The 58833-nt window shown below is 49.0% G+C and overlaps 4 protein-coding genes across 14 annotated transcripts; 1 reads left to right on the top strand and 3 right to left on the bottom strand.

Annotated features, from left to right (window-relative positions):
* Window positions 1–2233: 2233 nt before the first annotated feature.
* Window positions 2234–9607, bottom strand: PPP1R3E (protein phosphatase 1 regulatory subunit 3E). Of its 4 annotated transcripts, none has more exons than XR_011465584.1 (5): window positions 9129–9607; window positions 6737–6802; window positions 5592–5941; window positions 2978–5274; window positions 2234–2674 (listed from the first exon to the last, which is right to left on the bottom strand). XR_011465584.1 is itself a non-coding variant. In XM_070377465.1 (5 exons), the coding sequence occupies exons 2-5, from the start codon at window positions 9145–9147 to the stop codon at window positions 4852–4854; spliced, it is 858 nt and encodes a 285-aa protein (XP_070233566.1). In that variant the 5' UTR covers window positions 9148–9216; window positions 9375–9607; the 3' UTR covers window positions 2234–4851. The 4 variants fall into 4 exon arrangements, 3 of the variants coding, with proteins under 3 accessions (XP_070233566.1, XP_070233565.1, XP_070233567.1); XM_070377465.1 differs by having other exon boundaries at window positions 2234–5274; window positions 9129–9216; window positions 9375–9607; XM_070377464.1 differs by having other exon boundaries at window positions 2234–5274.
* On the top strand, window positions 9606–26121 carry LOC102275859 (bcl-2-like protein 2). 6 transcript variants are annotated; one of them, XM_070377463.1, is made up of 10 exons: window positions 9623–9720; window positions 10019–10106; window positions 10578–11017; window positions 19511–19606; window positions 22015–22129; window positions 22829–22896; window positions 23370–23476; window positions 23944–24031; window positions 24114–24265; window positions 25190–26121. In XM_070377463.1, exons 3-10 carry the CDS (start codon window positions 10586–10588, stop codon window positions 25227–25229), a joined length of 1098 nt encoding a protein of 365 aa, XP_070233564.1. In that variant the 5' UTR covers window positions 9623–9720; window positions 10019–10106; window positions 10578–10585; the 3' UTR covers window positions 25230–26121. The 6 variants fall into 6 exon arrangements, with proteins under 6 accessions (XP_014338440.1, XP_070233564.1, XP_005909856.1 ...); XM_070377461.1 differs by lacking the exons at window positions 9623–9720; window positions 10019–10106; window positions 10578–11017; window positions 19511–19606 and adding an exon at window positions 19700–21658; XM_014482955.2 differs by lacking the exons at window positions 9623–9720; window positions 10019–10106; window positions 10578–11017; window positions 19511–19606 and adding an exon at window positions 21768–21865.
* An 11879-nt stretch (window positions 26122–38000) lies between these two features.
* SLC22A17 (solute carrier family 22 member 17) lies at window positions 38001–44072 on the bottom strand. Of its 2 annotated transcripts, none has more exons than XM_005909796.3 (10): window positions 43937–44072; window positions 43233–43742; window positions 43037–43140; window positions 40812–40966; window positions 40072–40237; window positions 39728–39873; window positions 39540–39645; window positions 39156–39373; window positions 38765–38876; window positions 38001–38635 (listed from the first exon to the last, which is right to left on the bottom strand). In XM_005909796.3, the coding sequence occupies exons 2-10, from the start codon at window positions 43638–43640 to the stop codon at window positions 38347–38349; spliced, it is 1704 nt and encodes a 567-aa protein (XP_005909858.1). In that variant the 5' UTR covers window positions 43641–43742; window positions 43937–44072; the 3' UTR covers window positions 38001–38346. The 2 variants fall into 2 exon arrangements, with proteins under 2 accessions (XP_005909858.1, XP_070233560.1); XM_070377459.1 differs by having other exon boundaries at window positions 43233–43739; window positions 43937–44068.
* A 3056-nt stretch (window positions 44073–47128) lies between these two features.
* EFS (embryonal Fyn-associated substrate) lies at window positions 47129–58261 on the bottom strand. Of its 2 annotated transcripts, XM_005909797.3 has the most exons (6): window positions 56726–58261; window positions 51357–51635; window positions 50958–51098; window positions 50118–50840; window positions 49666–49755; window positions 47132–48454 (listed from the first exon to the last, which is right to left on the bottom strand). In XM_005909797.3, the coding sequence occupies exons 1-6, from the start codon at window positions 56741–56743 to the stop codon at window positions 48020–48022; spliced, it is 1686 nt and encodes a 561-aa protein (XP_005909859.2). In that variant the 5' UTR covers window positions 56744–58261; the 3' UTR covers window positions 47132–48019. The 2 variants fall into 2 exon arrangements, with proteins under 2 accessions (XP_070233559.1, XP_005909859.2); XM_070377458.1 differs by lacking the exon at window positions 50958–51098 and having other exon boundaries at window positions 47129–48454; window positions 56726–57347.
* Between the last annotated feature and the right edge of the window lie 572 nt (window positions 58262–58833).

Here is a 58833-nt window from a genome sequence, read left to right as displayed (position 1 = left end):
TGATTAATCTAGGGCTAGGGCTTCCCTATAAAGTAATGTCCTTTCATTACTTTGAGGGTAATTGGACTCTTTCATCATTCAGGTGATGTGGGAGTCAATAACTATTTTAGAACTCAGTCTTTTTCAAGGTTACTTCCCTTTAGTATCTATTTCTGTCACTTCATTTTGTATTAGACAAAGGTCCTTGCTTTTCCTCTCCATTATGCTTCTTGTTCTTTGTTTTAGGGTTACCCTTGACAAAGGGGCTTTGATCTTCCCTCTACTGCCTAAGGAGCAGAATGTAATTTAGATGATCCCTTAAGAGCACCCCACCAAAGGGGAAACCTTTTACCTGAGGTATTCCCTTTAATTGCAGCAGCAACTGGTTCTGGGTGCAGGGTAGAGGGGAGCTAAGCACCAGGCCTGGTAACTTTCCCTACCACTGCCCAAAATGGTAGTGTCATACAATAGGGGTGTCTCGTAACAGGGCTGCCCAACTCCTCCATTATCTCCTTCCCATCTCAAGAAATGAGATGGCCAAGCAATGAGGGGTGAGAGGGAGGAAGAAATCTTGCCTCTGGGTCTCTTGCCACCCTCAGCCCCCCCAAAATAATACTTATCAACATCTTATACTTTCTTTTCAAATTTCAGCTTTATTTCAAATATGAGGTCTTTTATTCAAAAGGGAGGGCAGTTGCATGAGGAAGTTGAAATGAGGCACAATACCAGCAGGTATGGGGTCCAGAGTACCAAGCTGCGCTGTGAAGGAGGTGGGGAGGTTCGGGGAGGGTCTGGTGAGAACAGTGGTTTGGGGGGATTCACAGAACACACTTTTATTTCCTCTCTAGGTTAGCTATTCAATGGGTAGATTATCTAGTTGTTTCTTTGTTTTAGCAACTTCACTGTTCTTCAGCAACATCACTGAAACAAGTGCCAAGGCTAATGATATACTGGTCCCTTTTGTTTCTCTTTCTGCCTAAATGCAGTAGGGAATGGAAACTAGAAGCAGAAAATGAAACACTTCTGATGTATCCCTTGCCAAGAAAAATCATGGGTCTGTCCCTGTGGAGAGAGGACTCTTCGGTAGCCTGGGAATAGAATGTGGTCAGGAGGCTTGGGTTTAAGTCCCATCTGCAGTTGTACTAACAAATTCTCTGACCCTGCTGGTGTCCCTTCTCATCTCTGGACCTGTGTCCTCATCTCTAGAGGAATCTAGAAGACAAGCCTTTTCAGGTCTCTGAATTGTGATCTATGGATTGCCAAGATCCAGAGGAGCTCCAGAGAAACAGGAGTTAGAAGAAAGGGAATGTGGGATAAGATTGGAAAGCTGAGTTAGGGCTTATTAAAAAGATAAATGATGAGCTACATTCATAAAGGAAAACAAAGGAACAGGAAGAGTATGTAGGAAGGACATCTGAGGTCTGGATGAGAGAGGAAAGGGCAAGAGTGTTCCTGCTGTGTTGCTTCAAGGACCCAGCCCGTGACCATGGTACAGGTTTCTCATATGGCACTTCCCAGGCCATGGCTGACAGGTTATACCCTCAACTGTTCCTGTTCGTAGTCATCAGGCTTTACAGGAAAGTCCTGTGCCTAATACATGACACACTTCTAAAGATTCTGCCGAATTCCTAGTGTTTCTCATGTCAGATTTGACTTACAGCTTACCACCTTCCCACCACTACCCTGTGGCAACTCTGTATGGAAAAACCACAAGACTCATGTCTTGGCTCTGTAAAGCTGAGAATAGAGGAATGGGTGAGCAATGGTAATTCTTAGAGATAAAGCTCAAGAACAATGAATTCTCTTTGGTTCCCTAACCCCAGGTCCATTTGCACTTATGCCCTTAGTATTACTCGGGCTCTAGGAGACCGACCATCCAGCAGACCATCCAGCAATTAGCCTGTTCATGAACCCTTCCAGTGCAAATATTAGGGAACTGGGCAATTCAAGGCTAGAGTCAGGCGGTGGGGAGGGAGGGTAAGAAGGTGTGTAGCACGTCAACAGGTGTGGACGACCTAGGGCCAGAAGAGAATCCCAGTGTATGGGAAGGCTGGAGTTCACATGGGTTCCTAAATTCTCCAGCAGGCAGGCGAAGTGGTTCCTTGCTGATCACAGGGTCACAGAAAGCAGCAGCAAGCTTCTGGAAGGAGCAGATGAAGCTTGGGACCCTCAGTGCTTTGCCTTTCCCAAGCCAGTTAGGGATACTGGGAAGGCAGAGCACAATTAGAAACTGGTCTTTTCCTAGTACGAGATATGTGGCAAGGGTTTCTGTTTTTTTTTTTTTTAATGGCAAGGTTTTAATTTTGTTTTTAAAGGAAAATATTATGACATCATGCTTATGCACAGAGGCTCTGGAGATCTCCTGCGTTCACAACCCTAGCTCTGCCATTTACTAGTTGTGTGATCTTGAATAAATTACTGAGCTTTTCTGAACTGTTTTCTCTCTAAAACAAGAATAACATTACTCAATTCATAGGGTTGTTTTGAGGAAGATAATGCATGCAAGGCACCAGATTTTAGTGGATAAATAATGTGGGCTCTTGAGATTGCTAAATACAAGGTAACAGTCATGCATACACAATAAGCAACCCTCCCGCTTCATTATCCTCCCTTGGGTTCTTCACTGGTGACTAAAAAGTGCATTGCTTGGTGGCTTCCAGTACACTTTGTCTCTTCACTCTGCTGGAACTCTGACCTGAAGGTGATCCACAAGATACATGAAATTCTTTCTTTATAAGGATAATATTTAAATGGGCATTTGAGTGACTTGGGGTTTCTCTTTTAACCTTTTTTTTTCTTTAAAGAATTAGGGTTTTGAAAAAAAAAAAAAAAGAATTAGGGTTTTGGAGAGGAGGGGCACGATAAGCCCCATACTCTATTCTGAATGCATGTATGGGCACTTGTGTGTCTAGCTTCTCTCACTGAGTGGTAAAAGGGGAATCCAAAAGTTTTTGAGAAATCAGTAACAGAAAGAAATGGGTTTGGGGGAGCTGGTTACCTGGGAACTCCATGCTCATCTGTAGCATCAGGAACTGCTTCTTCTCCCTTCTAGGAGACTGTCAAGAAGGAGCCTGAGAGAGGAAAGTGGACCAACCATGGTCTTGGAGAAAAGGAAGCAGGTTCTCCACTCCTCTGGAGGGAGAAGAAATAGCAGAGATCAACAAGGATGAAGAGGGAGGCAGATGGAGTTAGAGGAAATGAAGGTAAATACCCTACATGCTAAAAGAAAATGAAAATGGTGAGAGGGGCAGAAGGAAAGAGAAGAGCTTAGAAACAGGGTGAAAGGAGCGAAAAAACAAACACCCAGCAGAGGTTAACTAGGAGACATAAAGCATGAATGGGAATGGGTAGGAGAGTCCAGCTTTCCCATTCACTTGCTCAGGGTATGGAACAGACTGCTATCTTCTGGCACCATTTAATTTTCAAGCTGCTCTATTTATTTGAAATGTTTTCCATTTCTTTTTTTTCCCCATTTCTTTTTTTTTTTTTTTTTCCCATTTCTTATACCAATAATCCTTTAACCTCAAGAAAGTCCCCAACACTGTTTCATCTTAGGGGCTCCCAAGCATCATTTTCCCCAATAGAGGCACCTCCCCCAAGCTGTCTCATAGCACCCAGGCTGGAAGTCTGTGGGGCAAGAGCAAAAAGCAAGGGGGCAGAGGATGCGCTGTGGTTTGAAAGAGGCCCTGGAATACCCTGAGACTTCAGGCTGGTTATGGGATGTTTCCTGGGCTCTGGAACATGTGTCAAAAACTGGAGGACCATTCTCAGGCCCAACCAGACGCTTGGGGTGCTGTGTGTTCTGAACTGTAAGCACTCCAACTGCAGGCTGGAGAATGTGGCTTCTAATCCACACTCTGCCCCTCACAGATCATTCAATGTCAGAGCAAGAAGGGGCCTAAAAGATCAGCTAATCCAAATGCTGTTTCTCAAGGAGGAAACTGGGGCCCAGAGAGGTGAAGTAACTTGCCCAAAGTTATCCAGCTAGTCAGTGATTTCCTTTTCTTCTGAGGCAGAGAGAGTCCCGTGTTTCGCTTGTCCCTTCACAAATACAATCCATAAAGTGCTTAGAGGTCATTAGAAGGCACCCAGAAAGGTAAGGCTGGCATTTTTCTGGAACCCCCGGATTGCACTCACCCCTTAGGCACCACATTATTTAGCTACAAGGCCTGGAGTTGGTTTTGCTTTCATTTTCATCCCACGGCTGCCTGGAGGAAGGAGCTCTGACTGTTACCTGCCATCACTCCCCAGCCAGTCATCAGAGACTGAAACCAGGGATTGCAGGGATGACAAGGGAATCCTGTCATTAAAGCGGGGGCTGGGGAGCAATGGCCAAATTCCTGGAACTTAAGCAAGGTAATTATGGCTGAGTTAAAGCTAGGACAGCAAGGCTGTGGGACCTGGGGTGGCAAAGACCAGTAAGAGGGAGTGAACCAGCAATCTAAATGATTTCAACTGCGGTATGTTTCTAGTTCACATAAAATACCTCCTGAGTACCAAAGAGGTGTCCTCAACCTTTGACTACCTAGGCCTGACCCACCTACTCACTTTCTCCCAGTACCCACTCACGGAAGAGAACGTCACCATCGTCCTTTTGCTTCTTTCCTAATATTCCAGCATCCCTTCCGTCTCCCTTTTCTATGACGTGGGTTCATCCACTCACATCCACCCCCCAGTCTCCTCGGCTTTCTTTAAGTCCACGCACTCCCTACACCCCTTTGGTTTCTCCCATTCTCCTCGCCCTCCCTGACTTGACTCCTTAGGACAGCTCCCCGCCAATCCCGGTTTCTCCCATTCCTCTCAGGCAAATGTTTGGGATCTCCCAACCCTCCTGGTGCCTTTGATTTTTTTCCGCCGTCGGCCGCCTGCGTCTCAGATAAAGTGGATCCAGCCCTGGGGCTCCGCGTTTCCGCCACTGCCCGGGTGCTCCGGCCCACGTAGAGCATAGTCACGGCCGCCGTTGTTGTCCCAGAACTCGCGGCCAGTCACGCGGTAGCGTAGGGCGAAGAGCAGAGACCCTCCAATGGGTGGCGCCGGCAGGCGGAAGGAGAAGCGGTCGGCGCGCGGCGGGGGTGGGGCCGGGCCGGCGTAGGCGGCGGGCGCCTCTCGTTGGCTCCGCCAGCCGTCTGCACTCCAGCGCACGCTCACGCGCTTCTCGTAGGCCAGGTCCAGCACGCGCGCGCTCCCGGCCACGCCCAGCGGGCCCGCCTCGACGCGTTCCAGGCAGATGCGCTGAGCCTGCAGGCGGGCGGCGAAGCCGGGCTCGCTGGCCGGCTCCAGGGCGGCGCGCGCCTCCTGTAGGGAAAGGAGGAGCTGGGAAGAGGGAGCCCGAGGAAGGAGAGGGGCGGGGGCAGAACGGGGGCGGGGTCAGGGTGAGGCACCGGACCAATCGGAGGCCGACCTTGGCGTCCGGGCAGTCGGCGGGGGGGGGAGGTGCGGTTAGCAGGGAGAGTGGCCTAGGGAACTCGCCAAAGGGAACCCCAAAGCGGGTGAGAGAGAGCAAGCCCAGGGTTGGGAATGGAGATGGGTGCTTCTAGGTAAATCCACTCCCACACTTCCGCCGAGGCCAAGCTGAGGAAGTCCTGGGGAAGCGGAGTGCCCCTGCCGCCTACCTGGAGGCCTCTGGCGCGGGGTTGGCACGGCGCGAAGTGGCGGAGGGCGTCCCTCTGCAGTTGGACCTGCACGTGGCGGGGCACCCGGGGCAACTCTCCCGGGCGGAAGCGGCGCACGGCTGCCAGCTCCAGCCCCAGCGCGTCAGCGAAACGCACTCTTTTACGGGTATCGGGGCTGTGGTTGCGGAGCGCCCGGGTCCCGCCGCCTCCGGCGGGCGCAGAACGAGCCCGGCGCCCCCGACTGGGACCTGGAGCTCGGGATCGGGCCCCGAGACGCGTCCCTCCCTCGCTCGGTTCCTCCTCTGGCTCCTCCCCGAGGCTGGGCCGCTGGCTGAGGTAGTAGGCGCGCTCTGTCAGTGAGGCGATGAAGCTCAGGTTGCGGGGGATGTCGGTGCGGGGGTGCCGCTCGCGAGACATGGCACTCCCCCCACGCCCGGGCGTGACCCTCCGGCGGCGCCGGCGCGCTGCCCTCCTTTCCTAGCTCGCACCCGGCCGGTGTTCGCACAGAAGCTTCAGCCACCCCTCGCAGTTGTGTGCTTTCCTTGCTGTCACCTCCAGAATCCTTCACTTCCTGCAGCTCTGCCTCGTCTCCAAGTGACTACCTTTCCTCCCACTGGCCACCTTCTCCCAGGGTCTTTGACCATCACCTCCTGCAGGCTGTCTCCTCTGAGCCTGCGCTTAGCCGCGCTCACCCTCCGGTCCCGCGGCCCTCGCGGGGCCTGGCCCCCGCCCACAGCCCTGTGACAAGTGACTCCCTATCTATCATTGATGCTGCTGCACCAGGAGGCGGGCCCTCCACTCTATCGGTTCAGAGTGGGACCACTCTTCCTTTTTTTTCTTTTTAACGGCCTCAGCCTTTCCGGCGCCGGAAGAGTTAACGCAAGGAGTAGAGCGCAACCTTTTCTTTAAGAGGAAGGTTCAAACCGCCCAGCCTGAAACTTTCTCTTCTGTGCTCAATGTTTTATTTCCTAAACCCTAGGCTCCAGGTTTGGGAGGATGGTAGTGGTGGGTGCAAATATGGGAAAGTCACAAAAGCTAGGTAGAGTCTCAAATAGAAATTGAGATGTGGCGCTCAGATAGGTGGGTGGCCCTTTGGAAAGAGTTCTGAGCTGAGAGTTGTGGAAAGACCTAGTTTCTGGTCTCACCTCTGGTGCTATTCAGCTGTGTGACTTTGAGCAAGGCACAACTTCTTTGGACCTCAGTTTTCTCATCTGTAAGAAAAAGTGGATTAAAATTCTGATCTCTAACCTAACTGTAAGCTCTTTGACCAGCAGAGGCTGTGTCTGATTCATGGTGAGTTTCAGCACATAGTAGGCCTTCAAATTATTGAATGAATCATCACATATCTTTCTTGGAATTGGGACTGTGGAGTTGTAGTTCCAGTGAGAGCTCCAAGAAGAGCACAGAGCTGCTTTTTACTCCATTTTTTTTTTTTTCTGTATTTGTGGAAAAAAGTGAAGTTTTGTTTAGTATTTTTCTAACTCCCTACTGATCTTATGTAGCACTTACAATGTGCTAGGTACCATTGTTTTACAAACACTAACTCATATAGTACATTCATCATAGGACAGGGAGTATTATGCCTAATTTATGGATGAGAAAATTGAAGGAGGGGGTAGGTCTCTTCCCCAAGGGCACATAAATTAATATTTGGGGAGCTGGAATTAGAATCTCAGCAGTTCCGTTCTAGAGTCTACTATTTTATACCCTTAATTATATTAAGTGGATTAAAACATTTCATGGTAATAATTAACTATCCAAGCACTGAAATATGGAATGTTAGAGTAGAAATGGAATCTCTAGAGCAACAAGGGAGTTCAACTGTAAAATCACAAGTGACTAAGTTGGAAATAAATAGTGAGACATATACTGTTTATTAAACAATTTATTTCTGTTGGCATTTTAACTCCAGTATTAAGCATAGCAATGCTCCTTAACCAGGACTCATTTTTAAAGTGATATACTGAGTTTTATTTTCTTCTTTTACACATACATATGTAATCCACAGAAAACACATTCTTTTCATATTTTAGGGTATGAAATAATGCTACAGTAATTTGTGCTATAGTAAAGCAGTTTAAAACTGTCTTCCTTGCTCTGGTGCCATATGTCACTGACGGAACAGGTAAGGTTCAGTGTCAGCCTACATGGCCCGGGGTTTTCTGAGAAGAGCTCTGTTGTCTCAGCTGCCATTCCTTGGCTCTGTGGTATTGGTCTGAGAAGATCCTTGAGGCACACAGCCTTGGACCTGGTGTAATTTGTGTTGGTCCAGCAGTCTTTGTTTCTTAAGTAGCCACTGCAATGATCTTCAAACATCTGACTGGGCCTGCCCAATAACTGGCCAGAGGCATCGAGTGATTTCTTCAGTCAACATTTACTGAAGTTATTAGGCCATGAGGACATAAAAGTGAGTACGATTCAGTGCCTGCTCTCATGGAGCTTATAAATGAATGGGCCAGGCAGAGAGAAATCTGTTTGGATCCTGAGACTTAAAAGTGTTTTTATTTCAAGTAAACATCTTAGAAGAAATCAAGACTGCAAATGAAGGACTAGATTATTCTCTAAAAAAGGAGGCACCCTTGCTGATGGCATCTGGAATGACTATTCCAAGAGCAAAGAAGAAATGCAGATGGTTGAAAGGATACAGTCATAAAGGAGCGAAATAGATGCTAGGTTCAGAATATTGGGGAGAACTGAGTTTGGGTTTGTAAATGGTGTGGATTTGGCTTGGCTTCATAAACAGCATGATAACAACATTGATTACCGGAAGCAAAGAGGGACCTTGAAGCAGTACAATGTTAAAGTTAAGACAAACTTTCAAATCACAATTAGGTTGAGGCCTATCTTCTCAGTATGTGGCTTTGGGAAAATTACTTAACATCTGCAAGCCTCACTTTGCTCATCCATAGAATGAGAATAACACAACATAAGGACCAATGTGAGGATAAAATATTAAGCATGTAAAGAAAGCATTTAATACCTAAATAAGTCTTTAAAATGTGTTAGTTGTTACCATCGTTGCAAAAAATACCTTTCTTCTTTAGTTTGGGGCAGATGGGAATACCAAGGCTTGGACTGGAGGTAGAAGCAAAGGAACCAGCAGGGAAGGAGAATTGGGTTACCTCTTTTGGTCTGGTTGGAGAGTCCTCCAAATGGAGCTGTACTATGTGCCAGCTGCAAGAGCCGGTGGGCCCCAGCCAGAATGCCTGAGGGTGCCCTTGTGTGGATCGGCTGTAGTCAGGTGGCTTCACACCCTGTGTAAACATACTGCCTGGTATAAATAATAGACATTCATGTATGTGTGTACATATATGTAATCTGAAAGGATAAACGTCAACCTTGACATTAGCAACTTGCAGGAGGGAAGTGGAATTTTGGGAGCAGCAGAGGGACTGAGGACTGGTGTTTTTTTCTCTACACTTCTATATTATTTGACTTTTTCATAATGAGAGTAAGTTCATGCACTGGGTAGAAAGAATTAAAAAGAAAACCAATCTGATTATTTAAAAAGGAAGAAAGAAGATGAAGAAAAGTTACCTGCAGAAACTGCTCGCATATCCGAGTCTTGGCTCCCCGATGCTTGGCTAAAGCCCCAGCTCACACAGAGGCCACTGGGTTAAAGGTCCTGGAGAAGAGGAAGTGTCTGCTGTCTGTGTCACGTCTGCCAGTCCCACGGGGTAAGGCGCCTGGCAGGCAGTTCCCACCAGTATGGGAACGGTTCTCTTTTCTGGGCACCCACTCCAGGGCTGGAAGAGTTCAACAAGTGCATGGAACGTCAGAGACCTTCTGGAAATGCTGAATTTACTCCAAGGTTTCATGAGGCCCAGCCGGCTTCTCTTCACAGCCTCCAGGGTCAGAAGCCCTGCCTGGCCCTCGATGCCCTCCTGGCCCTGTTCTTCCTGGCCTCCAGCAGCCCTCTCCTTTCCTGAGTTGTGGCTCTTCCCAAGCCTGCGTCCCAGCCCCGCCCCTCTCTCTGGACGCATCTCTGGGCCCCATCATCACCCGGCGCCGGGCCCTCCCTCCCGCCCCCCCTTTCTCCTCCCTCCTTCCTTCCCTCCCTTCCTCCCTGTCTCCCTCCCTCCCAGCTCCTGCACCAGGAAACAGCCGGATCCCGGCAGCGGCCTGACCCGTGAGATCCCTAACCTGGCAGGCAGGCGGGGTTGGAGCCTGGCGGAGGGTGGGGGTGAGGGAGGAGCTGGGCCTCTGGGCTGCACTGAGGGGAGCCGGGAGCAGAGATGGTGTCGGCAGGAAGCCCTTGGCCCTGGGTTTCCCGGGAGGACAGTCATTAAACATGGATTCGGCCACACAGCTGGTAGAGCGTTGGGGGCAGGGGCCTGGTCCCGGGAGCTGCGACCCCAGCCCTTCTCAGCCCAGACCCTGATTCCTAGTCTTCCCCACCTAGCTCTGATCTCCCCTCCCCTTCCCAGGGCTCCAGGCTGGGCAGGAGGATGAAAGGCCCCAGCTGGGGGCTCCTTGCCACCAGTGCTGGGTCCTAAGAGCTGCCATCCAGGTTGGGTGAGTGTCCCCTTCCTTCTCTGTCCCAGGCAATCCTTTGGTTCTCCTCCTTTCCCTTCGGCCCCTGTCTCCTCCCCCATCTTGTGTCTCTGCCAGCATCTTTGCATCTTGCCCCTGGGGAGGCCCCAAGCCCCTTCCTCTAGCCAAAAAGGTGTGTACTGGAGGGGGAGGGGTTGTAGGGGTGTCATAGAGCTGCTGTTGTCTTGTTATGGAAAGAATCTAAAGTATTTTAGATGAAATTTACTTGTTTTATATTGAATTTGGCATATTACGAATTTAAGGGCCAGCCCCTCTGGCCGTGGGGCCCCTCGCCATGGGTTAATTTCCTTGCTCTTAACCCTCCCGGCCCAGAGGTCTCTGAGATTTCCCCTCACCTCCCTGCCTGTCTCATGGGCTGGCCAAACCTGAAATACCTCCTTCTAGGCCTCTGACCCTATATTCATGCCAGTCTTTTATGTTTGACTCCAACAGCCGCCCGGATGGCGACCCCAGCCTCGGCCCCAGACACACGGGCTCTAGTGGCAGACTTTGTGGGCTATAAGCTGAGGCAGAAGGGGTATGTTTGTGGAGCTGGCCCCGGGGAGGGCCCAGCAGCTGACCCGCTACACCAAGCCATGCGGGCAGCTGGAGATGAGTTCGAGACCCGCTTCCGGCGCACCTTCTCCGATCTGGCAGCTCAGCTGCATGTGACCCCGGGCTCGGCCCAGCAACGCTTCACCCAGGTCTCTGATGAACTCTTCCAAGGGGGCCCCAACTGGGGCCGCCTTGTGGCCTTCTTTGTCTTTGGAGCCGCGTTGTGTGCTGAGAGTGTCAACAAGGAGATGGAGCCACTTGTGGGACAAGTGCAGGAGTGGATGGTGGCCTACCTGGAGACGAGGCTGGCTGACTGGATCCACAGCAGTGGGGGCTGGGTAAGAACCTTCTTGATTGCTGCTCTGCACATCCCTCCGAAAAGTTGGTTTCCAGGGGGAAGACGGGGGGCTCTGGCTGGAGCTGGGGGGCAGCTGTGCTGGGAATGAGGCATGGGGGCCAAGTCTGCCTGTTTGGGTGGAATCAGGTGCCCTCACTATGGGCATCTCTGAACCCTGCACTCCAGGGCTGCCATGCATTCATCATTTGGTGGGCTCATGATCCAAAGCAGAGGACAGAACACACAGTAGCCAGGTAGTGCCTGCACAGAAATGGCATCCAACCATCACAAATTTTTTACATCTGAGTACATGGCATGGGCAGGGTCGGGATCAGGGATGGGTGGGCCAGACAAACCTTGACAAAGGATGCCAGTTCTGAGCAGAATTTTTGGCCAGGGAAATTTCAGATGGGATTCACCTGAGGTAGAGAAGGGCAAATGAGCCAGGTGCTCATGGGGGATCCAAGGGGCTGGGGGTGGGGTGGTGCTTGCAGTGGACGGAACTGGAGCTCTTCCTCTCGTCTTTTCTCCACTTTTCCCCCTCCTGATCTCCCTTTCTCCTTCTTTCTCTCCTGCTTCCCTTCTCTCCCACAGGCGGAGTTCACAGCTCTATACGGGGACGGGGCCCTGGAGGAGGCGCGGCGTCTGCGGGAGGGGAACTGGGCTTCAGTGAGGACAGTGCTGACGGGGGCTGTGGCACTGGGGGCCCTGGTAACTGTAGGGGCCTTTTTTGCTAGCAAGTGAGAAAGTCCAGGGCCAGGTGGGGTGAGGTGTGGCTGGGGGGCAGGAGAGCAGGAGCAGAGTGGAGGAATGCCCTTGGAAGAAGTGGGGAAAAGAATGGGCATGGAACGGGAATTGGAAGGGGAAAGGTGGCGTGTGAGGGAGCTGAGTGTGCCAAGCAGGCTGTTGAAAGAGTGAGCTGGAGACATTGTGGAATGTATTTGGAAAGTCAGGAGATGGAGTCATTCCAGGGCTTGGGGGAGGTGGGAAGGATCATGCCTGTAGGTATAGGCACAGGAAACTCTGCCTGGAGCTTGATTTGCTGCCTTGAGGGAGGTGGACTTGCAGAGGGGGTTGGCATCTCCATTCAATAAGTGGGATTTGGGGTAAATACAGAAGGCACATCCCTTTGGAACGGGAGCTCGGGGTTCTCAGGGGCTAGGAAGAAGTGCTGTGACTGAGGGCTGCTGAGACATGAGGGTGCATGCTGGGCTGCTTGTCTAATCTGGTGGCGGTGAGATTCCTTGAAGAGAAAACATTCACTCCCTCTTGCAGTGGTGAGAACAAGGGTAGCTCTCTGTCCCTCCTCCCAACCTTCCCCTCCCTCTCCCCCTTGTTTTGCTGCCTCAAGGCTGAGGGAGAAACACTGTATCCAGGCTGAGGGCTCTGGCCGCTTTTTTGCAGAAAGTTGTCAGCAGGGCTTTGGAGAGAAGAGCAGTTCTATAGCTGACCTTGTTCCTTCATCATCCCCCTTCCTTGTGCATCAACACACTTGCTGCTGCCTCCTGGGCTCTGACAGAAAGGCAGGGCTGTGGAGCCTGCGGTGGGTGGGGGCTTTGGGAGCTGGAGCTGCCCCTGCCCTCCTCTCCCACTGGGGCGCCTTGGTGCCTAAAGGGTTCCCTATATCTCTGGGACCTTCTGTATCCAAACTTAAACTCTAAATTGGGGCTTTTAACTAATTTTCCCTTTGAGTGTGTGGATGTAAATGCAGACCTGGAATACAGTCTGGTCCTGCACTGTGTCTCGGAACGACTGTGGATGCCTTGAGAGGAACATTCCAGCTCTGAACACCATGCGTGTGAGGGTGACGTGTAAACTCTGTGGCTGGCCTGGTCCATGTGGTGGGCAGTGGTGCTGCTTCATTAAAGGCCAGGTGTCTGGGTTCCAGAGTACCTGCCATGACCTAGAAGCATTGCTATCTTCTTGGAAGCCACACTGTTTGCATGGGTGTTACTTGTCTGTACCTCAGAGTCTGAGGACGTTAACTTCAGAGCGCACAGTCATCTAGAACAGATTCAGATGACGGCTTTTTCTTTTGAGAAAGACACGGTTGAGTTCACTCCAGATGCATGTCCTGAGCCAGATCTCACTGCTGCACTTTCCAAGGTGCTAAAATTGCTGCTTTCCAATGCTGACTTCTTCTGACACAGTGCTCTAGAACCCTGCCCTTGATCCTGAGCACTGACCTGCTTAGCTAGACCATGGTTGACTCTTGGAGATTTTCAGTGGTCCTAGAATGTGGCGACACAGTTGTACTCACGAAAACGTGGGACCAAAATTGGCCTCAGGTGTTTAGCTCAGACTTTTGCTTTTGAGGAGGGCTGCACTTTTTAATGATATTTATAGGGGAGGTGGTGGACTGCATGGGCCACTTGGTCTGTTGTGAGTATGCTGGTACCAGGCACTCAGAGCTGGTCTGTGGCAGGCAGTTTTGGGGTGTGTGTTGGGGGGTCTCTGACTTGCTCAGGTCAAACTAGGCCATTGGTTTTCCACCTGCTTGGCAGGACCCTGAAGTTTCCTAGGGGTTGCCTCAGGAGTCCTTGGGGGAGACGAAGCTGGGTTGCTGAGCAGGCTAGGCGACTTGCCCTCAAACAGAACAGCTCCCCTGTAGCTGTCTTACATATCGGGGTTCAGGGTAAGATTTTATTTGCATTAAGGGGTTTGCTGCTGAAAAAAGAAGAAAGTTGGAAAACCACTGACTAGACCATCCAAGTTGGAGCCTGTGCTCCCCCAGGTTTGGGGCAGACTTCCCCCGCCCCCTACCACAGAACGTCTCGCCCTCGTAGTTTTCCTGGAGCCTGTAGCAAACAGGGGAGGCAGGGACCATGGTCAGTTACCAAAAAGCCCTGCTCGGAGGCCTTCACACCTGGGTGGAAGGAGAGGCTGTTTTCTGAAAGGGAAAAGGGCGTGGGCTGGATTTCCAGAGGTATAGCTTGGATGGGACCACAGAGGGCAGTTTTGACATGTCCTGCCCTTCTTAGCCTGAGAGGGAATGGAAACCCCAGAGACTCTTCTGTCAGGGAAAACTAGAGACTCTCTTTTAGAGCCATATAGTTCCTTGGGATTAGCTCTTGGCCAAGATGGCTGAGTATGGCTCCCAATTTTTAAATCCATTTCATTTTTTAAAAAATAAGGGAAATAAATCTTATTGCCATTTTTCAGAGATTAACTAGGTGGAGAGGGTGTTTCTTGCTCTCCAGAGCCCAAAGGGACAAATATGGACTTTGCTTAGGCCAAGGAAGGAGCAGAAGTAGGGCAGCTAGGTCCTGCACTTATTAACCCCACTCCCCACTTATCCTGGGGCATACACTATTTTACTTTTTTAAAATCATAAAGCGGCGGGAGAACAGATTTGGTTAGTTTAGAAGAGAAGAAAAGCTCTATAAATATAAATATATATTCCTGTATTTTTATTTAATAATTTATAAATACCAAGTTCATTTGACTTTTATTTTTGTGTAATATGTAATGGTCGTATTAAAAAAATAAATAAAGCCCAGAAGTTTAATGAGAAGGACTGAGCAGGGTTTGTGACTTCTATACTATATAGCCTGTGGTCAGGACATTTCTAGATCTAATCATTTCATCATGACCTTGTTAAGGCCAAGAATTAGATTAATAGGGATTTGGGAAAATATTGAGATAAAAAATTAAAAAAAAAAAAAAGGAAGACATTCCCTGGCAGTCCAGTGGTTAGTACTCCATACTTTCACTGCCTAAGTGCCTGAATTTGATCCCAGGACAGGAAACTCAGATCCTGAAAGCAGGGCCAAAAGAAAATCAGAGTTGTTCCTCCACCCCATCTCGGCCAAATGCCAAAGCCAAGAACTGCATCTGTGCCAACCCAAGCCTTGAGAGGGTGTGTGTATATGGTGCTTTGGGATAGCCACAACAAAACCCAAAACGAAACAAAGAAAACCTATCAAAAATCTTTATGATGGAATCAAGTCCCCAGTTGTGGTTTAGCCCCTGATCAGAAGTGTGTGATGATGAACATTTCTCAATATCCTGCTACCTCTTCAGACTTAAGTCTGGCAAAAATGGAGCCCTTGTTTACTTTCCTGGTCCCCTTAGATATTTGGTTTCAGCCGTTTTAATGTGAACTGCTAAACTGGATGGGATCTATAGAATTGTTTAGCCTATCCCTCTGTACTTCTAGTCTAGGACCATATCAAAGTCATGTCTAACAAGAATACTATCTTAATTTGAAATTACAAGTGGGAGTTTCTAGTCTTTCTATAATCCAATGCAATAACATGGTATTTGGTTTATGTGTTAAATTGCAGTGAGAAATACACTGCTTAGAGGAATGCACTGTTGCATTTCTATTCTCTCTATATAGAAAAATGTACAGGACAAGCCATTAAAATCAGAGAGTGGCTTAGTGAGCATGGCTTTTGGGAAAAGGGAATTAGATGGTCTTAACAGTTCCTATCACCAGGCTATATTAGCTAGTGTATTTATTCCTACTGTGGTTTGATTGGTTTATAATTTGCCTAATTCCAAAAAGCATTTGTAATATTTTACTATAATACAAAAGACAAAACAATAGGAAAATACAGTTTTTTGAAGTAAGGGTAAAGGGAAAATTGAAATATTATAATAAAATGACAGCAAAAGGAAAATTAACACAGAAAAGCATTCTATAAGCAGTATTGCCAAATACTAAAGGTAGGCTATGAATTCAACTCTGAGCTTCTTGGCAGCTAAGGTAAATGGGTGAACAATGAGATTCACATCCCTTTTAGAATTTATAAAACTTTTCAGTTCCTCAAGGTAGCAAAAAGTTTTGTGGCTCTTCTGAGAAGACACTGAGCGCCATTAGTGGACATCACCATCTAGAACGCCTAATAGCAGTACGATGCTGAGCTTTACACTCCCGCTGCCTGCAGAAACACCAGAGGGGGGTTCAGTAGGTCCTGAGCTTGTTCTATCAGAATCACCACAGTTTAGCCCAGATATGCTCTGATGCCATAGTTTAAAATAGGGCTCCATTTTAGACTATCTAGATGGACAGATGGATGGTTTATTCTTCACACAGTTCTCTGTGAATGTTATTTCTCCAAATGCCACTTCTGATGAAAATTGGGCAACATCTAGTTATACTTTCTAACAAATGGATGGATTATAGATATTCTGTTTTTAGTTGAGAGCAGATCCTTTGAAAACTTTAAAAGCTGTCTTAAATGTGGTTACAGGTGAGATGTAAATAAAATAACAATATTTAAAAAATCAACCAAAACAGATAATATAATGGAATATGATATAGTTTTTTATTAATCCAGTCATTCATTCAGCAAACACTCAAGCATCCTGTGTGTGCCGAGGACAGTTTTAGGCACCGAGCTAGAGAAGTGAACGAACTGGCACAAATTTCTGCCTTCATGTTACTTGTATTCTAGTAATGGAAACATATAAAGCTAAATAACTGTCTACCTACATAAATAAATAAATTTCACAGCATTAACTAACATAACATTTCATGTTACGGGCAAATGCTATGGAGAAAAAATAATTCATTAGGGTAGGATTGGGAAGGTGTATGTATAGGTTTCAATGATAAATAGAGTGATCAGCAAAGTCCTCATTTCTAAGGTAACTTCTGAATAAAGTCATGAAAAATGAAATTGGAAAAATATTTTTATTGACATGGAAGAATATTTCTGTATCTTATTAGGTAAAAAAGAAAATAGAGTAGAAAACAATATATACAGTATGATCCCATTTTGCTAAAAAAATATGTATACACACACATACATGTATATACCTCTATATCTATTTGTGTATTGAAAGTTTGAGGAAGGGCATATGCCAAAATATTAGTGATTATCTCTGGATGGTGGATTTTATGGGTAATTTTATTTTTTTTGCTATCAGTATTTTTGGAAATTTTGATAAGGAACACATTTCATAAGGTACAGCATATTAAAACAAGGTTTTCAGGGCACAAAGTTTTCCAAAAGTTAACCTAGCAGAATGGAGATTAAGCAGCCCAACAGAGGCTCCTTCTCACTAATGGCAACCCCACTTCCCCTCAAGGTTGGACCTAGGGAGTTAAGGTAGGCCAGGGCAGACTCTGCATTAGAAAATAATTGGAATGGACTCAAAACAGAGGTAAGTAAATGATCAAGGCTCCAAGGTTCTGTGTCAACACTGTCCAATAGAAACAGAATGCAAGCCACATAGGTATTTTACATTTTTTAGTAGCCTCATTAAAAAAAAAGCTAAAAGAAACAGGTAAAACTAATTTTAATAGTATTTTTTACACCCAGTATATAAAGACTACTATAATTTCAATCTGTAATTAATGTTGAACAGTTATTAAGTCATTTTAGTCACTTTTTCATCCTGAGTCTTTGAAATTCAGTGTATATCTGACAGTTGCAGTACATCTCAATTCAGACCATTTCACATTTTAAGTGCTCAGAGTAACCATGTGTGACTGGTGGCTACCATATTAAACAATGTACTTATAGATTAGAGAGAATTATTGCAGCAGTCAAGGTAAAATTTTCAAAGCAGGAGTTAAAAATAGGGATGAAACTACATTAGGAACCTAAGTATTTATATGTTTAGTGAGAAAACTTTTCCCTTCTGGACAGAACTGGACATGCCCTCATCCATTTTTACGGATTTAATTCTCCTTTTCTCAACTAGACTGACCATTCACTTTCCTTAACGCATTTTTCCTCCTAGGGCACAACATCACTGAGTTATAGTTCTGAAACTCCATGGCCTTCTGTTTACAGGTTATTACTGAAGGAAAGGGGGCTTCTCTAGTAGCTCAGGAGGTAAAGAATCTCCTGCAATCAAACCAGGAGACCCTGGTTCGATCCCTGGGTCAGGCAGATCCCCTGGAGAAGGGAATGGCAACCCACTCCAATATTCTTGCCTAGAGAATTCCATGGACAGACCATGGGGCCGCAAAGAGTAGGACAGGATTGAGCCACTAACACTTTCACTTCCACTGAAGGAAAAGTATATTTATAATGGGTGAACCTTGTATCATTACATACCAATTTTTAAAAAATTCATTCACAGAGGAAAACATCTCTTTGATGTTCTCTATGCATCAACAAATGCAGGATATAAGATTATTACATGTAAAGCAATTATCCTCCAATTAAATATATATTAAAAAGATTATTACAGAAGATCATCCATTCAGTTAGCACCTATTGAGCACAGTGGTAGCCAGTGGCAATGCAAAGATAATTAAGAAGGTGCCCCTGCCTTCTACCGTTTACAGCCTAATAGGAAAGTATCTTACAAATCACCATTCAAATATCTTTAAAAAATGTGTTTGTAAAAGTAAATGTTTATTGAGTAAGTTGGGAAGTTGGAGTGTTTTTTAAATTTTAAATAAAAATAATACTTGATAATTATGGAAAAATCATAGAACATGGGAAATTATAAAGAAGATCAATCATAATCCTACTATCCAGAGAGGATCACTGTTAACATTTTGGTATATTTCTTTTCTGTTGTCTCTGCTTATATTTTGTGATCATACTGTATACATAATTTTGTATACTGCCGTTCTGCTTACCATTATATTGCGAGCATTTTCCTTGTCATTACACGTTTTGAAGACATAATGACTTTATAAAATTACAATATATGCTTGTATAATAATTTTCCTGAAAAATGCCCACTTGGACAATCAAGTTTATATTTTTTTTCACTTTGATGAACATCATTATTCTCAAATTTTTATCTAGGTTTTAGATTCTTTCTTTAGAACAGATTAGAAGAAACACAATTACTGGGTTAAAAATTTCAGTATTTTAAAAATATGTTGCATATTGCCATAGAAAGATTGTCTTGGTTCTTATTCATTTTTCCCCTCAATGCCCAAGTTGTTATGTTTTTTTTTTTAAACCAGGTATACATAGCTTTAATCACATTTTATATACAATTTTACATTCTGCTTTCTGGCCTAACAAAAATTTTTGCAAGTTATCACAGTGTAAACCTTTTTTTAAAAAACCAGTGCATAATCTTATGATGTAATTATAGGTTGCCTAAACATTTGTTTATTGTTGGAATTTAGTCTTTTTCCAACTTCAGCATCGTACGTAATGTTCTCTTTGTATATTAAAACAGACCTTATAGCAATTTTGATCTGAGCTTTTAAATCTGGTTTTGAATTCCCTGCTCACTTCTGATTAGTTCTGTGACTTGGACAAATTACTTCATTCTTTTCTCATCCCTAAAAAAGATTATGGTTTTGTGATTCCTTACTTCATAATGTTGTTTTGAGAATCCAATGAGATAACATAATAAGGAGTCTAGGATGGTGCCTGTTACAAAATCAAGTGCTTAACAAAATTGGATTTAAAGGCATTATTTTAAAAATCCCATTTCCCTTAATTGGCTTTCTTAAACTAGGTACCAATGAACATCCAAGTCTTGACTTAGTTAAAATCAGTAGAAAAGATTTTTCTTCCAGCCAACTCAGTTTTTTAGAGCTTGTCTTTGGTGCTAAACTTAGTTCTCCCAGACCAGTGAAGCTGAGATGGTTCATGAAGTATTTTTCGGTGAAATTTTAAGCAACTGTGGCTCTGCTCCAAGTTCTCCTGTTCCTGAGGTAAGGATCTGTGTGGGGGGGAAAAAAAAATTGAGGGTGAGGGGAAGAGTGGGGTATACTGTGAAGCTCTGACTTTTTGGTTTGCTAACAGGAATCTCCTCTTATCCAAAACCCCCTACCAAGCTATGCATATCCTTCCAGGTTGTTTCAGTAACTATTTGGTTAGGCTCAGGTGAATCTGGCTTTCAAACTGTAGCTTGGTCTGGCTATAACTATCCCTCTTGCCAACTTAGCACCGCCATTCCTTACTTTTTAATAAATGTATAGGAGCACCACTAAACTATGGCAACCCTGTCTTGCAGGGCTAGATTTCATTGGTATCTCAGAGTGCAATGGTGTGGTGGAATTCCTCTGGGGTCTGAAATCTCGGAAAGCGTAGTAAATGAAAGGTGACACCCAGCTCCCGTCAATGTATCTTCTGGTCAACAAACATTTATCTGGACACTTACTATGTGCTAGGCATATTGCCCTAAGGTGGAGATGCAAATATAATTAGAGACCAGCCTTTCATCTCCAAGCTCTCACAAGCACTAGCTAGGAAAGGCTGCACAAAATGATTAACTGTTCAGAGGAGGTAGGCCCGCTTGTGATGGCAGAGGAGGGAGGGTAGTGAAAGGCTTCGCAGGGGAGGTGATGATGAGGCTTGCTCTGGTTGAAGAGGGACTGCATATGCAGAGGCACAGACCTGGGTACAGATACACCCACTGGAATGAGAAGCGTGGAAATAACATTCACGAAGTAGCCTGGTCTGGAGTTCTCTAAGATCTAGCTAAGGAGTTTTGAGATTTTATCTGGTGTGAACTGGGGTCATGACCCATTGGAAGCTGATCCATTAAGGGGCTGTAAATAAGAGAACAGGCTGAAACTGGGGCATGAACAGAATGCTTGGAAAGTATGCCTGTGCACAAAGACAGCACATAGAGGACTCATGACTGGTACTGGAGTGAGGATTACTCCCTGCTTTCTGGTTTGGGGAGACCTGACGGATGGTGGATAGATAGTGGTGCCAATAACCTAGGTAGGAAAGGTAAACTCCGTTCTGGACAGCGCCGTTCAGAACCCTCTGCTGCAACAGCCCATCTATTGGTGCATTCCTGATAAAAGACCGGTTTCCAGAAATCGCCGCAGTTTCCGGCCTCTACCTTCCAAGAGCTCACTAGCTGGCAACCAGCAGCATCAAGATGGCGACCTCCTAAAGACTAGTCATGTGACCTCGGGTTTCCCTCGATGGGAGCCCAGCAGTCCGTTCGGGGGCAAGGTTCACCAGTCGCGAAACGGGTGTCAGCTCTTCGAATCTCGCGAGCCAATTGGCATCTGAGACTGGGCCACTTAGGCGAGGCGATCGGAAGACTGTTTCTTTCCCGTCGCCTTGCCAGCGGCCAATCACCGAGCGTTATACTTCGCAGATCCGCCCTTAGGCGGGGGAGAAGCAGTAACGTCGTCACAGCTTGGCGTTATTGTTACCTAAGGACTTGAGAGGAGGTGGGACGTGTGTTGATTGACAGACCGACTTCCCCTACCGGGATTTGAGAATTTGGCGCAATTCCCCGCCTTAGAGGTGGGGTCTTATTTGATTGCCAAGTAATATCCCCCAATGGAGCCCTAGCTCATGGTGACGGGCAGGCTGCTTGACTAATGAATCCTCGGCGAAGCCGGCGCAGCTCTCCAATCGCTGGGCGGCGGGCCCCAGTCTGAGCGGCGATGGCGGCGGCGGCGGCGGCGGCAGCAGCAGCGGGGGCTGCGGGCGGTCGGGGCTCCGGGCCGGGGCGGCGGCGCCATCTTGTGCCCGGGGCCGGTGGGGAGGCCGGGGAGGGGGCCCCGGGGGGCGCAGGGGACTACGGGAACGGCTTGGAGTCTGAGGAACTGGAGCCTGAGGAGCTGCTGCTGGAGCCCGAGCCGGAGCCCGAGCCCGAAGAGGAGCCGCCCCGGCCCCGCGCCCCCCCGGGAGCTCCGGGCCCTGGGCCTGGCTCGGGAGCCCCCGGCAATCAGGAGGAGGAGGAGGAGTCGGGACTGGTCGAGGGTGACCCGGGGGACGGCGCCATTGAGGACCCGGTGAGGGAAAGAGGGCGAGCGAGGAGGCCGGCGACCGGCCGGGTCACGGGAGGCACAGAGCTCGGGCGAGCGGGAGGCGGGAGGGGGGTGGGGGTGGGCGGGGAATAACGTGGCTGGGGCCGGGCCGGGGACGCAGCCTCGACCGCCAGAAGGGGCCCAGCCGGGTTGACTTCGGCGTCATGGGTGCCTAGTGTTGTACTAGAAAAGGTAGCTTTCTTTTCTTTTCTTCACGATCCTCGCGTGGGGCGAAGGAAATGGCCGAGCATGGCTGGGGCCGCGCGCGGATCGAGAGCAGGGCAGAGCCCCTGTGTTGGTTCCTCTTAAGCTCTTCTCCATACCCTCCCCACTCATTGTAGGAGCTGGAAGCGATCAAAGCTCGAGTTAGGGAGATGGAGGAAGAAGCTGAGAAGCTAAAGGAGCTACAGAACGAGGTAGAGAAGCAGATGAATATGAGTCCACCTCCGGGCAATGGTGAGTAACTGGCGGTTGCACGCGGAGCCCAGGTCCTCGGATGGGAAGGGTTATGAGAGTACGGTTTATATGGAATTAGATACTCGGAACCTTGGAGCTGCTTGTCTGAGCAATTACTGGGCAGTTGCCGTGGTTATAGTCCATTGTGCGTTTCTCTGACCTTTGTGAGACAAGGCCTATGTTTTCGTGATGGTAGTCTTGTGCTTCCCTTTGTCCTTGTTACAAATGTGTTGCTCTTTGTTCTTAGTCTTCCTCTACTCTTTGTGGAGGTTGCCAGCTGGTGTTTGACCTTCAAGTCTAATAGTTCTTCGTTCAGTCGGAGACCCTTTAGTTAGGAGTTCTAAGAGAAAATGCCCAGCTGCAGGGGGCTTCTCCTCTAATCTCGAAATGTCCAGTCTCAGCCCACCTAATTTTGTTCATTTTTCAAATCATTTCAACCAAGGGTACAATAGGGACTTGATTTGGGAGCAGGAGGGGATTCATGTACTGTTTTCTTTGAATTTAAGAATGTATTCATCTGTTCCATAACTTGTCAAATATTTAATAAGCACCTACTATGTGCTAGACTTTGCTAGGTAGCAGGTACAGCAGGGAACTGAACAGACCAAAATCTTTACCTTTGCTAATGGTGGTGGTAGTGGTGCATATATTGCCCAAGTAGAAAACAAGGGTTATTTTCTGATTATTTTTTCTTCAAAGCTGGCCCAGTGATCATGTCCATTGAGGAGAAGATGGAGGCTGATGCCCGTTCCATCTATGTTGGCAATGTATGTATGAGGGCCTTGATTGGGGTTGGGGGAGCTCTTAGTTTGGGAGATTATTTAATAGGAGTCTTGATGGAAACTTTCCAGGATAGGTGGTGGATTTAAGGAGTGGAGGGAAGGTTAGAATGAGGTGAAAGTTAATGGTGATTAGCAGAGGCTGTGGGGTTGGAAGAAGAAGAGTCCCTTAGAGAACTAGATTTGATGTGCTTTGGTGTATATGGGGGCTTCCCAGGTGGCACTAGTGATAAAGAGTCCTGCTGCCTCAAAAGATGTGGGTTCTATCCCTGGGTTGGGAAAATCCCCTTGAGAAGGAAATGTCAACCCACTCCAGGATTCTTGGCTGGAGATTTTCAGGGACAGAGGAGTCTGTTGTGCTACAGTCCATGGGGTCGGAAAGATGGCTCAGCCCAAAGGCTTGGCAGGGTATCTGTTGAGATGGGAGTTTGCCTATTGCCTGTGAAATGTACCCCCAACAGGTGGACTATGGTGCAACAGCAGAAGAGCTAGAAGCACACTTTCATGGTTGTGGTTCAGTCAACCGCGTAACTATACTCTGTGACAAATTTAGTGGCCATCCGAAAGGGTAAGTGTGGGGAAATTGAGGTCATTTTAATCACAGTTAAAAAGTAGGTAAATCATGCTTTATATTGAGCAGTAAGTTAACTGTATGTTAAAGTAAGTAGTCTTTGTCTTTTTAAGATACGGCGTTAATGTTATGTATCAGGGATTATACTAAAAATTGCTTTCAGAGGCCCAAGAGGTAACAAAGATGAGGGCTGGGTGTGGGTGGGGGTCATGAACTAGAATGGAGGGGCGGCTTCTGCTTGGCTTTACCTTGTTCCGCCCTCTGGACATCCAGGGCCCTTTGTATCCTATTTTATAATTTTCCAGGAGTAGGTGCAAATTTTGATTAAAGAATTCCATTAAGAATTGTTTTGGACAAGTAGTTAAAAATGTGAACACATTGTGCTCAAAGCATGCCTGCAAACTGGATTTTATCTATGAGCTACTGTTTTTGACCTCAGATAAAGTGACAGTTACTCTTTTCAGGTTTGCGTATATAGAGTTCTCAGACAAAGAGTCAGTGAGGACTTCCCTGGCCTTAGATGAATCCTTATTTAGAGGAAGACAGATCAAGGTAAGCCCCATCCCATCGTTCTGGTTGTCAGTAAACGCCCCGGGTTTACTCTAAGGCTTTCTGTCGCGCTTGTCACTCTCAGGTGATCCCTAAACGAACCAACAGACCAGGCATCAGCACAACAGACCGAGGCTTCCCACGAGCCCGATACCGTGCCCGAACCACCAACTACAACAGTTCCCGCTCTCGATTCTACAGTGGTTTTAACAGCAGGCCCCGGGGTCGCGTCTACAGGTCAGGATAGATGGGCTGCTCCTCTCCCCCGCCTCCCATGAACCCTTCCTTTTCTCCTCACCTGAGGAACCTCCCTCCTTTACCCTCCCCCTTGGTTCCAGGGACTTGGTCTCCTGCCTGTGCAGGGTGAGGAAGGTAGTTGCAGGCCAGGCGGCCAGTCTCATCTTTTTTCTGGAGCCGGAATTGGTGATAAGGGCTGGATCTCTCCACTCTGTTCTGAGAGATGCTGCTTCTCCCAGCCTTTTTTTTTTTTTTTTTCCCATGAAAGTTGATGGCAGTGAAAATGTTTACACAGGAGGCCGGGGAAGAACAGGGCCTCAGAGCAGTGAAAGTGCTGCTTGGACCTTTGCTTCCTTTCCCAGAGATAGGGAAGGGTTGAAGAAAGCCAGAGGCTAGTTGATCCTCCTGGAACGCGGTGTGGGAGGATCAGGATAGTTACACTCTAATAACTAGCCAGGCTTTTGCAAGGTTAACCCGCATGCTGGGCCTGGTGTGGCATCCATGTTGTTACTGCACTTCCATCTTTGTACATTTAAATAGAGGGATTAGGTGGATAGATCTTGGCTTTTTGAAAGATTTGCCTCTCTGCTCCCTGGAGGAATGAGGGAAGATCTGTTGGTGAGAGCCTTGCATTTAAGAGCTATGGAGAACTGAAAACTGGATAAACAAGGAGTCCTTTTTCTTGCCCCTGTGTCTCAGATTATTTTTTTATTGCCACTGTTTGGTGAAGTAATAACAGTTAATTTCCCCTCCCACTTGCCAGGTGTGTCACTGTTTCTGGGATTGTGGGGATCAGTTTTAGGACTTGGCAACTTCTTTCCCCTCTTCCCTTCACAGAAACTGGGGCGAGGGCCCACGGGGGAGGGGCTTGTGCTGAACTCTTTAGTGATCATGTTAACACCTAACTCTCCTTCTTTCTTCCAGGGGCCGGGCTAGAGCGACATCATGGTATTCCCCTTACTAAAAAAAAGTGTGTATTAGGAGGAGAGAGAGGAAAAAAAGAGGAAAGAAGGAAAAAAAAAAAGAATTAAAAAAAAAAAAAAGAAAAACAGAAGATGACCTTGATGGAAAAAAAAAATATTTTTAAAAAAAAAAGATATACTGTGGAAGGGGGGATAATCCCATAACTAACTGCTGAGGAGGGACCTGCTTTGGGGAGTAGGGGAAGGCCCAGGGAGTGGGGCAGGGGGCTGCTCATTCACTCTGGGGATTCGCCATGGACACGTCTCAATCGCGCAAGCTGCTCCCCTGTTTCCCTGTTTCCCTTTGCCCCCTTGGGGGCTGCTCAAGGGTAGGTGGGCATGGGTGGTAGGAGGGGTTTTTTTACCCAGGGCTCTGGAAGGACACCAAACTGTTCTGCTTGTTACCTTCCCTCCATCCTCCTCACTTTCACAGTCCCCTCCTGCCTGCTCCTGTCCTGCCAGGTCTACCACCCACCCTGCCCCTCTTTTCTGGCTCCCTGCCCCTCCAGATTGCCTGGTGATCTATTTTGTTTCCTTTTGTGTTTCTTTTTCTGTTTTGAGTGTCTTTCTTTGCAGGTTTCTGTAGCCGGAAGATCTCCGTTCCGCTCCCAGCGGCTCCAGTGTAAATTCCCCTTCCCCTTGGGGAATGCACTACCTTGTTTTGGGGGGTTTTGGGGTGTTTTTTGTTTTTCAGTTTTTTTTTGTTTTGTTTTTCTTTGCCTTTTTTTTTTCCCTTTTATTTGGAGGGAATGGGAGGAAGTGGGAACAGGGAGGTGGGAGGTGGATTTTGTTTATTTTTTTAGCTCATTTCCAGGGGGTGGGAGTTTTTTTTTTAATATGTGTCATGAATAAAGTTGTTTTTGAAAATAAAAAATGTTTGGCCTTTTGGGTGTATGGATTATTTATCTACCTGTCCTTTCTTAAATCCCAGATGGCTGTTAATTCTCATTTCTGGAAATGCTGGTGGTGTGGAGGGGAAATTGCGACCTAAATTAAGGAGCAGGAGTTAAAATTACAACTAGCAGGAACATTATGTGTTTAGTTTGAGTTTTCTGAACATCATGCAGTCTTGTTTGGCATTTGAGAGGTGAATTAACTGAGCCTGGGAATATAAAAGAATGGCTAGTAACATTTATGTACAAATGAATTACCCATACCAGCATTAGATTATTACATTGGGGTCTGGGTAGCCTTTCTTGGTTTCTCCACCCCAAGGTACCCTCAAAAAATGAAAACTAATGTTTAATGATAACTGCAACGCTTACATTGTCTTCTCTAGCAAATTGTGGCCACTTAATATGTTCAGCTAACTTATTTTGGGTGGTTCCATTAGGACAACTAGTCATTGACTATCCTTTAGTTTAGCTGCTTGGTAATATTAATAACCTGATTTCTCCATTTTATATTCCAAGTAAAAGTCCTTGGGTACTGCATCACACGCCCCAACCCTTTGTAGGCTGCATTACTTACAGGGTTTCTAAATATTTAAACCTCTGTTTTATTGAACCATTCCCTTCTGTTCCTAGGATGTTTTGTTCATGATTGATGTAGATGCTCTTTTTTATAATCTTAGGTTAAAGAAACAGCTTTCCATATTCATGGAGCCTTCGTCTGCCTCTGAAATGGCTTGAAATTTCAGGTCAGTATTGACCATCCAGTAATTGAGCATTTGATCATTTGTACTACCTGCTGTTATGTCCTTTGTTAGATATTTGGGAGTCTTCTCTATATTGAAGTAGAACAGTGTCTTCTAAGCTGAGTATTTAAATTTCAGAGGCTGATTAGCAAGAGACTGGATAAGTAACTTAGGAAAATGTGCAACATCCTAATGCTTGATGTTCCTAATGCTGGGGAGGTATTGTCTATCCACCAGGGGGCAGTAAGTTGATATATAAGTTCTGTAAACTTGTTTGATCTTGGGAGGGTGAGTTGCTTTTTTGAACCTTAGTGAAGTTGCTCAGTTGTGTCCAACTCTCTGCGACCCAGTGGACAGTAGCCCACCAGGCTCCTCTGTCCATGGGATTCTCCAGGCAAGAATACTGGAGTGGGTTGCCGTTTCCTTCTCCAGGGGATCTTCCCGACCCAGGGATCGAACCCAGGTCTCCTGCATTGCAGGCAGACGCTTCACCCTCTGAGCCACCAGGGAAGCCCTTTTGAACCCTAGTTTTTATAATTCTCTGTGTTCAGTCAAGTTCTCAACATCCTATATGTCTTCTGCTTTAACTGTTTGAACAACTCTTGCCTTCATTGTAAGGTAAAGATCCTTCTCCAGGGGATCTTCTCCACGGGAAGATCCCCTGGAGAAGGAAATGGCAACCCACTCCAGTACTCTTGCCTAGAAAATTCCCTGGATGGAGGAGCCTGGAGGGCTACAGTCCATGGAGTCGCAAAGAGTGGGACACTACTGAGCAACTTCACTTTCACTTACCTTCATTGTAGTGGTACGACAGATTGGTGGCTCCAATTCATGTTTCCGGAAAGGCCCATATGCTGTGAGGGGTGGAACTAAGGTTTCTCCCAATTTGATCTTGATTGATTTTTCCTGCCACATCCTGCTGCACATCTGATACACTGTGCACTCTTGTTGAGTTTTTACTTTATTTTCATGTATTGCTCATGCTGTTTAGCCTGCTATGCATATCATATCTGTTCAAATCCTAAGATAGAAGCCAAGGTGTATAAGCCAAATACCACAGCCAGGAAACTAACTTGATTTCCTGGGCAGAAAGAATCACGTCTGCACTCAGGGCAAATTGCTCCTCTCTTTGGAACTTAATGGTTTCATAATTTAAATGATTCCGTCCCTGTTACCCCACTGGACTAAAAATTCAAGGGCATGGATTGTGCCTTTGTATGGCCTCACAGCACCTGCCACTTAGGTGGTCAGAAAGTGTTAATTCACCTTGGATGGTCCCTTTATCCTGGACCTGCTGATCCTATCCTTACAAGAATTAAATTTCCTATTCTACCTGGTCTCTTCATTATTCATGTATCATCCTCAGTGATTTTAGAGGAAGTAGCTTGGGAAGCAAGTTGCTTTCCTTGAAAAACATTGGTTTTCTGTCAGTCATTCCTAGTAAACTCTCTTAACCAAGGGGCAGGAATAAGTCCAATCTCATTTGGATTCTATAGGCAGGAAGTGTCCTTGAGGAGAGAAGGGAAGCCAGTCTAAGATTTCTCTGGAATGAGTCTGAATCAGAGGCAATGTGTGATACAAAATGAATGAGGACAGCCCAGTGCTTTCTCAGAATTTGCCTAACTTGTCACCAGCAATAGAAAAAAAGCAGTGGCTGGGTTTTTTCCCATAATGCCATAGCTTTCCTCGGTTTTATATGGTTAGATGAGTAACCTTTCTCAAATTATCTAGTTTTAAAATGTTGACCCAGGTAATGCCTTTTTCTCCTTCTTTATGCCTATGGTAATCATTGACTCAACAGACATTTGACTATTTAACCAAGTACTGGGCACTGTTCTAGGTGCTCAAATTTGTCACAGTAAAAGGAGATACTAAAGGACACTAAAGGAACTTGAGGGACTTGCCTGGTGGTCTAAGTGTCTAAGACTCCACATTCCCAGTGCAGGGGGCCTGGATTTGATACCTGGTCAGGAAACTGGATCCCTCATGCTAAAACTAAAGATCCTGAGTGCTGCAACTAGGACCTGACATAACCAAATAAATAAAAATTCTTAAAAAGATGTAAAAAAAAAAATTTTTTTTTAAAGTAAAGGAAATTGTGTTATTTGCTGAAGAAAGCTTGCAATATTTCTGACTTTTGACTTTCATCCCACCAGAAGGCTCTATGGATTTATTTGTGTTTTTTTTGAGATATAATTCTTACACCATAAAATTTGCCTTTGAAGTGTACTTTAATTTCAGCAATATTTAGTACATGTATTTATAGTAAACATATAATTTATACATATATATGTACATACATATAGAGTAATCATCACCATTACCTAATGGTGCATTACCTAATTAGGGCATTTTCATCACAGCAAACAGAAACCCTATACCTATTAGCAAGCATTCCCAATTTTTCCCTCCTCTGAGTCTCAGGCAACCACTAATACACTTTATCTACAGATATGACTTTTCTGGATATTTCATATAAATGGGCTCATATAATACATGGCCATTTCCACCTGGCTGCTTTTATTTAGCATAATGTTTTCAAGATTCATCCATGTAGTGTTTACCAATACTTCGTTCCTCTTTATGGCTGAATATTTCATTATACAGTTGATCATGAACTGCATGGGCTCACTTAAATGTGGGTGTTTTCAGTAAATACGTACTAGAGTAGTACATGGTTAATGGTTGGTTGAACCCATGGATGCAGAGCTACCTATGATACGGAGGGTAGGCTGTAAGAATTTTGCAAATTTTGAACCACATGGAGGGTCGACATTCCTAAACCCCCAAGTTCAAGGATCAACTATATAGATACACCACATTTTGTTTATCCGTTCATCAGTTGGTGGATATTTGGGATATTCCATATCTTTTTGACCATTAAGAATGTGTGCTCCAAACATCTGTGTATAAGTTTTTGTGTGACCATACGTTTTCATTTCTCTTGGGTATATCTTTTCATGTACTTACTGACCTTTTGTATATCTTCTGTGAAGAAATGTCTAGTAAGAATCTTTGCCTACCTTTTAATTGGGTTATTTGTCTTTATTGTTGAATTGTAAGAGTTCTTGATATAGTCTGAATACTAGACCTTTATCAGATAAATGATTTACAAATACATTTTCTCCTATTTTGTGGATGGTCTTTTTCACTTTCTTGATAGTGTCCTTTGAAGCACAAAAGTCCCTAAGATTTATGCTTATGTTTTTTTCCTAAGGGTTTTATAGTTCTGGCTCTCATATAAAGCCTTTGATCCATTTGAATTAATTTTGTGTGTGGTATGAGTAGAGGGCCAACTTCATTCTTTTGCATGCAAATGATGGATTTATTCCAGCACCATTTGTTTAAAAGGCTATTCTGGACTTCAGTGGTGGTCTAGTGGTTAAGAATCCGCCTGCCAATGCAGGGGGACACTGATTTGATCCCTGGTCTGGGAAGATCCCATAGCCATGAGGCATCTAAGCCCCTGCACCACAACTGCTGAGCCCACACACCTAGAGCCCTTGCTCTGCCCCGGCACCGCTACCAGAGAGTAGCCCCAGTCGTCACAACTAGAGAACGCCTGAGTGCAGCAACGAAGACCCAGTGCAGCCAAAAAAAATAAAGATAATTTTTTTTAAAGGCTATTCTTTCCCCGTTGAATGGTGTTAATACTCTTGTTGAGAATCGGTTGACTGTAAGTGTGCAGGCTTATTTCTGGAGCTCCGTTTTGTCCCACATATCTATATGTCTGTGCCAGTAGCACACTGTTTTCGTTACTGGAGTTTTGTGTTTTTTTTTTTTTAACTTTTGGCTGTACTGAGTCTTTGTTGCTGCGAGGGCTTTTCTCTAGTTGCAGTGGATGGAGGCCACGCTTCGTTGCAGTGCATGGGCTTCTCATTTCAGTGAGTGGCTTCTCTCGTGGCACATGGGCTGAGTAGTTGGGGTTTTCGGCCTCTAGAGCACAGGCTCAGTAGCTGTGGCTCAGGGGGCTCCACAGCTTGTGGGATCTACACCGTGTATCCTACCTTGCCGGGTATATTTTTACCACTGAGCCACCAGCGAAGCCCCTTGTAATAAGTTTTGAAAGTGAAAAGTATGAATTCTCCAATTTTGCTCTTTTTCAAGGTGGTTTTAGCAGTTCTGGGTTATTTACATTTCCACGTGGATTTTAGAATCAGCTGGTCAGTTTCTGCAAAAATGATAGCTAAGAGTTTAACAGGGATTGCAGCTGATTGTTCCTGAGTATCCACTACTGTCTGGTGCTGCCTCGGGTCTGGGGAGCATGGTCCTGGCCTGCAAGAGCTCAGAACACTGGGGAATAATTACTGTCCTATACAGACCATGCAGAGAAATGCATTTCTGTAGAATCTATAGATCAATTTGTAGAAGGTTGCATCTCAACAATATGAAGTCTTCCAATCTATCACAGTGTACAAGTCTTGCACTTCTTTTATTAAATTTATTCCTGAGTATTTGGGGTTTAGCTACTTTAAATGGAATTCTTTTCTTAATTTCATTTTCAGACAGTTCATTGCAGTTATTATAAAAATACAGTTAAAAAATAAAGATCGAACTGACCTTGGGAATTCCTTGGTGGTCCAGTAGTTAGAACTTTGAGCTTTCCCTGCCGGGGGCCCAGGTTCAGTCCTGGTTGGGGACCTAAGATTCTATAAACTGCATGGTGTGGCCAAAAAAAAAAAAAAACCCGCAAAACCCAGAATACCCCAGTTCATTTTATATATTGATCTTGTGTCCTTCAAGTTCAATCTCAAGTTTAGTAACCTTGCTGAACTTGTTTATTTAGTTCTTAAAGGTGTTGGTTGTTTTCTTTTTTGGTGTGGATTCTTTAGGATTCTCTATATACAAGATCATGTCACCTGCAAATATAGTTTTACATCATCTTTTCCTTTGGTGCTTTTTACAGGCATATCTCATTTTATTGGGTTTTGCTTTATTGCACTTTGAAGATAATTACTTTTTTTTTTAATGAAGGTTTGTGGCAACCCTGCCTTAAATGAGACTGTTGGCACCAGTTTCAGACAGCATTTGCTTAATTCATGTCTCTGTGTAACATTTTGGCAATTCTGGCAGTTCTCACAATATTTCACTCCCTCCACCAATGGAAACATTACAACTCAGCAAAGCTTCAGGTGATGGTTAGCATTTTGTAGCAATGAAGTATTTTTTAATTAAGGTATGTATATTGTCTTTTATAGATAGAATGCTATTGCACGCTTCATAGACTACAATACAGTGTAAACATAACTTTTATATGCACTGGGAAACCAAACAATTTGTGTAACTTGCTTTATTGCAGTGGTCTGGAACTGAGCCCACAGTATCTTCCAGGTATGCCTGTATTTCATTTTCTTGCCTCATTTCTCCAGCTAGAACCTCCAGGACAACGTTGAATAGAAGTGGTGAGAGCAGACATCCTTGTCTTGTTCCTGATCTCGGGGGAAAAGCTTTCAGACTCTCACTGATGAGTACAGTGTTCAGTTCAGTCGCTCAAGTCATGTCCGACTCTTTGCGACCCCATGAATCGCAGCACGCCAGGCCTCCCTGTCTGTCACCAACACCCGGAGTTCACTCAGACTCACGACCATTGAGTCAGTGATGCCATCCAGCCATCTCATCCTCTGTCGTCCCCTTCTCCTCCTGCCCCCAAACCCTCCCAGCATCAGTCTTTTCCAATGAGTCAACTCTTCGCAGGAGGTGGCCAAAGTACTGGAGATTCAGCTTTAGCATCATTCCTTCCAAAGAAATCCCAGGGCTGATCTTCAGAATGGACTGGATCTCCTTGCAGTCCAAGGGACTCTCAAGAGTCTTCTCCAATGCCACAGTTCAAAAGCATCAATTCTTCGGCGCTCAGCTTTCTTCACAGTCCAACTCTCACATCCATACATGACCACAGGAAAAACCATAGCCTTGACTAGACGGACCTTTGTTGGCAAAGTAATGTCTCTGCTTTTCAGTATGCTATCTAGGTTGGTCATAACTTTTCTTCCAAGGAGTAAGCGTCTTTTAATTTCATGGCTACAGTCACCATCTGCAGTGATTTTGGAGCCCAAGATAATTAAGTCTGACACTGTTTCCACTGTTTCCCCATCTATTTCCCATGAAGTGATGGGACCGGATGCCATGATCTTCATTTTCTGAATGTTGAGCTTTAAGCCAACTTTTTCACTCTCCTCTTTCACCTTCATCAAGAGGCTTTTTAATTCCTCTTCACTTTCTGCCATAGCGGGTGTCATCTGCATATCTGAGGTTATTGATATGTCTCCTAGCAATCTTGATTCCAGCTTGTGCTTCTTCCAGCCCAGCGTTTCTCATGATGTACTCTGCATAGAAGTTAAATAAGCAGGGTGACAATATACAGCCTTGATGTACTCCTTTTCCTGTTTGGAACCAGTCTGTTGTTCCATGTCCAGTTCTAACTTGCTTCCTGACCTGCATACAGATTTCTCAAGAGGCAGGTCAGGTGGTCTGGTATTCACATCTCTTTCAGGATTTTCCACAGTTTATTGTGATTCACACAGTCAAAGGCTTTGTCATAGTCAATAAAGCAGAAATAGATATTTTTCTAGAACTCTCTTGCTGTTTCGATGATCCAGCGGATGTTGGCAATTTGGTCTCTGGTTCCTCTGCCTTTTTGAAAACCAGCTTGAATATCTGGAAGTTCACGGTTCACGTATTGCTGAAGCCTGGCTTGGAGAATTTTGAGCATTACTTTACTAGCATGTGAGATGAGTGCAATTGTGCGGTAGTTTGAGCATTCTTTGGCATTTCCTTTCTTTGGGATTGGAATGAAAACTGACCTTTTCCAGTCCTGTGGCCACTGCTGAGTTTTCCAAATTTGCTGGCATATTGAGTGCAGCACTTTCACAGCATCATCTTTCAGGATTTGAAAGAGCTCAACTGGAATTCCATCACCTCCACTAGCTTTGTAGTGATGCTTTCTAAGGCCCACTTGACTTCACATTCCAGGATATCTGGCTCTAGATGAGTGATCACACCATTGTGATTATCTGGGTCATGAAGGTCTTTTTTGTACGGTTCTTCTGTGTATTCTTGCCACCTCTACTTGCCATATCTTCTGCTTCTGTTAGGACCCTACCATTTCTGTCCTTTATCGAGCCCATCTTTGCATGAAATGTTCCCTTGGTATCTCTGGTTTTCTTGAAGAGATGTCTAGTCTTTCCCATTCTGTTGTTTTCCTCTATTTCTTTGCATTGATCGCTGAGGAAGGCTTTCTTATCTCTTCTTGCTATTCTTTGGAACTCTGCATTCAGATGCTTATATCTTTCCTTTTCTCCTTTGCTTTTCGCTTCTCTTCTTTTCACAGCTATTTGTAAGGCCTCCCCAGACAGCCATTTTGCTTTTTTGCATTTCTTTTCCGTGGGGATGGTCTTGATCCCTGTCTCCTGTACAATGTCACGAACTTCAGTGCATAGTTCATCAGGCACTCTGTTTATCAGATCTAGTCCCTTAAATCTATTTCTCACTTCCACTGTATAATCATAAGGGATTTGATTTAGGTCATACCTGTATGGTCTAGTGGTTTTCCCTACTTTCTTCTATTTCAGTCTGAATTTGGCAATAAGGAGTTCATGATCTGAGCCACAGTCAGTTCCTGGTCTTGTATTTGTTGACTGTATAGAGCTTCTCCATCTTTGGCTGCAAAGAATATAATCAATCTGATTTCGGTGTACAGTGTTAGCTGTGGGTTTTCACAGATGCCCTTCATTCCATGGTTCTCTGTGGATACCATGGTCCCCATTCTGTGTTCTCCATGTACACCATGTTCTGTCATATCTCTAGTCTTTGCACTGTTTCTTCTTTCTTACTGTTCTTGGCAAGCTCAAGACTTTACCTGTAGGGTCCAATCCAAATATCTGAGAAGCTTTCCTTGGCTTCCTCCAGTAGGATACATCCAATCCTCCTTGAGGTGCTACAGCACTTCTTCCATTTCTCTGCATGGTCTGTATAGGACAGTAATTATCCCCCAGTGTTCTGAGCTCTTGCAGGCCAGGACCATGCTCCCCAGACCTGAGGCAGCACCAGAAAGTAGTGGATAATCAGTAAAAATCAGTTGCAAGGTAGCCAGGCTAGGTTGACTGAATGGAAGTGGCTTTCATACCACTTTATGTAACTTTTTAAGGTTAGAAATGTAAACCTGTATATCTTTTTAATCTCTCCCTCAATAATCCATTGTGGCTTTTAGTTGTGAATCCAGCTACTTAGAAAGCATTTCTAAAGCAGTTCATATTTCATCAGTACAACCTCTTCAGGGAAAGTAGTTGTTTCCTTGTTTGTCTGAAAATGATCTCCAGGCTCCTGGGGGTACCTTCTCAATTTAATATTACAGAGTAAGTAATACTTTCTTTCATGGTGTTTAGAATTATTTACTATGCAGTAAGAAGTAAACTATGCAGTAAGAAGATTGCAGGCTCTCATTTCTCAAGATCTGGCTACTCATTACCAGTCACTGCAAAAGTGACTGAGGTCCAAACCTTAGTCTCCCCATCTGAAAAAGCATGAAAATAACGTTTCGTGGGGTATTGATAAGGATCCAAGGAGATCACGTGGTTGGTGAATTTTAGAGCAACTGACAAGGTGCCAGTTGCAGCTACACACGTTGCTCCTTTCCACATAGACCATGAATTGCTTGGGGAGGAGGGACTGTATCTTTCCCTGTGGTTCCTTGATGCTTCCCAAATGCTACCATTTTTTTTGCCATTACCTCTCTGCTTGAAGTCAGAGAGGCTGGCTGTCTCTTACCTACTCTGCTACAGGAGCTGCGCTAGCTTCCTGAATATTTTTATTTTCCTTACTTGGACCTTTTTTTAGCGGTATGCAAAGAATGTGTTCTTTGAAATGCCTCTTTGACACTGTTTCTCACAGTGTGCTTTGGAGATCATATAAGTAACTCCTTGGCTTTACATGGGATCTTCCAAAGTGTATTTATCTACCATTCTGTTGGTTCTCGCAGAATCTCTGGAGGCAGCGATGAGTATGCTCTCTTGTGTTATTGACCACTCAGAGCTAAAAAGTCAACATTGGGACTTTCCTGGCAGTCCAGTGGCTAAGACTGCGCTTCCATCGCAGGGGGGTGCAGGTTTGATATACCCAGTCAGGGAATGAAGACTCTGCATGCTACACGGTATGGCCAAAAAAAAAGTCAACATTGGAGTCAGTTCAGATGGCACAGACACTGTTGGGCAGAATGTATGATGCAGAACATCTAGCTGTGCGGGAACTATGGTAGTAGAACAGTCAGAAAGCTTGGGTTTAAGTCCTGGCTCTGCCTTTCACAGCACTTCCTTCCATTTCTTTCTTTTCCATTCCCTTGGTAGCCAAATAGGATAAAACTACTATTACCTATTTCAGGGTATTGTGAAGATTAAATGAGAAGGATTCCCATGAGTTCTCCAGTGGCTGAGAACTCAGAAGCATGGCTCAGTCCCAGCACTCTGGGCCTGGGATGTGGACTGGCAGAGGGGAAGGAGATAGGAACTGCAGGAATCGGGTAATGGGCCTCCCTTACGTGGAAGAGGCTGGCCTCAAGACTTGCTTTTCCTAAGAATTCCTCCTCTAGGACCGCCTCACCCTTTCCTCCCTCCAGGCCTCTGCTCTCCTTGTTGTTTAGTCACTCAGTTGTGTCTGACTCTTTTGCGACCCCATAGACTGTAGCCCACTAGGCTCCTCTGTTCATGGGATTTCCCAGGCAAAAATACTGGAATGGGTTGCCATTGCCTTCTCCAGGGGATCTTCCTGACCCTGGGAATGAACCCGCATCTCCTGCATTGGCAGGTGGGTTCTTTCCCACTGAGCCACCAGGGAAGCCCCCTGCTTTATGGCCTTTGAATTGAAAACAATGTACCTGTCTCCTGGGTCTTTGCCTGAGGTCTTCCTGCCTTTCTGAGTCCCACTTCCTTCAAGAGGCAGCCTTTCGATGCTCCAACCACTGCTGTCTTCTTCCTCATTAATATTCCCAGTGTTAGGTGGATTTCAAGCTCCTTGAAATCCTAATATCCAGGATAGTACTGGTCTGTAAATCTGGCACAGGAAAGATTTGCCAAAAGAATGAACAAATACAACTTTTTGAACAGCTATCATGGGTCAGGCTCTGGTGTTTCAAAGTTGAGTAAGACAAAGTTCCTGTCCTCAAGGAACTTACCATCTAGTGGGATAATTTGAGGCACATACAATATATTATCTTGTTTAATACTCATAGCAGCCCTTGAAGGAGGCTAGAGGTTGAGAGATTGGCCCAAAGCCAGGCCAGGGTTACTCAGAGGCAGGCCCTAGCACTGAGGTGGAAGACGTCTCCTACTGCCCCCTCCCCAGGTGGGGGCGGGGGCTAGAGACTCTCTGCTTGATTCCAAGGGTAGTGTACAGAGATTGGAAGGATGGGGAAGGTGCCCACAGTGTGCATCACTAGAGAGCACCAGCTCCAGGATCCAATTACATCCCAGCGATTACTCCTTAACTTTGCAATGTTGGGCAAGTTACTGAGTCCCTGAGTGTCAGTTTTGTCATCTGTAAAAGAAGAAGAGTACTGTGGTGGGCATCCACTGTTCTTACCTGGACAACACCCAGTCTTCTAGCAGCACTCAGGGACTGCTTCCCCCTCTACAGTTGGCAGTAATGGGGGTGGGGTGGGGTGGGGGTGGTTGTGATAGGCAAGCTAGCCAGTCACTGACTCTCTTGCCCTTTCTGGTTCTTGGCCTTTACTAGTTCTGCTTTTCCTTCTACCCCATGAGCTTCCACATAGGGTAGAACCACAGCCTGCCCCACCAAATCCCTCTAATAAATTCGCTTTGTTGCTCTAAGTTCATTAGAGTCAGTCAGTTATTACTGCTTGCAAAAACAACAACAAAAACTTTAATAGATCCAGACACCTACCTTGCAAGGTTGCGAGGATTAAATGATTAAATGAAGTTTGTGAAGTGCCTAGCCCAGTCCTAGCAGCAGAGCAAGCAATCAGTAAGGGGTGGTAATTGTCTGTAAGTTAACATGGAGGTGGGGGCAGGGTGGGAAGAGGGGACAGGGCACAGGGAAGGAGAGGGGGATGGTTAATGGTTTGATTCCACTGAGAGAAACCTTCCCCCGAGAGACAGGACAACAGAAGGGAGGGAAGTCCAGGCTATGGTATGCTCATTTATTCAAAATGTCTTTATTGAAACAGAATGATAGAGCAAGAAAGAATGAGGTCTGGGAGGATGTGGTTGGGCACAGGATGGAGCCCAGACCTGGTGGTACAGTGTGGAGCTCTCTCCCTGCCCCCTGACTCTAGCCAAGGGAGTGAACACCAAGCAGCAGCGGGGGGAGATGGGGTGAGGGCAGCCCCCTGAGCGCCCCTTCGTGTCTGGCCCGAGGTGCCTCTGAGCCTCGTGGGCAGCCCTGCCTCGCTCACTCAGTCCTCCCACTCTCCTTGCCAGGGCCTTGTGCTACTTTTCGGTATGGGCCAGCCTCCTGCCAGGGTGCTCAGAGATCGCTCAGAGGGCGGGGTTGGGGGTGGCAAGCAGCGGGACGTGGTCACAGCGGTTGGGTGGGGGCTGCCGCAGCAGGGAAGGCCGACGGCACAGCTCCCCATCCCGGAGCACCTCCGGCAGGAGCTTGCGCTTGGTCTCCGGCAGAAGCATGATGCTGAGGATGCAGAGGAGCGCACAGGCCGCCAGGACCACGTGCTGCAGGAAGGCCCCATGGCCCATGTGGAGGCGCTGGGCTGGGCCACTCAGCCCGCCGAGCGCCCCCAGTGCCATGATGAGGCCCAGGCCTCGGCCCCTGGGAGAGACGACAAGGCCCTGAGCCTGCGGCTGTGGGCCTCATCCCCACCCTTCCCCAGCAGCCGCTCCTCCGGCATCCCTCAGGCCCTGTCCTCAGAGGTTGCCCTGACAGCACGCCTGCTCTCACCGGACCGTGGTAGGGATGACTTCGGCAGCAAGGAGGGTGCTAAGGATGCCGGCAGCTTGGGAGGAGAAGAGCCCAAGGACAGAGAAGGTGGTGATGGCAGCCTCGTTCAGATCTGGAGGGCCAAGACGGGGCGTGTGAGTGGAGGCGGCAGATCATGCTTGGCCTCGTCTCTGCCGTCACCCCTTCTGATCCCTACCCGGGTGTGTCTGGGCATTCACTGATCAGTTGGAGTGTGTGGCCAGGGGGAGGGTTGTGAAAGATCTGGGCAGGATCTGGTCTGGTCCTGGGAAGCCTGAGCCAGGGAAGGGAGGGAAGTGGCTGAGTCCATGTGGGGCACCTCTGCTGGGGTTCCTAGGCTGAGCCCACAATGCGGGGAAGGGAGGGTGCTTACAATCCCACAGGCCCAGCAGGGCCAGGGATGCAATGCCAGTGAGTGTCATCGAGAGAAGCAGGATGCCCCGGCGGCCAAATCGGTCCACGGTGACCCCCAGGAAGACACAGGCCAGGGCCGCTGTGCCGCTGGCCAGCAGGGAGCACAGGTAGAAGTCCGATGGGCTCCCTCCTCCTCCCACAGGCTGGTAGCAGTGGCGAATGGCATGGGCAATAAAGCTGTGAGACAGGGCGGGGAGGCACAGGACAGCGTCTGTGGTGTCTGCATTGCCACCTGCAGCCTTTCACCACCCTGGTTGCCCTCTGCAGGGGTCCTCAGGCCTTCCCCACCCAGCCAGCCCCCATCCTAGCTACCGGCGTGGCCCTTGGCCCTGACAAGGCTCACTTGGTGAAGCCCAGGATAAGCAGATTTTTCCAGATGTTGCGGTAGTTGAGGAGGGAAGCGAAGGAAAAGGAGGATGTTGCAGGGAGAGGGCAGGTGTTCTCCAGGTCTTGGGAGAGAGAGAGGAGCTGTTAGAAGGAACAGCTGAGCACTCAGGGTCCTCCTACATGGGTGGGACCCCTGTCTCTTACCCTGCAGGGCCTCCTGGGCCTCCTCTCCCAGCATCTGCCCATGGGGCCGGTTCCGCTCAGCCAGGATCCTCAGCACAGACTGGGCCTCCTCAATCTGTCGCTTCACTATCAGCCACCGCGCGGACTCCAGAAACAGACCAGGCCAGCTGGGGGAGGGGGAAGGGGATGCACTGTGAGGCTTCCCGTCTCCTGACCCAGGATGGAAAACTCCCACCTCTGAGGGTCTGGGGCTAGAGCAGGCCTGGATGAGGGTCAGTGGAGAAGAGGAGGGGTCTGCAGGCTAGAGCTACAGGTAGGAGGTAGAGAAGGGAATGGCCAGACAACAAGTAGAGGGTGATACTGACCCATAAAACAGGAAGAGGATGCAGGGAGCGGTGATCATTCGCTGAAGAAATCGCCAGTCCTTAGAGACAAGGGCCAGGCCCAGGAACAGGAAGTGCCCCCCTACCCCCACCAGCTCCCCCGCCAGGGCCACCCGAAGCCTCTGGGTTGGGTCGCACAGCTCCAGCCCTGGAGATACACAGGGACAGGGAGGAGAGGCCGGGAGGAAGGAGGTGTGGAAGAGAGGAGGGGAGAGGGAGGGAGAAGGACAGAGAGCAAGGTCAGACCCTGCGTGGAGGCTGCAGCCACTGCCTCCCACAGACTAACCTCTAAGGCAGAGTGGAGAGGCTGTTTGGACCTCTCCTCTCTCCTGCTCAAACTTGGGAGGGCTTGAGGCTCAGAGTCCCTGTGGGGGCTCAGCACTCCCAGTTTTTGGGCCCTTTCACATCAGACCTCTTATTTGACTTTCACATTAACCCTTGTTCAAGCTCATACAGCTACTCAGGATTTCATTTTTAAAATAAGGCTCATTTCCTGACAGCAGTAAGTCCAGGGCAAGGAAAGCTTTAAAGATCAGGGAAGGAAAGGGGTGTGTGAGAAGCAAGACCCCTGGATCCTTTAAAGGCCTGGCCAGAAAGAGCCAAGATTCCAGACAGCTGAAGAAGGGACTGAGGGGGTCCTAAGGAGCAGTGGCAATGACCTGGGGATACAGACAGGCAGGCATGAGCCCCTAGGGAAGGAGCTCTGGAAGGGTGCCACTCACGCATCAGGTAGACACCAAGGTCAACGCCAGCAAGCAGGAAGCCCAGGAGGAATCGGAGGGCCATGACACCCGTGGAGGAACCTGCAGCAGCACCTCCCACTCCACAGGGGCCCACCAGTCCCAGAGTCAGCAGCACAATCCCACGTCGGCCAAACCTGGAAAGCAGGGAGAGCCTCTGGTCACCCAGACTCCCTGTGAGAGGAGTGGCTGTGTGGGGTCCAGCTGTCCACTTTAGAGATAGAGACACGAGGATGAGGCCCAGGGGACAAGGGTTGGACTAAGGCTACAGGAGATGGGGAAGATGGGGACCCCGGCTACTGGGCACTGGGGCGTGGCTATTGTTCTGTGGGGGATGAGACCACGGACTCTCAGGGCTATTGGTCAGAGATGAAGGCATTTCTTCATGGAAGTGAGACCAGCCATCAGTGGGGATGGGATATTAGGGGAATTGGATCCAAGAGATCTTGGGAATACAGATATTGGTCAGTGGGGATGGAGCTTGTCTTGCTCAGACTGATCAGAGGAGATGGGCTCATTGACATACAGGGTTGGAACTACTGATCTAAGGAGGTAGGCCATTGGCCACTTGTCCATGGGGATAGTATTGGTCAGTGAAAATGGAGCTCTTGATCTTCAGGAACTGAGTAATTGATTTTGGGGGGTGAAGCCGTTTTTCCATGGGATTGGGACATGGGTCTACTAATCCATAGGAGTGGTCAGTGGGATGGGGTCACTGACCAGAAGATGGAGCCATTGATCCATGAGAGTGGAGCTCTTAATCCATGAGATAGGACTATTAATCAGTGGGGCTGATCACTAACTTCTGAAGATTGGACAGTTGATCTTTGGGGATGTAGCTATTAATTCCTGGGGTAGATATTTCAGTCAAGATGGATGGGACTATTGGCCAGTAGGGATGAATCTATTAATCCGTATGGATAATCAGTAAGCATGGGGTCACAGAGCAGAGGAAAGAGAGACTATTGGTCAGTGGTGATGGTCACAGACTGTGAGTCAGTGGGGACAGGGTTCCTGATCCTTGGAGGCTAGGCTACTGGTTTTTAGGGGTAAGAGCATTGGTGTAATGTGGATGTAGACTGGGGTCACTGGTCACTGGGAAGGGGACACTGATGCCTGAGAGTGAAACTACTGACCCAGTAGGGTGAGACCATTTCCCATGGGGTTGAGCTTATTGGCTCAGGCTACAGAATTTAGGAGACTGAATTTAGGTCTTTGGGTATGAGGCTATTACTCCAGAGGAATGATGCTACTGGTCTGTGGGTATGAGGCCACTGATGGCTATTGATCTGTGGGTTTAGGATCATTTGCCCACAGGGGTGTATGACTATTGGACAGTGAGGATAGGTGTTGTTTTTAGGGAACTGGATTATTGAATGGTGGGTTGCCTTTGAGCCATGAGAGTTGAACTATAAAGCCATTTGGATGGGACTGTAGACCAGTGGAAATGTCTAATAATCCCCAGGGATGGAGCACCTGGTCAGTGGTGATGGTGTCAAGGATCAGAGATGGAGTTTTGACCCCTGGGAAGAGCTGCTGGTTGGTGGGGATGGGTTTGTAGATCTTTGAGATGAAACCACTGATTCCTGGAAATGAGACTTTTGATCTGAGAGGATCTGAGAGCACTAATGATCTGTGAGGATGGGACTATTAGCCTGGGGTGAGGGGTGCTATTGTGGTCATTGATCTATGGGGGTTAAACTATGGACCCTCCCCAAGAGGGTGGTCATTTGTTTGAAGAGTTGAGCTACTGGTCAGTGTGAATGGGGCTGTTGATATTTAGAAATTAACATAATGATCTTTAAGAATGAGGCCACTGAGACAGAGCTAACAGTCCAGGTAGACAGTACTGTTAACAGGGATTAATCTATGAAGATGGCAAGGGAGGAGCTTGGTGGTAACAGGACAATAGAGGAGGAGTTAGGACTTCTGCGGACCTAGGGGTTTTGGTCAGGAGGGATGGGGCCACTGATTCATGGATGTGGGACTGGCAGAGCGGGGAGAGTTATTCTGTGTGGAAGAGGTATGGTAAGAGTATTTCTTGGTGGAGAGTGAAGTTGAGACAGTGCTGGGGCCACCTGTCAATGAACAGGAGAAATCCAGAGGACACTGCAGAGTTGAACAAAGCCTCTTCAGCCTCTTGCAAAGGCTAGCTGCCTGGGCCAGCCTCCCTAGCAAGCCCTCCTCTCTACTTGCTGAGCCCTCACCTGTCTGCTGGGTAGCCCAGGAACAGGTAGCCGGAGGCGAAGCCCAAGATGAAGAGGATCTGCTCCAGGATCACCTGCCAGCCCAGGTCACACACCAGATCCCACTGGGGACGTGAGAGGGAGGAGCGGGTGTGAGACCCCCTCGCTGGTGGCGCGCAGCCCGCCCCAAGACCCGCGGCCCAGCGGGCCGCCTCACCTGGCCGATGGCGTTGGTGGTGAGCACCGGGAGGCCGTTATAGTCCCAGTCCTTGAGACAGTGGTTGAAGTCCGGCGGAGCGAAGCCGCTGCACGAGGGGTCCGTACTGGTGGCGAGGCGGCTGGCGGCGCTGGCGGCTAGGGCCGCGCTGGCGACGCTGACGCCGCTGGCGTTGGGGGGCTGCTCCCAGCCGGAGGCGTTGGGGGGGAAGGCCCCGTAGTGGCAATGCAGCGGGGGTGCCAGCGTGAAGATGGGGTCGGAGGCCAGGCCCAGCGCCACGAAGAGCACCGGCAGGCAGCAGAGGCCGAGCTGCAGCTGCTGGCCGCCGCCCAGCGCCCCCACCTGGGCGAGCAGCGCCTCGAAGCTGAGGGGGCCGGGGGGCACGGCCAGCGACAGGCTGCTGCCCATCCCGTCGCCGCCCGCGTGGCCCTCCCCCTCCCGCTCGCGTTCGCGCTCCCGCTCACCCTGCAGCTGCTCCGTGGGCACCGCATCTCCAAGGGTCCCGACCTGCTGGGGGTGGGAGTGGGGGTTGGATGGGTGGTAGGAGAAGGGTGAAGCGGAGAAAACCGCAGGGTAAGGGAAGAGGGCGGGCGCGAGCGGGAGGAAGGCGGTCTGCCGCGGGGGATGCACGGGAGGAAAATGCCAGGCGCTTGTCCGGGGGTGCGGGGAGATGATGGCGTAGCCCCCAGGGCGCGGGCACTTACTCCGTTGGGGCTGGGGGTGATCTCTACAGTGCTGTCGATCTTGCTGCCGCCCCCGCCATTGGGCTCGGGGGTCCCGGTGGCCACCCGGGGAGCCAGTTTGTCTACCGCAGGGGCCCAGGCGGCCCGCACGGAAAGGATGCGCTGTCTTCTGGCCCAGTGGCGCGCCCGTTGCCCGGACAGAGAAGCCGAGAGACCCCGCTCTGCAGCTCTGCAGCCGCGGGCGCCTCCTCCGTCTCTGCGATCTCTGCGCCGCTTTCCCCTCCCCTTCCTCCAGACTCTCCTCCCCTTCCAACGTCAGCAGAACCTTCGGTCCAGACTCTTCGTCAGAGAGAGGAAGGGGGGCCAGGACCCAGGGGAAGGAGAAGATGGGGCTCTGTCTCTGTTTCTTGGGTCTGCGGGCCATTGCGGTATAAAGGGAATAACTAGAGGATAGTACATCCCAGGCAGGTGCCAGCGATTCCTCTTTGCTTCCAGTTCTTCCTCCTCATCCATCTATCCATCCATCCATCCACTCACTCATCAGTACAATTTATTAAGTGTCTGCTATATCCTGGCCTTGTGCTGGGCTTTGGGGATAACAGGATGGACAAGACCGATATCGGAGTGGCTTACTGAGGAGAGAGACAGGTATACTGGAAAGGATGCATGCATATGGTGGACTGCACTGGGCACTGTACTCAGCCTTGGCTTTAATCTTCTACAAGACCACTTCTCTGGTTTCACTACCCCCACCCTGGCTGAGTCTCCATCATTTCTCAACAGCATTTGGCTTTGTTGGCTACCCCTTCCTCTAAACTCTTTCTTCCCTGGCTGCCAGGTCCCATACTCTCCAGATTTTCTCTCTTGCTACTCTTTTCTCTACCACAGACTCATTCTCCTCACTATCAGTCAGTGCCTGTGATCTTTGGAAGCTTGATTCTAGGTCCTCCTCTCATCTCATACTGTTCTCTCCACCTCAGAATCTCACTTCTGCCCACAGCTTCCATCACCCTCAGTATAAATAATATGAGCCAATATAAACCTGATTCCTACATTTACATCTCCAGTTCCCACCTCTCTTCAGAGCCCCAGACCCTTGAAGCCACCTCTTATTTGCTTTCTTACCCTGGATGACTCACAAGGATCTCAAAGTCAATACGTCCAAGACCAAACTCATGGCCATGTCTCCCCCATCCCCCCAACTAGGTTGTCTTCTAGCTCTTCTTTCCTCACTGAATGGCACTTTCACCATCCAACTGTGGCCAGATGCTCAGGTGACAGCCCTTAGAGTGCCCTCTTCCTTAGCCCCACTCTCCACCCCATGTCAAATCCTCTACAAAATCCTATCCATTTTATTTCCTGTGTAGTTCTCAGATATTCTGCTTCTTTCCATCTATCTCTGGCACCACTAGTCAAGATACCTGTTGTGCAGACTGCTTTAGCCTCCCAGTTCTTAACCGGTGCTCTGTATCTGCTTTGTTTCCAATCCTTTCTCCCTATCTGTTCATAATGCAGATGGACTGATCTTTTCAAAATACAGATGTTTGTGCTCCTTTCCTATTTAACAACCATCAGCGTCTTCTACCGTCAAGGTAAATGCAATATTCTAGACCTCATAGTGATCCCATACTCTCTGCAGCTCTCTCTCTTTCTCCAAATTCTGCACACCAGTCACACTGACATTCTTTCAGGTTTTCCAGTGCTACAGGGCCCTTGCATAAGCTGGTCCTTATGCCTAGAAGTCTCCTCTACTTTAGTCAAGTTCTTCAGCTGTCAGTTCAAGCATATTTGCCTCAGAGAAGTCTCTCCTAACTCCTTGAATTGCTACTCAAAGTATGATTTACAGACCAGGAACATCCACATCACCTGGGAACTTGCTGGAAATGTAGAATCAAAGGCTGTTTTCAGATACTTTGCATTTTTAACCAGATCCCCAGGTATATGTACATTAAAGTTAGAAATGCACTTCTCAAGATTTGATTTGCGCTTTTTTTTTTTGAGATTTGATTTCTAATAGGTTCTTCATTCTCTAATCCCAGGTAAGTGTTGAAAAGGATGTCCTGTCAATCTCAAGACAGAAATCCATTCCATATTGTCTCCACTGAACCACACTTCTAATTTGTCCCCTCTGTTCAGAAATTTTCCAGATATGGGAAAGTCTTCTAACGCAATAAGCAACCTCCCCCCCCCGCCCCCACCCAACCCATTTCAGCATCTCTTCAGTATTTACTTTGGTGCTGTCACAGGCAACATTCCTTGGGGATTTATTTGCTAGTCTCCTCATGTCTATCCTGGAATTGCAATCCACGTAACTTTCTGCGTTGCTGAAAGTTCACACGCAGTATCTTGTTAGGGCCTCACAACAGCCCTGGGAGATCACTACGTTCCTTCTCATATTAGAGAGGAAACTAGGATTCTGAGGATCTGACAGGACTTACCTGCAGACACAGGTACACGGAAGCTTGCATTGAGACCTCTGACTCTAATTCCAGGCTGATCTCTTGAAATTCTTTCTGGAAGGTGGTGGAGGATGGCCTCTGTTACGTCTTTAATGCCAACACCTACAGGTGAGTTTTGGTGGCCCCAGCCTTTGGAAATGAGTTTCTTTTGAGAGTGAAATGAGAACAAAGAACCTCAAATGGAGGAGGCAAATGCATGGGGAGAAGGGCCAAGGGACTGACTGTGATTGAATTTTGGGGTACCTCCAGTCCAGTCACTGTGCCAGGGTAGAATCTTGGGAAAGCAGAGCTTAAGCGATGGATCTGTGGCTTGGACTTCTTCCCTTGTGGTGAATGGCCCATCAATTTCACCAAGGCCCTGTGGACTATGGACTTCTAACACATTGAATTCATTGGCCCCTCAGCTCCTCTAAAAGGTGGTGTGTCTGGAAGGACAGTCAGCAGGAAGTTGGGAAGGGGAGTTTAAGGGACTAGACCCTCTTGGGTTAACCTAAGGGAGAGGGCACCCAGTAGTCCTCTCCAGTGGGTCAGAGCTGTCCTATGGCACAAAGCTGAGCACAGCTGGGGTGACCTCTTCAGCAGGGCACCATCAAGGCTCCCTCATGGCCTCCCTCCCCTGTGTGCACCTCTCTGATGACATCATCTGACATCGGTCTTGGAGGAGAGGCCTTGGTCAGGAATCAGGGCCTGCCTTCCCAGAATGCTACGTTGCAGACTATTCTTGGTTCTCTCATCCTCGGGGTCTCAGCACAGATACCACCTCCCCAGCAAGCCTGTCTAAAGTCTCCAATGGCCTCTCCCCATCTACTCATCTATATCACCCTGTTCATTTCCATTACCAGCAACTATCAACTCTGTGGCAGGTTCCTTTTTTTTTATTTACTTGTTTCAGCTGACTTGTTTCTATCCAGCCCACCCCCACAATGGACCGTCAGAACTGTGCCTGGCACATCATGGGAACTGAGAACCTGCTAGATGAACAGTTGGAGAAACAGCAGAACTTCCCCACAAACCCTAAGGGCAGACTGCCCACTGTGTGTGTCCCAGCAGTTTGGCCGAGGGTGCCGGGCCTGCCCCCCAGGCTCCCAGGAAGCAGAGTCGGGGAACCAGAAAGCCCGGTTTATTGAGGTGCACCATGTCAGAGGCCCAGCTCTCCTGCTTCTGCGTGGAGGAGTCCTCTGGCCTCTCCCAGACCTTCCCACTCCGGGCTGCCAACGTTCTGCCCTTGCTCTCGGCTAACAGGGAGGCGCCGATGTTCCAAAGCCAAGACACAGGACAAAAAAGGGGCTCCTGGTGGCTCTAGGTTTCAGCTACTTGGCTCTCTGTGGGGTTAAGATTCCAGAGGGGTTGGCCTTGCAGCGCCCAAGAGCCTCCACCCCAGGCTGAGGGAGGAGGAAGGTCCCTGGAGGGCCTGGTGCCTGCCCCTGACAAAGCAGGGAATAATATTAAATATAAATAATTTATACAAAATGGCTCATACAAAAAGCTGTGGGGGTAAGGGAGGAGGGCCTCAGTGAGAGGCTGAGATGCCTGGAAAGGGCAGTAGGGGGAAAGATGCCTCCGTGTCTCATAGTCCCGAAAACAGCCACCTGAGGACTGGAGGCGGCTCTGGGAGGCAGGTGAGGGCAGAGCAGAGACAAGGGGCTCAGGGGGCCAGGCTGGTGAGCAGAGTGGTGAATTGCAGGGCCTGCCCTGCCAGGTCCGCCACGCACTGCACCATCTCTTCGGCTGCAGGGCTGGATGGGTAGCCCAGGGCGGCCCCCTTGATGGCCAGCACGGTGGCCCGCAATGCCTGGCCCAGTGCTGTGCCCGCGGCCCCGACCTGTGCTCGCAGAGGGGCAGAGGCTGCCAGGCGGCCCAGGGTATCCCCAACGAACACCAGGCGGTGAGCGGCCACCAGCGCCCGCTTGCCGTGGGGTACAAAGAGGTGCGGGGGCTGCTTTGCCTGGGTGCTGGACATCAGGGCCGCCACAGCCGCCTGCAGTGTTGAGTAGTGGCCCTGGCACTGCCCGGCGTAGAAGTGCAGGAGCTGTAGATCTCCAGTGGGCAGAACCAGTGACTCCCCAGGGGACAGGGCCTCCTAAGGGCGAGAAGAGTATTCAGCGGGACTGCTTGGCCAGTGCCACTTCCGTTCTTATTTCCTTTCTCCTTCCCTCCCTTTGTTCCTCATGCCTTCCTTTCTCCCTGAGCTCAACCCCTTTAAATTGTACCTTCACCTATCAGACAATTTAGATTCTCTTAGTGAGTGACAGGAAGATGCCCAGAATTGACATCTGATAAACCTGGATTCAAACAACCTCAAAAACAAGTCTCTGAATGTCATCATTCCTTTATCTCCTTTATCTTCTTTATCTATGGGGAACCTAGTACTACACTGTCCAATGTAAACATAATGCCAACCACACATGCTATTTCAAATTTCCAAGTAGCCACGTTAGAAAAGTTACAAAGAAATTGGTACATATTTTGTAATTCCATATATTGAAAATGGTGTAGTTTCAACACTGTAATCAATATAAAAGTTATTGAAATTGTTTTTCATACTAGGTCTGCAAAATCTAGCGTGCATTTTATATTCACAGTGCACTCCAGTTCGGACTGGTCACACTTGGGGATCAGTAGCTGCATGTGGCTTGTGGTTACCACACTGGATAGTGCAGTTCTTGTTTCTGCCTCCTAAGGCTGCAGTGAAGATTAGTTGATCTTCACAGAAAGAGCTGAGAACACAGCATTGCAAACTGTAAGCACCGTAAGAGTGCTGACTGTGGCTATGATCAGTGCTGACAGGTGCACTGTACGGAGCACAGGGTCTGGCGCTTGGTACAAACGTGACCGTTGGTAGCTATGGTGATTAGGACCATTCTAGACCATGAGTCGAGGAGACAGTCTCATTTCCCTAGACCGAGAGAGATTAACTGGCGGCTTCAGAGGCCCTGGCTTCTTAGTGGTGGAGCTGGAATTAAGAGCTAGGTCTCTTAGGAACCCAGGAATTCACAGTTGGAAGGAGCCTCAGAAGTCACCCAGCCCAGCAACTCTGTTCCCCTGAGTGCTCGGTTTTCTGACTCCTCTCCAACACATTCTTTCCTCTCTTTCTGAATTCCTGGTATCCTTTTCTAAGTTCCAGCTCCTTTCTGGATTCTAACTCCTCTCCACCCCAACTGTCCTGTTTCACTGAACTCTTACCCCCTCCTAAATATATTTCCCTTGATGCTTCAGTTAAGAACACCCCTTCTTCCAAGTTCCTGTTCCTCCTCCCCTGCCTGCTGCTCTAGCACCAACCGCACCGGTTACCTGCTGCTCTGGCAGCTCCCTCTCCAGCTGCTCAGGATCCCCTGGGGAGGCCTTATCTGGAGGCCTGGCTTCCTGAACTTTATCCATGCCCTGCAGTAGGGGATAAGGGCCTCAGTGCAGGGGTAGGGGAGCAGGGCAAGGCAGCCCCAGGGTCTTCCCACTCCTCCCCACTCCCACTTCCTCCTGAAGGTCTCTCCTCCCATCGGATCAGCAGCCTCCTGACTCTGGGTCTGGGAGAGCCCTAGTGGCAGGTCAGAGAGCTTGGGGACCCCAGGTTGGGTTGCGGCACTGACACAAATGATGTGGTCCAGTACAGGGGTCCCAGGCCACAGGGTGCAAGCTCAGCAGAGGGAAAGAAAGGAATGGAGGAAGCCAGGGTCTGCCTCTGGGACCTCAGGTCTTGACCCCTGTTCTCCTGGAGGCATTCTGGGGGCTGACTGAGGCAAGCTCACCTTCAGGTGGACGTAGTCGTACTCCTCGGCCACTGGGATGCCCTCGTACTCGTTGTGGTGTCCTGCTGGGTGGTCCTCCACCTCCCTGCCCTCCGGATCCCCCTCCACCTTGGGACCCCCATAGCCAGGCAGGCGCGGTGGGGGTGGGGGCAGGGGCCTGTCCTGGATGCTGCCCTTCCGGCCTGGAGCAGGAGAAGGAGCCGGGGAAGGGCTGGGGGCCTCCGGCACAGGCAAGGCAGGCAGGGGGCGACGGGACAGACTCTCGGCTGAGGGCAGCCGGGGCCTGTGTGGGGGTGGGGGGCTTCTGGCCAGAAGGAGGGCCAGGGTGTCCAGGTCACTGGAGGCCGAAGCTCCCAGGGGCTCTGGAGAAGGGGGTGTCTCCGGCCCCAGCAGGGGGACATCGTAGATGCCCTCGTCAGCACCCCCGCCTTCCCCATCTGCCAGCAGTTCCTCTGGTGCTTCGTACAGATTGAGGAGGGCTGATGCTCGTTTCAGGTTGGAGGGGGCAGCGTAGAGGGGGGGCCCTGGCTCCCGGCCCCCCTCCCACTCCAGATCTAACTCCAGGTCTGATGGTGACTTTGGGGCCAGAGGCACGTCATAGGGAGCTTCATCCTCTCCAAGGGACTGGGGGGCAACCTGAGCCAGAGGGCGGGCAAAGGAGGCCGGGGAGTCATAGGGGCCATTGGAGGGAACTCGGAGGGCAGTGGGGGGTACGTCATAGACCTGCAGAGGAAGAAGTTAGTTACTCTCAGGCTCGGCAGTGGGCTCCCCACTCCCCTAACCCATCTTCGAGAGCCATCTGTCCTCTGTCCAACAGACACATGAACCCCTAGCCCTCACCTCCAAGGCAGCTCCAGGGGCAGCCAGTTGGGTCCCACCACCTCTGGGGACCTTGTAGATGGGGTCAGGGGAGGGTGGGCAGGGTCCAGTTGGAGGTCTCGAGGTAGGACAGAGTCGAGCTGGGGGTGGCACCACGTACAACTGGGGGGGATCGACAGGCAGGTGGGTCAGGTGGAGTGGGGAGCAGGGAATCATAGTGTGCGCCCGGGAGGAGCTTAGACACCTTCCATCCCCCTCCCTGTGCCAGTGGAGAAAGAGCCCAGAAAAGACTTGGCAGACAGGATTTGAACAGCAGAGTCAGTGCAGAGCTGGGGGGTCTCAGGGCTCTTCCTGTTCCCACTGCACCAGCAGAGAGGAATGGGTTGTCCAGGATCAGGGCTGGGGGGCTCCTGTGCTCACCTCCTGGTCCTCACTGCCATGTTCTGGGGCTGGATGTGGTGATCCTGGCTGGGTTGGGGGCACCTGGGAGAGGCCAGGCTTGGGTGCTGGGCCAGCGGGAAGGAGCTTCACTCTGTTGGCAGGCACGATGCCCTGCTGGCCATGCAGGGAGCAGAGGCACCAGCCATCCAGCCCACCAGCGCCTTCCCTCTGCAGCACCCGTAGAACGTCCCCTCGGCGGAAGGACAGCTCCTGCGGGGACTCAGCTGTGTTGTCGTACAGTGCCCGGGCCAGCTGGGCCTGGTGGGTGAGGTGGGAGCAGGGAGAGGGGTCTTCACACACATCATCAGGTCACGTTACCCCTGCTCAAAATACAGAGCTCCCTGGTTTCCTCAAGCTAAACATCTGACCTCCCGACTCAGCTCTTCCTGATGGGCCCGGCCTGGCTTCAGTGCCATTCCCTGCATTCTCTCTCTATTCTTTGATCTAGACAAGCTCTTTCCCACCTCAGGGCCTTTACTCTTCCTTTACCCTTCCCTGACTCTTCAGTTGATTCGACCTTTTCATCCTTCAGTTCTTCAATTTCTTTATTTTTTACTGTGCTGGGTCGTCATTGCTGCATAGGTTTTTTCTCCGTTGCGGAGAGCGGGGGCTACTCTCTAGGTGTGGTGCATGGGACTCTCACTGCAGTGGCTCCTCTCACTGCAGAGCACAGGCTCTATGTGAATGAGCTTCCATAGTTGCAGCACATGGTCTCAGTAGTTGAGGTTCCCAGGCTCCAGTGCACAGGCTCAATAGTTGCTCTGAGGTGTGTGGGATCTTCCCAGACCAGGGATTGAGCTTAAGTCTCCTGCATTGGCAGGCAGATTCTTTACCACTGAGCTACCAGAGAAGCCCCTTCAGTTCTTCTTAAATGTCTCCTTCTCCTGGGACTTCCCTGGTGGTTCGGTGGTTAAGATTCTATGCTCCCAATACAGATAATGCAGCTTCAATCCCTGGTCAGGGAACTAAGATTCTGCAGGGCATGGCCAAAAAATAAATAATGTCTCCTTCTCACTCTTCTCCCCACCTCCTTCTGTGTCTGTCTCCACCTATTACTTCCTTCACATTAGTTTATACTGTTTGTCTGAAGTGAAGTGAAGTGAAAGTCGCTCAGTTGTGTCCAACTCTTTTGCGACCCCATGGACAATACAGTCCATGGAATTCTCCAGGCCAGAATACTGGAGAGGGTAGCCTTTCCCTTCTCCAGGGGATCTTCCCAATCCAGGGATCGAACCCAGGTCTCCTGCATTGCAGGTGGATTCTTTACCAGCTAGACTACAAGGGAAGCCCATACTATTTGTCTACTTACTTTTAAAAATACATTTCTTCCCTTGTACTGTTAGCCCTGTGAGAAAAGGGACTATTATATTCCTAGCCCCTGCAATTGGCTTGACCTGGAATCAGTCCTCCATGAACGTATGCTGAATGAATTACACAGGGAAATCTTGCAAAGGTCTCCCATGGAATCTCCATCACCTTCCCTGTTTCCCAGTCAGTATCCCCTACAAGCAGGTTAGATTAAGCAGCTGCAGAGATACCTCATTCTGAGAGAGACTGGGAGAAGTCCAGCCCAGACAGAGCCCGGCATAATAGGGAAGAAAACAGAAACCAAAGCAATTGTTTTGTTCTCAGTCTTAGCAAGTAAGGTTCTACCAGCAGAGGCTGAAGTTACCATGAAGAGAAAAGTATATACACTCGTGTGTGTGTGTGTGTGTGTTTGTGTAGGGGGGCTGGTGGCCCAACCAAGAGCAAAGATTTATCAGACTGTTTCCAGTTCTCCTGGTGGGGATATCTAAGCTTTTTCCTTTGAGAGCTATGTGCGTGTGTGCGAAGTCACTTGAGTCGTGTCCAACTCTTTGTGACCCTATGGACCATAGCCTGCCAGGCTCCTCTGTCTGTGGGATTCTCCAGGCAAGAATACTGGAGTGGGTTGCCATTTCCTCCTCCAGGGGATCTTCCCAACCCAGGGATCAAAACCGCATCTCTTGTGTCCCCTGCATCAGCAGGTAGGTTCTTTACCACTAGCGCCACCTGGACACTATAGGCTCAGGTAAATCACAGACACCAAGTTGCAAATTATATATCCAGACACTGAACAAGTGTTTGCACTAATCATCTCATCTCATTTAATCCTCAACCTGATAAGGGAAGAGTCATCATTATCCCTGTTTGGAAAGGAAATTGGAATAGAGAGCTTGGTATGTTGATATGTTGCCCAATGACATACAGCTGGTGCAATGTGATTTGAACTCCAGGCTGTGTGATTCCAGAGGCTGCACTCACACTGTTTTTCACAACCACAAGCATAAGGATCTACTTTTGGGGAGTTCCCTGGTAGCCTAGTGGTTAGGATGCTGGACTTTCACTGCCGAGCCCCACGTTCAATTCCTGGTTAGGGAACCCAAGATCCTGTGAGCTGTGTGGCATGGCCAAAAAGAAAGGATCTACTTTTTTCTTCTTGTATAGTAACAGTAGTAAAGTCAAGAGGGCCTGTGACATATATCTGGACAAAATTATAATTCAAAAAGATACATGCACCCCTAATTTCATAGCAGCACTATTTACAATAGTCAAGACATGGAAACACCCTAAATGTCCATTAACAGATGAATGGATAAAGATGTGGTGTATATATCCACATGGAATACTACTCAGTATTGGAATGGAATGGAATACTATGGAATTCTACTATAAGGGAATACTACTCAGCCATGAAACGGAATACTACTTAGCCATAAACTACACACACACACACACCCCCAGTGGAATATTACTCAGCCATAAAAAGAATGAATAAATGCCATTTGTAGCAGCGTGGATGCAACTAGAGATTATCATACTAAGTGAAGTCAGAAAGAGAAAGACAAATATCATACGACATCACTTATACACGGAATCTAACATATGACACAAGTGAGCCTATCTGTGCAGCAGAAATGGAATCACAGATGTAAAGAATATACTGCTGGCGCCAAGGGGGAGGGGTTGGGAGAGGGACGGAATAGGAGGTTGGGGTCAGCAGATGTAAGTTTTTATATATAGAACGGATAAGGAACAAGGTCCTAGGGTAGAGCACAGAGAACTATATTGAATATTGTATGATAAACCATAGTGGAAAAGAATACTAAAAAGGAATGTGTGTATATGTATAACTGAATCGCTTTGCTGTAGAGCAGTAACTAACACATAATTGTAAATAAACTACACTTCAAAAAAAAAAAGACGATCCATAGCTCAAACATGATTTAAGTTCATAGGAAGTTTTCACGATGTTCAAGTTCCCTTTACTAGTCACTCATCACTGGACTCTGGTTCCACCAAGTCGTTTGGTAGAATCAGGCTTAAGCCACTCACACTATTAAAATATATTCCACTTCCGATATGTTTGCTAGTGGCTTACACAGAGATGGTAGAAAACAGGTAGTTAGGCACTGAGTAGTTAGTACTGAGCAGGTAATCCATGTGGATTGATGAATATGGTGAAACTTCTCCATCGGGTAGGCTGCATTTGGTCAACAGACACTGGGGGAAGGATGGCCTGCTCAGCCAGGGAGAGTGCATGCTCCTCTTGACTGATATTTCCCTCAGGTAGAGAGGTTGTCCAGCCCTTTATAGCTGGATGAGATTAACAACAAACTGACTTCTTGCCTGATTCCAAATTCATCAAACTCTTTTCTGATTACATTTTGGCTTCTAAAGGCAATTGTGCCACAGAAAGCAAACATGCTAGCCAGATGACACAAATTCCTGGTTAGCTTGGCACTTTTCTTTCTAACTATAAATTAGAAATTGGTGTTTTGGATCCAGGCAGGCAGTTAAGAGCATTGTTTTTAAGGCAGACAGACCTGAGTTTTGAGTCCTGGTTCTGCTGCTTTCGAGCTGGGTGACTTTGGGCAGTCTGTTTAACCTCGCCAAGACTCAGGTTCCTCCTTTGTAGAATTCCATATCCATAGCTGAATATCCACTTTCAGATAATAACAGTACTAGCTTCAGAGTTGTTGTGAGTACTGGATGAGACAATGCATCAAGAACCAGGACATACCAAGACAAAGTTTAGGGCCAGTAAATACTCGAAGAAGATTAGCTGTTTTCAGGGTCCTGTGTGTTTCACGGGTATAAATACCAACACTTTCCCCTTCCAAGCAAAAAGAAAGATCTACCTCCTGGGACTATAAAGATGATTAGCTGGCTCCTGAGGCAACATCTTTATGTCGGAGTACCCCCTCTCCCCCTTTCTGGCTCTGAACTAGAGTCTTCTCCCCATCATATAGATTGAGAAGCTAAAAGGAGTTTGGTCTGAGAAGGAGTGAACATCTAACTCATCCTTGAGAGGTGTGGGAGGAGGTGAGCAGCCATGCTTCTCTTCCCAGCGTCACAATCCTCCTTCCTAGAATGCCCATTCAGAGGAGTCCAGTAAACAGGTGGCAGCTCCGATTTCCCTGGGCATCCTAGGGCCTAGCGAAGGGTAGAAACGGGATACAGTTGCTGGGATTCAGTCTACAGGAGTACAAGACAGAAAGCAGGGGCGGGGCTGTGAAGAGCTCCTCCTTGTGTTCAATTACAATTCTGTCCAATGGGATCAAACCTCCCTTGCAATTGCGGGAATCCTGCTGGAGTCGCTGATAGACTGATTGATGATGGGTGTGGCCACCCCAGCTCTACTCCCTCCTCAGGGGCCCAGCTGACTTGTGAGGGAGTGGCTGCCCTAAAGAGGGGTGGCAGTGAGCCACACGTTTCCTGGGAGGCCTCCTCCCACTGTCCCATCATGCCAGCTGTCTCCTCCCTTTGTCCCCAGTCCCAGGAAAGTGGCCAGAGGCTGGGTGACATCAACCTCCCCTCCTCTCTCTATTTTCCCTTGCTCCCTGCCTGGTCTCCATCTTTTACTCTATTTCCCCTCCTTTCCTCCATCCCTCCTCTAGAGCAGGGCTTCCTTGGGCCTTTTGCCCTCCGGTTTTCCTGGAGTCACCTCCATTCTTTCAGCTCCCTTTCAACCTTTTACAGCCCTCCCAATCACAAACCCCTGCCAACCTCCAGTGGCCATCGGTTCCCTCCCATAGAAGAGGAGACTCAAGCTTGCCCCCTCCCCTCCTTCCAGGGGCAGCCTCCAGAAAGAAAGAGAGGAGAATGGGAAGGGGAGGAGAGAAGGGGAGGCCAGACCCAGTAGGAGTTAGGGATGAGAGGCGAGAGGAGGTAAGGGAAACCAACGTGCCAGAAGGGGGACACAGTCTCCTGAAGAAGCAAGGGACGAAGGAGCGAGACAAAGAGAAGGCAGAAATAAAAGTGACAGGAGTGCAGGACAGACCGTGGCGGTCTCTGCCCGTCAGCCTCCTCTCTCTGGTTGGACTCACCGACGTGGCTATGGCCATGGCCTTGGCCTTCCTCGCGGCCAGCTCCAGGCCAGGCTCGGTTTCGCTGACTTCAGCAGCGGCTGACCCGCACCATGGAGGCGGCCCCCGGCTGCGGCGCCTGAATCGTGGCCTCCCCAGAGGTTGGAGGAGGAGAAAGAAAACCCACAAAACTCCCCAAATGGGAGGCAGCTTGGCCGGGCAGGAGGAGGAGCAGGGCGGGCCGGGGCGTCGCTGCGGGACCTCATCCAAGGGCTCGCGCTCTGCCCCGTCCCCGCGGCCTCTCGGCGGCTGCAGGGTGGGCCAGGCCCCGGAGCTGCCTGTCCTAGGCCTCGGGGGCACCCTGGGTCCGCATGGGCCCAAAGCTCCCTTCCAGTGCCAGGACGGGCGAGGAGGTGGGAGCTGGGGCTGCGCTCGACGCCTCTTCGGGCCGCTCAGGACGGCCCTGGGGGCAGGGAGAAGCCGCCGGGGCGGTCGGGCTGGACCAACTAGTTTAGGGGCCAACCTTTCCCACCCGGAGCCGCGCCGGAGAGCGGTGCTCCCAGGGCTGAGATCCGGGCGTCGGGGGCTCTGCAGCAGCCCCGCTGCGAGGGAGGGGGCGGGGGTAGTGAAAATCGAGAAGTTTGTCTCTCTTCAAAGTCGCCCGACTTGGCAGCGGAGGCCAGGCTGGAGCCAAAGGCCTCGGAGAGTAGGGAGGCTGGGCTGGACGACCCCAGTGGCGGCTTTCTGCCCCAACGCTCGAAGCCCCCAAGGCGAGCTCCCGAGCACGCACACTTGCTCGCAGCGCGCCTCGGGGTCTGGGGGCGCCGGGACCGTGCCTCGCTACGTGCACGCGGGCCGGGCTCGAGGGGGCGGGACGGCCTTCCCCACGCGGCCCCTTCCAACCCTCGGCGCCAACACTCCCGCTCCCACCTTCGGCCCCCTGGCCCAGGACGCTGGCCCCCGCCGCCCCGCTTACACGCACCCTTGGCGGGGCCCCTCTGAGCGCCCCAGGGCTCGTGGCAGCCCAGGTGTCTCTGGGAACCGAGAGAAAGGCCACAAAGCAAAACAAGGAGCAAACAGAAGGCTAAGGAGGCGCAGCGGCTAGGGTCCTGCGGACTCGCCTGGAAGTGGGGTGGGGCACTGAGAGGGCTGGAAAGGGTCCGGGGGTCGCGCGCTGCTTTCAGGCTCACCCCCCGCTCGCGGCTCCCCTTCCCTCCCCTTCCCAGGCTCCCGGCGCCCTCTGGGTGCAGCTCCTTTCTCCTCCCCTCGGGCCCTCTCGGCTCCGGCGCGGGGCTCAGTCCCGGGGATTAAGAGAAAGGAGGGAGGGGAAAAGGGAGGGGAAGGGAAGGGGCGGAGGAGAAAGGGGGACGAGCCCTCCAAAGGCGGGTGTTGAGTTTCAGCTCAGGACCCTCGGGCTAAATTGCGCGCCCCCTCCCGGCTCGTCTCCCCCTCCAGCTCCAGCCTGACGTCGCGGCGGACCTCCAGGTGGTCCGGTTCTCTCCTCCCGGAGCTTTCGTCTCCCCGTCACGCCCCCGCTCTCGCCCGCCAGCCCCGCGCCTCTCGGCTTCCCTTTCATCAGCCCCACAACTGTCTTTCCTTTGGGAGGGAGCGCGCTCCCTCCGCCCTTCTGGGGTCCTCAACGGAGCCTCTCTGCTCCCTCAGCGTGGCCTCCGCAGGGATGGCCGGCCGGGGGTCTGGAGCTGACACAGATTCTAGCCCGGGCGAGGGAACGTGAGGCCTGAGCGGCTGGTTCCGGAGCTGGGGGCGGGCGAGCTGGCGGGATGTGACGCCTCTGCCAGTCTAGGCCTGTCCCCTGCCCTCACTCTGGCTCACTCCTGCTGCCAAGTGGAGTAGAAGTGGTCACTGCGGACACAAAAGGGCAGGACTCGTTCAGAGAAGCTGGGATTTGGAGCCCCAGGAGCTGAAAGGACGAGGCTCTGGTCCTCACACCTGTCGGCCCTATTATTGCTCCTTTGCGTGCCGGCATCCCTTCAGCTCCCCACTCCCTCCCCGCGTTCTTTCTCTTGGAAAGAAGACTTCAAAGCCCCCTCAGGGACGCTGGAAAAGCCGCCTTCTGTTTTTGAGGTTCCTAGAATTAAAAAAAAAAAAAAATGAGATGCCAATCTGGA

This window comes from Bos mutus, chromosome 10 (genome assembly GCF_027580195.1).
Source record: "Bos mutus isolate GX-2022 chromosome 10, NWIPB_WYAK_1.1, whole genome shotgun sequence".
Taxonomy (NCBI): Eukaryota; Metazoa; Chordata; class Mammalia; order Artiodactyla; family Bovidae; genus Bos; species Bos mutus.
The sequence above is the reverse complement of the archived record's forward strand: the minus strand, read 5'-3'. Positions and strand labels throughout refer to the sequence as shown.

Coding starts and splice junctions, on each gene's coding strand:
- PPP1R3E (XM_070377464.1), bottom strand. Junction 5,942..6,736: donor ACAGCTGAATAGCACCAGAG/GTGAGACCAGAA, acceptor CCTCACTGACAG/AGCGCGCCTACTACCTCAGC. Junction 5,275..5,591: donor CCCGCGCCAGAGGCCTCCAG/GTAGGCGGCAGG, acceptor CTTTCCCTACAG/GAGGCGCGCGCCGCCCTGGA.
- LOC102275859 (XM_070377463.1), top strand. CDS start 10,586: ATGGCGACCCCAGCCTCGGCCCCAGACACACGGGCTCTAGTGGCAGAC. Junction 11,018..19,510: donor TCCACAGCAGTGGGGGCTGG/GTAAGAACCTTC, acceptor TGCTAAACTTAG/TTCTCCCAGACCAGTGAAGC. Junction 22,897..23,369: donor GTTCCATCTATGTTGGCAAT/GTATGTATGAGG, acceptor TACCCCCAACAG/GTGGACTATGGTGCAACAGC.
- SLC22A17 (XM_005909796.3), bottom strand. CDS start 43,640: ATGGGCAGCAGCCTGTCGCTGGCCGTGCCCCCCGGCCCCCTCAGCTTC. Junction 39,646..39,727: donor GGCCCAGGAGGCCCTGCAGG/GTAAGAGACAGG, acceptor CTCTCTCCCAAG/ACCTGGAGAACACCTGCCCT. Junction 38,636..38,764: donor GTCATCCCTACCACGGTCCG/GTGAGAGCAGGC, acceptor CGTCTCTCCCAG/GGGCCGAGGCCTGGGCCTCA.
- EFS (XM_005909797.3), bottom strand. Junction 50,841..50,957: donor CCCCTGGAGCTGCCTTGGAG/GTGAGGGCTAGG, acceptor CTTCCTCTGCAG/GTCTATGACGTACCCCCCAC. Junction 48,455..49,665: donor GGGAGCTGCCAGAGCAGCAG/GTAACCGGTGCG, acceptor TCTCGCCCTTAG/GAGGCCCTGTCCCCTGGGGA.